The sequence below is a fragment of the Chaetodon auriga genome, chromosome 14, assembly GCF_051107435.1.
Source record: "Chaetodon auriga isolate fChaAug3 chromosome 14, fChaAug3.hap1, whole genome shotgun sequence".
NCBI lineage: Eukaryota > Metazoa > Chordata > Actinopteri > Chaetodontiformes > Chaetodontidae > Chaetodon > Chaetodon auriga.
This window is the reverse complement of record NC_135087.1, coordinates 24861164-24932566: the sequence shown is the minus strand read 5'-3', so window position 1 is coordinate 24932566 and position 71403 is coordinate 24861164. Positions and strand designations below refer to the sequence as shown.

General features: G+C 40.4%; 5 protein-coding genes across 10 annotated transcripts in view; 2 read left to right on the top strand and 3 right to left on the bottom strand.

Moving 5' to 3' along the window:
• The first annotated feature begins 20645 nt into the window (after positions 1 to 20645).
• Positions 20646 to 38028, top strand: rin3 (Ras and Rab interactor 3). 3 transcript variants are annotated; one of them, XM_076748083.1, is made up of 15 exons: positions 20646 to 20866; positions 25206 to 25782; positions 26807 to 26918; positions 27071 to 27143; positions 27459 to 27550; positions 28291 to 29347; positions 30723 to 30900; positions 31039 to 31210; positions 32557 to 32678; positions 32876 to 33062; positions 34304 to 34435; positions 35186 to 35352; positions 35762 to 35876; positions 37102 to 37363; positions 37548 to 38028. In XM_076748083.1, exons 1-15 carry the CDS (start codon positions 20832 to 20834, stop codon positions 37585 to 37587), a joined length of 3321 nt encoding a protein of 1106 aa, XP_076604198.1. In that variant the 5' UTR covers positions 20646 to 20831; the 3' UTR covers positions 37588 to 38028. The 3 variants fall into 3 exon arrangements, with proteins under 3 accessions (XP_076604198.1, XP_076604197.1, XP_076604199.1); XM_076748082.1 differs by having other exon boundaries at positions 20647 to 20866; positions 30720 to 30900; XM_076748084.1 differs by having other exon boundaries at positions 20647 to 20866; positions 30720 to 30900; positions 37102 to 38028.
• A 2249-nt stretch (positions 38029 to 40277) lies between these two features.
• tedc1 (tubulin epsilon and delta complex 1) lies at positions 40278 to 53867 on the bottom strand. 4 transcript variants are annotated; one of them, XR_013078128.1, is made up of 9 exons: positions 53227 to 53867; positions 52494 to 52578; positions 51988 to 52208; positions 51743 to 51880; positions 51391 to 51456; positions 47545 to 47631; positions 46561 to 46704; positions 40730 to 45168; positions 40278 to 40666 (listed from the first exon to the last, which is right to left on the bottom strand). XR_013078128.1 is itself a non-coding variant. In XM_076748092.1 (8 exons), exons 1-8 carry the CDS (start codon positions 53368 to 53370, stop codon positions 44863 to 44865), a joined length of 1191 nt encoding a protein of 396 aa, XP_076604207.1. In that variant the 5' UTR covers positions 53371 to 53867; the 3' UTR covers positions 40278 to 44862. The 4 variants fall into 4 exon arrangements, 3 of the variants coding, with proteins under 3 accessions (XP_076604207.1, XP_076604210.1, XP_076604208.1); XM_076748092.1 differs by having other exon boundaries at positions 40278 to 45168; XM_076748095.1 differs by lacking the exon at positions 46561 to 46704 and having other exon boundaries at positions 40278 to 45168.
• Positions 41746 to 44080, top strand: pth2 (parathyroid hormone 2). Its single transcript, XM_076748097.1, has 4 exons — positions 41746 to 41855; positions 42599 to 42703; positions 42925 to 43101; positions 43903 to 44080. The coding sequence occupies exons 2-4, from the start codon at positions 42600 to 42602 to the stop codon at positions 44078 to 44080; spliced, it is 459 nt and encodes a 152-aa protein (XP_076604212.1). The 5' UTR covers positions 41746 to 41855; position 42599.
• A 1246-nt stretch (positions 53868 to 55113) lies between the features above and the next one.
• On the bottom strand, positions 55114 to 61099 carry dnal1 (dynein, axonemal, light chain 1). Its single transcript, XM_076747874.1, has 8 exons — positions 60789 to 61099; positions 60244 to 60282; positions 59925 to 60034; positions 58263 to 58318; positions 58104 to 58159; positions 57753 to 57879; positions 57237 to 57377; positions 55114 to 56559 (listed from the first exon to the last, which is right to left on the bottom strand). Exons 1-8 carry the CDS (start codon positions 60789 to 60791, stop codon positions 56510 to 56512), a joined length of 582 nt encoding a protein of 193 aa, XP_076603989.1. The 5' UTR covers positions 60792 to 61099; the 3' UTR covers positions 55114 to 56509.
• Positions 61100 to 67489: 6390 nt separating this feature from the next.
• LOC143331949 (general transcription factor II-I repeat domain-containing protein 2B-like) overlaps positions 67490 to 71403 on the bottom strand; it is a 12531-nt gene continuing 8617 nt past the window's right edge. Inside the window, exons 2-4 of the mRNA XM_076749119.1 lie at positions 70969 to 70977; positions 67625 to 68106; positions 67490 to 67496 (exon numbers count right to left, since the gene is read on the bottom strand). Of these exons, the coding sequence (XP_076605234.1) occupies positions 67490 to 67496; positions 67625 to 68106; positions 70969 to 70977 (498 nt within the window). The remainder of the gene's footprint in view (positions 67497 to 67624; positions 68107 to 70968; positions 70978 to 71403) is intronic.

Sequence of the window (71403 nt, the reverse complement as noted above, 5' to 3'; positions counted from 1 at the left end):
ACACTTCCTCCAGCTCATCCGGGGGGACCCCGAGGCGTTCCCAGGCCAGCCGAGCGACATAGTCACTCCAGTGTGTCCTGGGTCTTCCCCGGGGCCTCCTCCCGGTGGGGCATGCCTGGAACACCTCCCTAGGGAGGCGTCCAGGGGGCATCCAGTAGAGATGCCCGAGCCACCTCAGCTGACTCCTCTCGATGTGGACAAGCAGCGACTCTACTCTGAGCTCCTCCCGGGTGACAGAGCTCCTCACCCTATCTCTAAGGGAGTGCCCCGCCACCCTGCGGAGGAAACTCATTTCAGCCGCTTGTATCCGGGACCTCGTTCTTTCGGTCATGACCCAAAGTTCATGACCATAGGTGAGGGTAGGAACGTAGATTGACCAGTAAATCAAGAGCTTCGCCTTTCGGCTCAGCTCCTTCTTCACCACGACGGACCGATACAGTGACCGCATTACTGCTGCCGCTGCACCGATCCGCCTGTCAATCTCACATTCCATTCTTCCCTCACTCGTGAACAAGATCCCAAGATACTTAAACTCCTCCACTTGAGGCAGGATCTCTCCCCCAACCCGGAGGGAGCAAGCCACCTTTTTCCGGTCGAGAACCATGGCCTTGGACTTGGAGGTGCTGACTCTCATCCCAGCTGCTTCACACTCGGCTGCGAACCGTCCCAGTGCACGCTGAAGGTCCTGGCTCGATGGGGCCAACAAGACAACATCATCCGCAAAAAGCTGAGACGAAATCTGCCGGCTCCCAAACCGAACCCCCTCCGGTCCCTGGCTGCGCCTAGAAATTCTGTCCATAAAAATAATGAACAGAACCGGTGACAAAGGGCAGCCCTGGCGGAGTCCAACATGCACCGGGAACAGGTCCGACTTACTGCCGGCAATGCGGACCAAGCTCCTGCTCCGGTTGTACAGGGACTGCACAGCCCTCAGCAGAGGGCCTCCAACCCCATACTTCCGGAGCACCTCCCACAGAATGACGCGAGGGACACGGTCGAATGCCTTCTCCAAGTCCACAAAACACATGTGGACTGGTTGGGTAAACTCCCATGAACCCTCAAGCACCCTGTGGAGAGGGAATAGAGCTGGTCCGGTGTTCCACGGCCGGGACGAAAACCGCATTGTTCCTCCTGAATCCGAGGTTCGACTATCGGCCGGATTCTCCTCTCCAGTACCCTGGAATAGACTTTCCCAGGGAGGCTGAGGAGTGTGATCCCCCGATAGTTGGAACACACTCTCCGGTCCCCCTTTTTAAACAGAGGGACCACCACCCCAGTCTGCCAGTCCGAAGGCACCGTCCCCGACTGCCACGCGATGTTGCAGAGGCGTGTCAACCAGGACAGCCCTGCAACATCCAGTGACTTGAGGTACTCAGGGCGGATCTCGTCCACCCCCGGAGCTTTGCCACCGAGGAGCTTGCAGACTACCTCAGTGACTTCAGCCCGGGTGATGGACGAATCGACCTCCGAGTCCCCAGTCTCTGCTTCCTCTGCAGAAGACATGACAGTGGGATTGAGGAGATCCTCGAAGTATTCCTTCCACCGCCCGACAATATCCCCAGTCGAGGTCAGCAGCTCCCCACCTCCACTGTAAACAGTATTAATGGAGAGCTGCTTCCCCCTCCTGAGGCGCCGAACGGTTTGCCAGAATTTCTTCGAGGCCCACCGGTAGTCCTCCTCCATGGCCTTCCCGAACTCCTCCCAGACCCGAGTTTTTGCTTCTACAATCGCCCGAGCTGCTGCCCGCTTAGCCTGCCGATATCCATCAGCTGCCTCAGGAGTCCTATGAGCCAACTAAGCCTGATAGGACTCCTTCTTCAGCTTGACGGCATCCCTTACTTCCGGTGTCCACCACCGGGTTCGGGGATTGCCGCCACGACAGGCACCGGCGACTTTACGGCCACAGCTATGGACGGCTGCATCAACAATGGAAGTGGAGAACATGGCCCATTCGGACTCAATGTCTCCAACCTCCCTCGGAATCTGGCAGCAGGTTCCTTAGAGAAAAGGGGATCCACTTCCAAACACCATACACAAGCATGCAAATTCACTGGGACACAGGAGTCCGCACATCCAGCACTGCACAGGAGGCACAGTTTGTTGAAGAAGCATGGCTTCCCTGTGGAAGAACCGGAGTCAATCAAGGATGAGAGCTATCCAAAATGGCTGGCATTATGGCGCTGAGGGATGGCTGCGATATCGCAGACCTAAGGACATAATTTAACTGAATTATATCATACCCAAAAGGGGCTTTACACAGACAATGTAACATTATATAATATTAATCATATCAAACACTTACCTGTCGGCTAATTCCCACTGAAAGGAGCCAGTCGCCAGAAACCCCAGAGTGGTCAGCACCTGGATATGCACCGGGATGGCGCGGTTCCGGCGGGTGGGTCTATCTAACACTGGGCCCAGTTCAGCACATAGATCCAAGAGCATCGCTCTAGGGAATCTAAATCGGCTGATTAGCCAGTCATCATCATGGGCTAGGAAATCTCCGTGGTCCCTAAAACTTCTCTCCATCCTGATCCTACCATTTGCGTGATCTTCCAGCAGTGCCAGCGCATCCATTGTGCAGCATTACGCACGAGTGTCACCGCACTATTTATATGCTTACTCAGCAAATTGAATAATTGTTACACACCTTGTCACAATTAATACTAATCCATCAGTGCCATCCACCACTCTGTATCATTTGAAGATGGAAGCATGATATATGAACATTGTGCATACAGTAGTAGGCCTAACGGCTCACTAAAGGAACACATCTATAACACTGCAGACTTGGGTGTTTATGATTACGTGGGTCTATAAGTCTGATATGTGATGACATTAAATGTATGAGATCAATCTGGCTTCAATGCACCACCTCACCATCTGCACCGCCAGTTCCTTCTGTCTCCAAAATGTTTGTACGCAAGCATCAAAGTTGGCGTACCGGTGCACACATTCTCATGCTAAGTTTATTTTCATAAATCACAACCTTTGCGTAGGAAGTTGCGTACGCAACTTTTAAGCCCCGTTTTGTGCGTAAGCAAGTTTTATAAATGAGGCCCCTGGTCCACAGTTTCCCATTCACCTCTGGATAGGTCTTCCCACAACTCTGCATCACCCAGATTGTCGTCATCAGTTCCTTCATCAATGTCCTCTTTTGGAAAGCACACCGTAAATGCTCACTTCATATTTGCAGCATTGTCACAAATGACAAAGTCAAGTTTTTGTCTGATGTTATATTTGTCACATATGGAATCAAAGACTTCTGCTATCCGTTCTCCTGTGTGAGTTCCTTTGAATCTATTGCAGGCCAGCAAGTATGAATTCAGCTGAACTCCCTCAGATGTTACCAATACATGGCCAGTGACTCCCAGAAAGCCACGCATTCTCCTGTCTGACTAAATATCAACTGTAACTGATACATAGTCTGCACCAGCAAGAGGCACTTTTATTTTCTCTCGGATCTCTGAAACAAGGGATTCTATCTTCAAAGTCATTGTCCTGCGACAGACAGGCAGGTACTTGGAGTCAGCCACAGACAGGAAGTGTCGGAAATGCTCATTCTCTGTGATTGAAAGAGGCATGCTACATCCTATGACCAGGTCTGTCTGAATGGCATTTGTTATAGCCTTCTGTCTTGGATGGTTAGCAAAATACGCTTCCAGAGGACGAGCCTGGATGAACTGTGAAATTGCAGGCTGTGTAGAATCAGCACAGACCCTTCTCTTCTTTTCATACTCTGCAAATCTGTGAAACTTAAGCAAAAACAAGAACGATGAAAAAATTTTGTTCTTTATGGTTGAAATGTGTTTTTATCTATTAACTTACTCCTTATTAAATCACATTTACCTAATTTATTGTTTTATAACTATATTTATCTCATTTACTCAGTTCTTAACCCATATCAACTTCAAATATTCATAACTAAAATTTACTTCCTTTTAAAACCATATTTAAGAACTGAATTTGCTGTTTTAAACTCAAAACACTCTTCAACACAACAATCGCTAGCCCTAACTTGCGATTGTTGCTTTTATCCAAACCTTTTATCTAAACCTAACCCAGTAAGCCTACTGACAAAAAAAAAAACAGCTTTATTGATCTGCTTTCCTAGCGTCAATCAGACCCTACATGTCATGCACTAACTCGCCAATAGTCAGTAAGAGACTATGAATCACACACAAACCATCTCGTATCCATGCTTGTATCAAGCTAACGTTAGCTAACTACCGACTGACAGGGTTAGCTAATTGAGAAGCACTTACTCTGCAGACTGGCTCTTCAAATGACGAACAAAGTTTGACGTTGTATCGTGGCTGTCCGAAATCTTTGTTGAGCAGGTCTTGCATTTGGCAGTTCGCTGTTTCCCTTCAGAAGTGTAGTTACGAAAGCCAAAAACAATCACTCTCGGCACTCCACGGTGACTGTCTGATATGAGAGGGCGTGTTTCTCTAAAACGTAATGTCGGCAGTAGAGAGGGCATGACTGATTGACAGGGTCGTCATCCAACCATCACAACACCATTCCCAGCATGTGCTCGCATACTGAAAACTGAAAACATGAAATGAACAACAATCAAGTCATTCAAGTCATTGTGTCTCAAGTCGAGTCAAGTCTCGAGTCTTACACTTTCAAGTCCAAGTCGAGTCTCAAGTTTTTTATTTTTTGTCAAGTCAAGTCACAAGTCATCAAAATAGTGACTCGAGTCAACTTGAGTCCAAGTCCCAATGTCTCGAGTCCCCATCTCTGGAATAGACATCTTTTTGATGAACATCACAGATAGACACAGGGTGAGGGAATGTTCCATAGGAACAGCAGATATATCAGACCACAACGTAATCTATTTAACTATCCACCTGAATGACAGACAGAAGAGTACACTGTGGAGGCTAAATATCAGTGTTCTAAACAAGGAAATAATTGTTAAGGAGATTAAGAAAGAAATTAACGAATGTATAAAGGATAGTATGACTGGTCAAGTGGACCCAACCATTATATGGGACACAGTTAAAGCAATAATGAGGGGGAAACTCATTTCAAGAACAGCTTATTTAAAAAAGCTGAAAAAGGGTTGAAAAACAGATTAAAGAATTAAAAGTTCAAATAAATAATATCTTGAATGATGAATTGGATAAGAAACTGAGATTCACTGAAAGCGTTTTCAAGTCAGGCCCAAAAGCAACAAAAATTGTAGCAAAACACCTTAGGGCTCAACAAATGGAAAATACTGAACATATAATTAGAAACCCTATAACTAATACAATAACTTGAGCCAGATGAAATCCATAAAATCTTTCAAAATTACTATGAAATTCTATACTTGCAGCCCAAGACTGTAGATGATGAAAACAATATTTCAATATAATATTTCATATCATTAGACCTCCCTTTCATAGGAAATTGCAAATGTTAAATTAATACCTCCCATTACAAAAAAAGAACTGGACATGGCTATCAGTAAACTGAAAGCAAATAAATGTCCTGGAAGTGATTGCTTCCCAAATGAATGGTACAAAATCTTTAAAGAAGACCTCGCACCTATTATGTTAGAATCATTTAATTGGACTCTAGTAAAAGCTTTGGCACCACCATCATGGAAAGAGGCGGAAAGTGATATCAGTCATTCCAAAAGAAGGGAAGAATAAAGATAATTTTGAACATAGATTACAAGTTGTTTACCTCTATTATCTGTAAAAGAATTGAGCATCTCTTGCCCGATTTAATTAACGAGGATCAGACTGGATTCATAAAAGGACGCCAAACTCAAGACAACATCAGATGAACTTTACATATTATAGAACACATTAATAAAAAAAACATCTAAGTGCGGTTCTGGCCAGTTTAGATGCAGAAAAGGCCTTTGACTGGGTCTGTTGCCCTTTCTGTACCGAGTGCTAGAGAGGATGGGCTTCAATAGTCAGTTTGTCAGGTGCATACAGGCTCTTTACAGAGGCCCAACTCCGAGAATAAAAATCAATGGCCATCTGATATGCAGTTTCAAACTGTTCAGAGGCGCCTGCCAGGGATGCTGTCTTAGCGCCGCACTTTTTGCCAAATCCATAGAGCCCCTAGCACAGAGTATAAGACAATATAAAGAGTTGAGAGGAATCAGCATAGCAAATGAGGACCATCTAATAGGACTTTTTGCGGACAACATTATTATCTATCTCCAAAACCCTAATTTAACACTTGCTAAACTCATGGTGACTTTCGTCGAGTATGGCCAAGTGTCAGGTTACAAATTGAATATAGCTAAGACACAAATACTTTCTTTTAATTACACACCAAGTAAAGAAATATAAAGTAAAATGGGAAGCAAAATCAATAAAATACCTGGGAGTGCTAATTAATCAGAAACTTGATAAAATAAACAAACTTCTAATTTGGCCTTCCCAAACATCTCGGTTCAGTCCCGGAAAAACTGATGAATCACATTTGCAAGGTGGTGTAGCAGAACTGACCTGTAACTGACCTTCTTTCCCCTTTTCCAAAATACAATGCAAAGTTTTCCGATGAGTTTGCCAATCTACTGTCTGTTGTTTGTATTGATTTTGACTGTGTTGTGTTAGTGGGTGACTTCAACATTCATGTTGATAATCTCAAAGATGGATGTGCTAAAGAACTTCTAAACATCCTGGATCATTTTGGCCTATCTCAGCACGTAACACATTCAACACATAACAAAGGGCATATATTAGATTTGGTTATTTCCAAAGGGCTCAATATCTCTGAGGTTGTGGTGATGGATGTTGCTCTTTCTGATCATTACTGTGTGTCATTTAAAATGGCCATACCTGCTATTCTTAACAAAAGTGGAACAGAGGTAATCAAAAAGCGTTATATTAATGATAACACCTGTGCAGTCTTTACTCAGTGTTTTACACCATCACCAACACTGCCCTCAGCTTCAACTGATGACCTTGTAAATAGTTTCAGTTCCAAAGTTATGGCTATTATTGACTCCATCGCCCCAGTTAAGACAAAAGTTTTATCAGGAAGGAAAAAGACACCTTGGAGAAACACCACACTGGTCAAAGTCCAGAAAAGAGTCTGCAGACAGGCAGAGCACAGGTGGCGAAAAACTAAACTCCAGGTTCATTATGAGATTTACAAAAACAGTCTCCACACCTATAACCATGAACTAAAGAAGGCAAGGCAAGCATTCTTCTCAGAGATTATCAACAGAAACTGTAATAATGCCCGCACTTTGTTTTCTGTTGTGGATAGACTGACAAACCCCACAGCATCAGTCCCTCCTGAGCTGCTATCCAACAAGTCATGCGATGAATTTGCAGCCTTTTTTACAGATAAAATTTCAAGGATAAGACAAACAGTGTGCAGCTCCAGCTCAGGCAAAATGATAAGTCCATCTGTGCCTTCTTGTTCTACAGTTAATCTAGCACATTTTAACCTTCTAGATCATACAAGGCTGGCAGAAACTGTATCACAGTTAAAATCCACAACATGCTGCCTTGATACTCTGCCAACAAACTTTTTTAGAAATGTCTTTAATTGCATAGCTCCAGATGTGTTGCAGATAATAAATAATTCTCTTCAGTCTGGTCACTTTCCCCAGGCCCTGAAAACTGCAGTAATAAAACCTCTCCTAAAAAAGACTAATCTGGATGCTTCAGCGATAAGTAACTACAGGCCAATATCAAATCTTCCCTTTCTAGGAAAAATTATTGAAAGGGTTGTTTTTCAACAAATGCATGCTTTCATGATGCAGAACAATCTTTTTAATGCATTTCAGTCTGGATTTCGTCCACACCACAGTACTGAGACTGTACTTATCAAAGTTTTAAATGACATACATCTGAATAATGATGCTTCCAAAACCTCAGTCTTAGTATTATTGAATCTCAGTGCTGCCTTTGATACAGTTGATCATGACATACTTCTTGACAGACTGGAAAAGTGGGTGGGACTTACTGGCACTGTACTACACTGGTTCAAATCTTACTTACAAGATAGAGACTACTTTGTGTCAATTGGTGAGCATGTGTCTGAACGACAGAAGATGATGTGTGGGGTACCACAAGGGTCCATTCTCGGACCACTTCTTTTCAATATCTACAGCTCAGATCATGGAGCAACATAATATTTCTTATCATACTTATGCAGATGATACACAACTTTATATTTCTGTGTCATCACATGACTACAGTCCCTTACTTTCACTGAGTGACTGTATTCATCAAATCAATGAGTGGATGTGCCAGAATTTTCTTCAGCTTAATGCAGATAAGACAGAAGTGATTGTATTTGGCCCCAAAAATGAAAGGTCAAAGATCAGTGCTCACCTTAATTCCATGTCACTGACAACAACAGATAAAGCCAGAAATCTTGGTGTAATTATTGATTCTGACCTGAATTTTAACAGCCAGTTAAAGCTCATTACCAAATCAGCCTAGTACCACCTGAAAAATATAACCAGAATTAAGGGATGTCTGTCCAAAGAAGACATGGAAAAACTGGTTCATGCATTTATTTTCAGTAGGTTGGACTATTGCAATGGAGTCTTTACTGGTCTAAACAAAAAATCAATTAGGCAACTACAGCTGATTCGAAATGCTGCTGCACGAGTCCTTACAAACACCAGAAAAATGGACCATATTACACCAGTCCTCAGATCACTACATTGGCTTCCTGTGAATCAAAGAATAGACTTCAAAATCTTACTGTTGGTCTACAAAGCATTAAATGGTCTAGGACCAAAATATATTGTAGATTTATTAACTCCATATGAAGTATCCAGACCTCTCAGGTCATCAGGGACAGGTCTATTGTGTGTTCCCAGAATGAGAACCAAACAAACAGCTTTTACTTAAAGTAATCATTTTAAATGCTAGATTATTGTCTTAAACACTAAATTATTGTCTTTTACTGGCTTCCTTTAATTGTATTTTATTTTTATTTTTCTATTCTCTTCTAATCTCTTTCTTTCTTTCTTTCTTTCTTTCTTTGAAATGTATGATTTTAATGTATTTTTATGCTTCTGTAAAGCACTTTGAATTGCCTGGTGTATGAATTGTGCTATACAAATAAATTTGCCTTGCCTTGCCTTGCCTTGCCTTTTTGTATTCCTTCAGGAGAAATGGAGTTGTAAAAAATCCCAACTTTTAAGAGCTATTGACCATTTGAACTGTTTACAGGAAAGTGTTAATTCTGAGAGAGACAAGATGTCTGGCTGTAGAACACCTTCTCACATTCCTTCAGAGGAGCAAGAGACACAGACACTTCAACTTCAAAGGTGACCTTTCACCCAGGATGTTTCTCATGGAGATGCTAATTCTTTCTTGATAGCTCCATGAGAGATAAGGACAGTAAAACCGTCTGAATGGCCAAGTGCCAGGTCTCAGAGGAACCTCCAAAATCAGGTAATGCTGATGTTGCTGAGGTTGTAAATTAGACATTCCTGAAGCAAACTGTTTTCTATGTCTGTGTGCCTTCTTTCCCATCACATCATGATAATGCAATTTATATGTCTGATTCAACTTTGAATGTTCTTACAATACTAAATTCAGAGGTGTTAATTTTGTTAACGAAATATGTGATGAAAAATGTTCGTCAACGACCTTTTTTCCATGACTAAGACAGGACGTTGACGAGCTAAAAATAGATCTTTGATAATAAAATTATGACGAAATGTATGTTTCGTTTTTGTTGACGAGACTGAGACAGGACTAAAATGTTAGTGGTGTGCAATTGAACATTGAAAATGCATGGTATTTTTCCCCAATTGTGCATCTAGTCTGTCTGTCAAAATGCATCCCTGTCATTGGTTGAATTGGTTGAGGGATGTGCACAGCAGTGCTGCTGATGTCCCACTTTCAGAACAACGGCAAGTTAATGATGACAGCCACATGATGGAAAGTTCAGCACAGAAAGGATTTGGTCAGAAACAAAGATTAGATATATGGACACACTTTAGTTATAACTCAGCAGAAAGGAAAACTCAATACAACGTACTAATGGGCGATGGAGAGACACCCTGTGGCTTCAAGCTAGGTGGGAAGAACACAACCAACCTCAAGAGACACTTGAAGGCGCACCACCCTGCCATTTAAGACATGGTAAGTAAGCTAACTGTAGCGGCTAATGTTAAATGATAAGTAAAGTCCTTGTGCAAATTAACGTTAAGTCAATGTCACTGGGCAGTTGCTATGTCAACCAGCACATTTTCTAGCAAGCCACATTGGCTTAGCCTGGATGTCAGTCTTTCTCGCCAAAAAATTGTTTTCAGTTTGCGTTAGCCAGGCTAATGTTGGCTGGGTTAATGTTAGCTAATGTAAGTTCGCTAGCTTCAAATTTTGTGAGTGAAACATGTAGCACTAGAGCTAGTTGTATTGTGTTATCACATCATTTGAATCTTCAAAATCTATACTTGATATCTTATTATATTTAAATGATAATACTATTAGCAAAGTAATATCTTATAGGGATTAGCTGACATTTAATTCATTTGAATTCATCTGTAAGCCTTTAGGTGGTCTGTATAAGGAGTAATTGTATCTTTTGATTTTTCCTCACCTAGATCCCAGACGAGTAGTCCTAAACAGCAAGCTGGTGCAAAAAATGTGGGAGTGCAATCATCGATCCCAGCAGCGTTTGCCTCAATAACAAAATATAAAACTGACTCACACGCACCGGTCTACCTGTCCGCACTATTGAGGATGAAGATTTTGTCCTCATGATTGAGACCGTAGACAAGAGGCTGACCATTCCAAAGAAAACTAAAATAAACAACTTGATCAACCAGTTTTATAACGATGAAAAACAAAAATTTAAAGAAGGACTCGCCACGGCACGCATAACAACAATTGGTCTCGACATATGGACAAAAAAAGGACTTACAGTGTCATTCCTCGCATTTAGTGCCTGATACTTTTGTACTCAGGAAAACAAACCAAAGCACATATTGTTGGATCTTGACCAGATCTCCCACCCACACACTGTAGGCCTAGAGTGTATGAAGACTTGTGTTAACCAATGCACAGGACTGGGGAATACCAAAACACAAAATTCTGACAGTCATAACTGATAATGGAAGCAACATGCTTGCAGCATTCAAAAACAATGAACATGAGCCCAGCAGCTCTGAGGAGGAATCCCAGGAGAGTGATGAAGACTCTGAGATTGTCGAGGAACAAAGGTAAATTCGATTAGTTTGTAGATGTCAACATTTTCAGTCGCAAGTTAGATTATGTCTGTTGTTGAGCTAAGCTTATTGTCTTTTAGCATTAAAGATGTGTGCTATACATTGTTTACTGCATTGTGTTGCTCATGACAATTGAATTTCTGCTAGAGGATTATTAAAGTATCTGTCCTTTTCTCTGTGTTTGTCTTATCTATCTAGGTACGGAGCCATAGAGAGGACCCCCTGTGTTGTACATACACTGCAACTCATGGTAACATGATCCAGAAAGAAGTAAGTGTCAAACGACTCCTTGACAAAGCTCAAGTACTCGTCAGGCTCTTCCGCAAGTCGTCTTCAAACTTTATTTAATTATATGGCACTTTTCATACTTAAAAAGCAACACAAAGTGCCTCACCGAGGCTAAAAACAACAAAGAAGAAAACCCAGCCCTCCCGCCCCCATGACTACATACAGACACACATGCACAGACACGCGCACACACACACCCGCGCACACACCCATACGGACAAGATAAGGAATAAGCCACCTTTGGGGGCCATCCACACTGAGAGCGCCCCTGGCTCATGACCGGGGAGCGCCGCCCAAGACCACCCCGACCCAGGCAGAAAGGAGGCCCCACACCAAGGTGCAGAGGCCTCCAGCCATCCAGGCCAGAGTCGTCCCCTCAGCAGCGCCCTCATCAGTAGACCAGGAGCAGCTCCGAGTGTGGGGGGCCCCCATGAGGAAACACTTGACCTAAAAACCAAGGGCCCCAATGAGGAAACACTGGAGCTAAAAACCAAGGGACTAAGACATAAACATAAAATAAAATAAAATGAGTAAATGAAATAAATAGCAATTAAACATGTTGTTAAAACATGCAAGTAAAATAAGATACGAACAAAGATAAATATGATAAGAAGCCTGATTAAAGGAATAAGATATATCAAACAAATCGATTGAAAGCCTGATTGAAAAGGTGGGTCTTGAGCCTCTTTTTAAAAACATCAACAGTCTTTGCGGCACTGAGGTTCTCCAGCAGGCTGTTCCACAATTGGGGGCCAAAATAACTAAAAGCCGCCTCCCCCTGTGTTTTAGTTCTTACTTTTGGTATGGTTAAGAGGCCAGTACCGGAGGACCTCAGGGTCCGCGAGGGTTGGTAGGGTAAAAGTAGGTCAGATAAATAAGAAGGCCCAAGATCGTTAAGACATTTAAAAACTAATAAAAGAACCTTAAAATCTATCCTGAAACGCTGCCGGAGCCAATGCAGTGATTTTAAAACTGGTGTAATGTGCTCCCACCCTCGTCAGCACTCGTGCGGCTGAATTCTGTAGTAATTGAAGATTGGAGATATTCTTTTTGGGAAGACCAGGGAGCAGGGCATTACAGTAATTTAAGCGACAGGAGATAAAAGCATGCATCAGCACCTCTGTGCTGGCCTGAGAGAGAAACGGGCAGACTCTGGCTATATTCTTGAGATGGTAATAACCTATCTTTGTTATGTTTTTGATGTGTGGAATAAAAGTATGCTCAGAGTCAAAAATCATGCCCAGATTTTTTACAGAATGTGTTAGTTTAAGATCTTGTAGTTTTGGTAAAAGTTTCTCTCTCTGGCCTTCAGGACCAATGACTAAGACCTCTGTTTTGTCCTGGTTGAGCTGAAGGAAATTTTCTGCCATCCATGACTTTATGTCTAAAATGCAGTTAAAAAGGGCATCAATTGGCCCTGTGTCATCAGGAGACACGGCAATGTACAGTTGCGTATCATCAGCATAACTATTGACCCCTGGGGAACCCCACACTTGATCTCATGGGTTCCTGAGGAACATGCATCCCAACTTACGAAGAAGTGTCCGTCAGTGAGGTAAGAGACGAACCAGTTAAAAGCAGTAACTGAGAGTCCGACCAGGTGCCTCAGTCTGTCGAATAAAATGCGATGGTCTACTGTATCAAAGGCGGCGGTTAGATCCAGTCGTACCAAGACTGTGAGCTTGTGGTTATCTAAGTTGCACCTGATATTGTTTCAAATCTTTAAAAGGGCTGTCTCTGTACTATGGTTCATCCTAAAACCAGACTGATGCCTTTCTAAAATGTTGTTTTTGTTTAAAAAGTCATTTACTTGGTTAAAAACAAGTTTTTCTAAAATTTTCCTTAGAAAAGGTAAGTTGGATACAGGTCGGTAGTTATTAAGAATGTTAGGGTCTAAATTGCTCTTCTTCAGAAGGGGCTTCACCACCGCCGTTTTAAAGGAGGTGGGGAAGACATCCGTCTGAAGAGAGTAATTCACCATGTATAACAGCTGTTCCTCAAAGAATCCATAGAGCGTTTTAAAAAATGGTGTGGGAATTGGATCTAAAAGGCAGGTTGCAGGGTTTACCTGGGAGAAATCTCGACCTAAAAGCTACTTCTCACTATCGCCAAACTCCATCCATCCATTTTCTATCCCCACTATCCCTTTCAGGGTTGGAGGGGGCTGGAGCCTATCCCAGCTGTCAACGGGCGAGAGGCGGGGTACACCCTGAACCAGTCGCCAGTCGATTGCAAACTTCACACAGAAAGGCCCTGCGCAACCCGGGGATCGAACCGGCGACCGTCTTGCTGCGAGGCACGTGCACTACCTGCTGCACCACTGTGCCGCCCATCACCAAACTCATTCTGCCACTATCTGCCATAAGTTTTTCTGTACAGTTGATTGTGTTACGTCACCCATGTCATCGGTCATATTATTCATTATTCATATTCATTATTGTGTTTAATAAATAAGACTTTTCATTCAAGTCGTGGTCAGACGGTGTCCTTTTGAGCTGGATATAAGCAATCCCTGTATCGAGAATTTACGCTTCAGATTATCAGACTGGTTTACCATTAGTTCATTCATTATCATTAAATCAGCAGTACAAGAAATAATAAAATAAATAAAATAAAAATAAAATCCTTCTGAGCTGAGGAAGGTTGCCTCTATTTTTATTAATGAATGCAATATTAACTTAGAGGTTTAATGAACTGATTCCCCTACAGTGGAGAGAAAGGGGGATAACAGCGATGCGTACACTCTTGGAGGGGAAAACTTTTAAAACTTTTGAAAAACTACAAAAGACAATTTGATTTGGATAATGGGGACCTGTTTAGAAACTTACAGCTAAGACATTTCCATGAGACAGAAATCAAAAGAGGAACTTCTGCAGAAGGAAACAAAGTGATTGAAGTATTTACTAATGCATATAAATGTACACCTGTAAAGACTGTCTCTAAGCTGTATAGGGATCTACAAAAACAAAATTAGAGGAACTCATTATATGTGAAATCAAAATGGGAGTTAGAACTGAACATCAAACTTACAGAGTGTGATTGGTATTCTTTGTGTAGAACTCAACAAATGTCCACCAGCTCTAAAAGATGGAGAGAGTTTGGATGGAAGACTTTAATTCGCTTCTTCGTCACACCACACATCAAAAATAAACAAATAGGTGAACAGCAGCAATGCTGGAGACAATATGGGCAGATGAATGCAAATCACACGCATGTTTTTTGGTCATATGTAAATTTGCAGGGGTTCTGGGATTGAGTGACTCAGATTCTGAGAGAGGTTTTGTGCTACAGGATACCCAGGGACCCCCGGATAATGTACCTGGGTTTGACTCCGGAAGGTACTATTCAAAAGTCAAAAGTCTCCAGCCAAAGTGGCTGGATGTTGTTGAGGAGATCTACTCGATGGAAAGAATGACTTATTATCTCAGAATGAGAACAGGGTCCCTGGACCAAAAGTGGCACAAATGGACTATGTATTTGAAAAAAGATGGGTCAAATACTCAGCAGTACTAATGGACAGTGATACATTTTGCAACAAGAGCTCTTCTATTTACTTTATTTGTAGTGTTTATTTTATTTTTCTATTTTACTTGTTTTTTGCTTTCCCAGGTTAGCATTTTGTTGTATGCTTGCCGTGCATTTGAGTTTGTTATGTAAAAAAAGTGAAATAAATAAAAAGTTAAAAAAAAAAAAAAAAAAAAAAACTCTCACTATAATTAATACAATGCAGTCAATAGAAAGGTGTTAAGCAGCGCAGTTTTATTACTTTGTTTCTGTGTTATGGCTTGGACTAATGTGTGTGTGTTTACTCCTTGCCTAGTTCATTTGTAGCTTTTTTGTTTATCCCTGGCTTGTTTTCTAGTAGTTTGCTGGTTTCTAGTTCTGCATTTTTTCCTACCCACTTGCCACAGTGCAGTTGAGTGTTTGTTTAAGGGCTGTTTTTGTGTTTGAGATTGTGTTTTTTTGTTTGTTGTTATTTAAACTATTGTATATGGTTTTTGTTCTTGTTAAATAAACCTTTTTGTTTTAAACGACTCCCTTAGTTCCGTGCTTTGTTTCTGCCCTTGGGTCCTATTCAAAAAAAACTCTAAACTTAACAAAAGGAGTTATTCCACAGCTGTTGTGTTATGCTGTATAAGATTTAGCTTGGTGTACCTCATAAACTGAAAACTGAGTGAACAGCAAGAGAAAACACAGGTATTTTGTTAAGCCAAAAGAAGATATCCCACAAACTTCCGTTGACTTTAAGATAAGATAGGATTTTATTGATCCCACACCTGGGGAATTTTGTACTTTAACACTCACACTCTCCAGTTTCGGTGACTTCCTGCATGAACAGTTGCAGTTTCATGACCAGTGTGGCTGCATGCGTGCCGCCTTGCCCCGTGCATTCACCGAGTCTTTCACATGAAAATCATCTGCCAGGAATTTGGAGAAATCTATGTGGCTTCTTCACTCTTTCACGAGTGCTGGGTTGTATACAGCCAAACTCTTTTGCTGCAGTGCAGTCTATCCCATCAAGACCCAGAGCTATTTGTAAATGTCTAACTTAGGATTTTAAAGGAGAAAAGTCAACATTATCCTGGAAATTAGCGTTGGAACAATGCAATGCAAAGTTAATATTGTATTCTAGTCGATTTGTTAAGGAAGATGTCCTCCATGGGAGCATGTTTTTTGCATGTTTTTGCCAATAACAGATTAGAATGAAGAAATTAAGTACATTGATTCATTGATTGAAGCCCTCACCCTAAGGAAAAAAGCATGTCTTCCTCTGCCTCTCTCCTCTCTTTGCTGTTGAGGCATTTTTATCAGAATTCCAATAATGTATTTTCCAAATGTTAATGGTAATATTTTATTTCACCTAATTTATCTTTTTTATATTTTTGATCTCCCTCCTTCAAAAATAGAGGAGCAACCTCTTTTGCCTCTGTGGACCAGCCTCCTCTGATTCAGAAACATCGCAGTAGGATTCTGGCACAGCATATGGTGACCTGCAACTGACATAAATAACACAAATTACATTTTCATAATAAATGCAGTGGGCTTGCTAGCTAGAGCAGAGACCCAATAGAAAAGTCTGGTGAAATATAGAATATTAACTATACAGTATATTGGAGTGATAATAAAGATTTTTAGGACTTCTCTTTTTGCCTGCTATTTTGCTTTGACTGGTATGATCAATAAACCTGCTGAACTTACTCATAAAATATTGTCATGTTGTCCTACATAGTGGACATTTAAAGCTACACTATCAATATTTTCTGTATGAATGTAACCCATGTGTCCTGGAGCCTGTCTACGCACCCTGGAAGTCTGCATTGTGTTTCTTAGTGTGTGATGGGGTGCTGTGCAGAGAGAAGGAAGCACCAGACAGAGGAGTTCTGGATTATGGTTGAGATTTGATAACAAATTATTCATTCACAATTACAAGTGTCTGCTGCTGGTCAATAACATTACCATGTGGGAAATCTAGACTAAGAAAAAGATGGCATCCCACATGGAACAAATTTCAGAACAATAGTTACTTGGACAAACAGCAATAATTGCTAAATTCTCGCAATAGTCACACCTATTGGCCTATTTAGGCTACTGTTTTACATTAATAATGGATCAAATGACTTTGTCGAAAGTGCTGTGATGTGTTGCTCATAATGATGAACCCACAGATAATAAACATTCCACTCTGCAGTTCCCCACAGCTCTACAAAACATTTGAGCATCTTTTAGCTTATTATTTTGGTTTTACGAACTGCAGCCTCTGTTCTCATGAATCATATTTACAGCCGCAGCAGGCAACTGTTTAAAAAAGCCCTGATAAACCCACTGCATAGCCCAGCACAAGTCAGAGAGTAGATGTCAACATAGTGAAGCATTTAGCAGCTATAGAGACAGCTATATTCCTCAGGAGTTGGTGACAAAGGCCCCAATCTTTATACATGGACAACTGACTTATCTAAATAAGAATGTTGATGATTTGACATGAGTCTGCATCTTTTAGTCTGTCAAAGTAGCTTTGTAATTACAGCTGCTTTTTAAAAGATTTTTGTCAGGTTTCATTTTCATAGCAGGTTCATCATTATTACTTAAAAATCTATTGCAGGTCATCGGGAATCACCCAACATTCTTCGTCATGCATCTACCATCACATGATCAGCACTCAGCCAATAATATGAAAGATCATCGTTGCAACTCTACCTGTCACAGGGATGTCTGTCGCCCTATAGTATTATTGCCAAACATTACATGGACTTACTGTCATGTCTTACCATTGGCATTGTTTGACATGCATCTAACGGATCATAGGGTCATTGCAGTTTATTATGGGGTTTTTTTTACATGTTTTGATAACATTATTAAGGCTATATTGAGTGGGACCTATGATGTATTGGGATGTTAATTGAAAATTAATTATGTTTTGAAGGAGGGGCTAAGAGAATACAGGTTGCCAGCACCCATGGGTGTGAGGAACACTCTGCTTAACTCCAGCCAGTTGCGTGAACCAGTACTGCTGGCCTAATGCATAGCGCCCCTCCAAGGGCTTAGCCTATGCTTTGGTTTCTAGCTTAGCTCTGTTTTTGTCGTAGTTTATGTAGTTTTCTTGAGACATTATTTAATCCTTTATTTTTCTTTTCTTTTCTTTTTGAAGACATTTTTTTGCATTTTTGTATGTTTTTTTTTCGACTCAGCCTGTAAATAGTCCTGGTTTCTGCACAATAAATTACCACATGGGGATACTACAGCCTGCATCAGCCTGTGCCTTCCTCTTCTTCCCACTCGCCATTTTAACACTACCCATTTGGCATTTATGTCAAAATAATGAAGGCAAAATGGTAAAGTTATTCAAGATCAGTCTAGATGAGCCTTTCTCTGCACAGTCTGCACCACAATGATATTTCTCAATGCAAGTTGAGACATGGTAAGTGATGAAACAGTGCTTGGAAGAGCACTAACCATGTTTAGTTTTGTGTAATAGGCTTTTGTGTGTGTGTGTGTGTGTGTGTGTGTGTGTGCGTGCGTGCGTGCGTGCGTGCGTGCGTGCGTGCGTGCGTGCGTGCGTGCGTGTGTGTGTGTGTGTGTGTGCATGCGTGTGTGCGTCTGTGTGTTTAATAGGCCACCATCTGTAACTATGGTTTGCAATGCTCTGTACCATAGCTCCCTCCAGTGGTTTCTTATGGCTGGTGATAACTTGTATGAAAGCAACTTCACACCTAATTGTCACATTCTGCTGAGCAGAGAGGGAGAGTCTGCACAGTCTATATTTGCACAGGAAGCAGGTGCACAGTCAGTGCGCTTGTGACTGCATGTATGTGTGTGTCTTCGACCATATATGTCATCAAACACAGACACTTTACAGAGACTGCACTTTTATCTGTAGTGGAAACACTATGATCAGCTAGGGCTACTCATCAATCCTGCTGCCTTTGACACGGTTAACCACCAAATCCTCCTCTCCATACTCGCTGAGCTTTGCTTCTCAGGATCTGCTCTCCGCTGGTTTAAGTCCTACCTCTCAGGGAGATCTTCTGCAGTTTTTTGGAGGGGAGAAGTGTCTAAATCCCACTGCTTGTCCACAGGGGTACCTCAAGGGTCAATGCTTGGACCCCTTCTCTTCTCAATATACACCACTGCACTTGGTGCAGTCATCTGCTCACACGGCTTCTCATACCATTCATATGCTGATGATACCAAGCTCCTCCTTTCGTTCCCGCCAGACAACCCCACTGTCTCGGCTCAGCATGGATGAAGGAGCGACACCTTCAGCTTAACCTGTCAAAGACTGAGCTCCTTGTCATCCTAGCCGGTCCCTCTATACAACAACAGATCAGAATCCAGCTTGATTGACTCATGCCGATTGGCTCTGTACAACATCAGGAGGATCAGACCCTACCTGTCTGAGCATGCATCACAACTCCTAGTACGCGCTGGTACTATCACGCCTCGACTATTGTAATTCCTTACTGGCAGGGCTCCCAGCATGTTCGATAAAACCTTTGCAGATGATACAGAATGCGGCGGCTCACCTGGTATTTAACCAGCCCAAACGAGCGCATGTCACTTTGCTGTTCATATCCCTCCACTGGCTCCCAGTTGCTGTCTGCATCAAGTATAAGTCCTTGATGCTTGCCTACAAAGTTGCCACCTAAACCGCTCCCACCTACCTGAACTCCCTCATTCAGGTTTATGCTCCCTCCGGCTCACTACACTCTGCTCAGGAATGGCGCCTGGTGCTGTCACCTCCAAAAGGCCTCAAGTCTCTAGCTAGACTCTTTTCTTCTGTGGTTCCCTGGTGGTGGAACGAGTTACCAAACTCCCTTCGTTCTGCAGAGTCCCTCTCGATCTTCAGAAAAAGACTTAAGACCAAGCTCTTTACTGAATACCTTGTTTCATTAAAAAAAAAGAAAAGAAAAGAAAAGAAAAACCTCTTGGTCGACTCTTTGCACTTTTTGCATTACTTCGTAGCACTGGCTCGTAGCACCTATGTCCAGTTGAACCAGAAAGTTGTGCTAGGGCAATTACTCTTGTTGTTCTCTCCCATCTAGAACCTTGCTTGTGATGTATGAAAACCTCATACGCATGTCACTTTGGATAAAAGCATCTACCAAATGACAACTTGTAATTGTAATTGTAATATGCACATCCATGCACCTTAGCATGTATGCATATAGAATGAAGGGATTTTATTTAGCTTGTGAGCTTTAGATTCCAAATAAAATGCAAAAAGAGCAGTGAAGTAATGAAACAAGAATGTAAATTAGCCAAAGGGCGGAGTGAGGAGAGGGCGAAGGGAGAGAAGAGGAAAAAGAAGATGGTGGGTGGGGGTCAGCGGAGAATGATGCTTGAGGGAGACACGAAGTTGGTCGTTTCACAGTTTGAACGAGGAAACAGCTGGAAATCTTTAAATGGGGGGGGGCGTAAGCAGGGTCATGATATGTAATGAAATGATATGTATGCTGTATTAAGATCCAGAAATGAACAAAGATGAGAAGATTCAGTCAAACAATTTGAATGGTTTGTTACCGTCACAGCATAAAAATGAGCAACAGCTTGAGACGGACTGTCAACCGTAGAACAAGAACGGATGTTCGCATGAGACAAAGTTATGAAGAGGGAGAGACAGACAAAGAGAGAGACAGCAGGGGAAGTCTGACCAAAGCGGTCGGCCTCTTCCTGCCTGACGATCAGCTCAGGAAGTCGAGGCAGAAACACTGGGGAGGGGTGACGCAGAGAAACATATTTTCCCTTTGCCTTATTGTTTTTTTCTTATTCGGTCTTGCTCCGATCAACGGGAGGAACGAAAGGGGGCAGACAGGAGGCGGAGTTTTCGATGGAGTCCAGAGAAAGACGGTGATAGAGAGCAGTCGGACACTCATTCTGTGGAAATATGATGGAAGCCAGCATTGTTTCCAAGGACTCAGGGTGAGTTTATGAGGGGTTTGTGATAATGTGGCTGCGTGAGAATTCAGTGAAGGAGCTATACTTTGTGCAGCAGGGGGAGGTGGAAAGTGAGGGGGAGAGGAGGGGGAGCAGGGGCCCAACAGTCAGGCAGCCAGGGCAGGAAAAACAGATGTGATGACTCACTGACTAATAAATAGGTCAGTAGCCTCTTAAAATTGTTTGAGATGCCAAATTTTGTTTTCACGTTGTCTCACCAAATCATATATCTAGTACACGAATTGCACCAAAGCACTGATAACATTTTTGTTACGGAAATGATTATATTTGGAGTGGATGGAGAATATGAGTTGTTGAAAGTTGCCACATAACAGAATTTGTAAACGTTTGATTTGAAATCTTCACAGCCAGTAGGTTGAATGTCAGATGAATATGCTAGTCTTCACCGTATAATTACATCAACTTTAAACTTTAGAATATGTTTTGGTGTTGATGTTCAGGTAAAATGTTCAAGTCATACTTGTAGGACTCAGTTACCATGTTGAAGCTGGCAACATTTTATCTATCTAAGAGTCTAGAGTGCAATGTTCTTTCAATTTATTTAGATGTTGATAGCTTTGGTTTTATTGTTGCATTTGTTCAGCTTTATAACATTTTCTCCTTTCAGGTTAAGGTTATGAAATACAAAAGCTAATTATAAGTTATGATGAAATTTTTATTTTGTCCATTTATTTTGTGAAAGAACTGGTAACACGACTGTATTGCTTTTTCATTATTTCTTCAAGAGAATGTTATTATCCTGAGGGTTGTGGTAGGTCAAACAGAGTCAGGGGTGGATGAAATGTTCAGATCCTCTTCTCAAGTAAAAATATCAACACTGCAGGTTAAAAATACTCAATTTTAAGTAATGCACTGAAAATATCATTAGGTAAAAGTGCTAAAGTACCATCACCAAAATTAACTTTATGTATCAAAAGTAAAAGTAGTATATTCTTTGAACTCATCATATGTTTTAATGTAAAATGTTTTTGAATTATATTGGAGTAGGAGTAAAAAGTGCTTAATAGTAGCTAATACTCAAGTAAAGTGCAACTATCTCAAATGTGTACTGAAGTACAGCACTTGAGTAAATAGTGTTTCCATGCAGTGCTGTCTCAAAGACTGCAAAGAATGCTCACATCAAACAGTTAAAATAATTGCGACCAAATGACTATATTTTTGTAACATCTCCTTGACTATGATAATATGTAGTGAATATGAGTATGTGATGTTCCAAAATGGTAATGACGATACAAGTCAAATACAGTATATTCCAGATATCTGTGCAAAGTGTTTTACTGACACCTGCAAATTCTTTTGCTATCCCTGATTTAGCAGACCAAATGACCATATTCCCTTGAGCGAGCATGACGTGTGGCCCAAACAGGACTTCTGGGGCGTGTTCTGTCGTTATGTAATTTCCTCAGTTTCTCAGGATATTCCTTTTTAATTCTTAGAAGATTGACCTCACACACAACTGGATTCTATGTGTGTGACTTAAAATGTTAAAAAAGATTCAGTGGCTTAAACAAATAGTGTAAGGGTTGGTTCACCCAAATTACCCAAAAAACACACAGTGTGTACTGCGGTTGAGGCAGAAATGATGATGATGTACATCTCAAAATGGAGGCAATGAAAAACAAAACTATCTGCATGTACTACTATCCCCTGCCACCAAAGCTACCAGAGAAAATGTTTGTTTTTTGTTTTTTGTTTTTTTTTAGAGGGTTCTGACCATTTAATACCACTAAAAGATCTATGATCCATTTAAAATCACATTGTTGATACAGGTTTACACACCTCTCTCTTTTTTCCAATATTCTCTGTATGATATATTGCATATTCAAAGTTCTTCCATACCAGCGATTCCCTGCTGGATATTTGTGCCCAAAATGGATCATGATTGACTGTTGTGGTTTCCAACAATAAAGGGGTATGTTTTTCTCCTGCTCAATCATGAGGCTCAGCTACAGTATAAACAGAGACACAGCAGAAGCTCAAGGGACACAAGCAGCATATTCTATAATTCTGATTGTGATGCAATGCAACTATTGCCAAAATCCTTGCAAAGTATGTACTGTAATTGTGCTGACTATCTCACTGAAACATACAAAGGGGGAAGCAAGTAGTCTGAAGAGCACTTGAATTAATCTATTAAATATAAAATGGAACTAATGTGGACATATTGTTTTCTTATTAAACACCTGTACCAACTGCAAGCACAGCATTTAAACTGACACTATTAAGCTCAGTCAATGTCAACATGCTGCAGTATTTAATGCAATGCTGACTGCATCAAAGTGGAACTGGCTTAGAGATCAAATGAATATAGAACCTGTTGTCACATCTCTGAGCTATTTAAAGTAAAACCACCAGATCACAACAGTGGTGCCATCTGAAAGCAAAGTAGAGTTAGCCAGTTGCTAGTTGACTGGCACTGCAGCAAAATTCAGGACATGCAAGAAACCCAGCATTCTATTTAACATGTAGCATTTAGAACATCATTATGACATCACTGCCAAGCTGCCACTACTGAAGCATCTATCTATTGCTGATATTGTTGTTGCTCAAAGTTACAACTAACTTTTCCTATTCCCACATAACCACACTGCTTCCTCTAACAATGGCAATACTGTACTTGATCCTCTTCTCCCTTCCTTATGTTAGACAATTGTTTTTAAAGAGCAAAACTATCCCAGCTAGGTCAGGCTATGCTAATAGGTTGTGCTAATATGCATACTGACCAGTTAGAGAATAAGAATAAGGATAATCTGTATTTTCCTTGTGAAAAGACCAAAGACCAACTGATCCTACTGACAAGTATCCGGACCCTGACATATCTAATTCCATCCACAGAGCTCCATTGTTGTCTATTGACAGATATCAATGAGCCGCACTATTGCACTGGGTGAGTTGTATCATTACCATGAACATGCACACTGCAGCTTATTTTGGCTCAGTCTCACATACACTGTCCCAAAGCAGCAAATGTGTATTAATCTGAAAATAGGTTATCACTTGTAGTGATACCCCATAGAGAATTGTCATTATCTCTGCAGTTCTCCTCAGCTCAACCAAGCATTTTGTCATCATTGTTTTGGTTTCACTCACTGATTTCATCTGTGTCGTTTCCAGCAGCAGCTGAAAAAAGTTTTTAGTGAAACAGCTGAGACAATCAGCACAAAACGTTACAGTTAAATTTAGCGACTAGCTGGTGAGCACGCTAACATTTAGAGGCATGTACTGTAGCAGCATTTAAAGAGACAGATATTTTTTTTCTAGAGCTGGTGGAGAACAAAACAGAGCTTAAAGAAGAGTTAGTATTGGTCTTACATTCCATGGATGGGCAGAACCTCCACTCCAAATAGATGATAATGTTGCTCCAACAATGTGTAAATAGGCAACTGCTTGCTAATATGCTTGGCATAACAATATTAGGTGACAGCATGCCAGTGTTTTGTTCAGTGCTTGTTCTGCTGCTCTTGAGTGGCCAGAACAAATCCATAAATGCAGCTTTAAAGAGTTACATCTTAAGAAGTAACCATTGGCTAGGAGCAGACTGCCACAGACAGGGAAGTATTGGGAAACATATTGGTTTTTGTCTTTTCATTGAAATAGATGACAATAAGAAAAAATATAGAATAACATTAAGTTTATCCTTTCAAGAGACAATGTGTAGGATTTAGTGGCATCTAATGATGAGATTGTAGATTGCAACAAACTCAATGCCCCTCACCTCACCCCTCCCATTCCAAGCATGTCGGAAAACCTTCAGTGGTTGCAAAACTCACGAATGGGCTACTGTAGAAACATGGCGGTGCAACATTGTGGACTCTGTGTAAGAGGACCTGATCCCTCTGTAGATATAAAGAAGGAAACAAAAACATTACTCTTATTGTCAGGTTATTCTACACTGATGAAAATATGCTTATGGATATTACATTCAATTTCTGCCATACACACTGTTCCTTCAAGCTTATATTAAGACTGTGCAAGACAGGGAATCTTTCTGTTTTGCACAATAAACCAACCTCAGGCACAAACAATCAAGCAGATTTAGTAAAGTAAACTTACAGCTCCCGATCTTCTCAACAATGGCTATATTAATTCATAGTAATGAAACACATCATGTGTCACAAACTCCATGCAGTACAGAGGGTAAACTTTAACTCCAGTCAGTGGTTTTGCAGTCACAAAAAATGAGTCAAGCCCTGATGACAAGATGTTTGTTTCTAGAGGTGAACTGAAGCAGAGACAAGGTATAAACAAATCCTCTGCATGTTATTTCTATCCATGACCTTTGCTCTTTTTTGTTTCTTTACAGCCCTCTGACAGAAGCAGTTGACACTCCAGCAGTCCCCTCTATTGGCCCCGTTCCTCCATCGTCTCTTCTCTCTCCACCTTCCCTGCCATCGTCCCTCCCACCAGCCCGGCCATGTCGACCTAAACCACCACCACCTCCTACAGCAAAGTCCTGCCAGCTCCAGTCTTGTCCTCCCCTACCTCTGTCCACTCCACCATTCCTCCCTCCACCTTTCCCTCCTGTCTCCAAACCTCCTTCCCCTCTCTCCTCCAATTCTCCCTTGGTTCCTCTCCCTCTCTCATCTAACTCTCCTCCTCCATCGCTTCCTCCTGCTCACTCTCCTACACCAGTCTCTCCTTCTCCCCCGTTTTCTCTCCAGCCATCTGTCTCCTCTGATCTTACTCCCTCTTTTACTCCCTTTCCTCTTGCTCCTCCATTATCTGAAACAGTGTCACCCCCCCCTGTCATCCCACCATCCTCTCCAACTTCTGCATTGCTCAGTTCTATAGATCGATTGGTTGGGAGTGCCTCTGTATGGCAGCCCAAAGGATTCAGCCAAGACCAAACCATAACTATAATGGAAAAAGAGACGCCTGGGGTGAGACACACACACACACACACACACACACACACACACACACACACATACATACAAACACATACACACATTGTCTAGTGCCAAATCTTTCAATTCACATTTTTTTTTTTTTTTTGGAAAAAAATACAAAATACAAGTTTTGGATGTCTTATGACAATCAACTGGAAGGTATTTCAAATATTTGTGGCAGTTTTGCCATGAAAATAGTCCAAGTTAAACTTAAGTGTGGGTAACACTTTTACCATTCCATAATTTCCTAAATAATGTCTGAGGAAATTTCCTGGAAATAACTGGTATTTCCCAAACAGTTTGATTTCAACATTTTCAATATCAACTTTCTGCAGAGTCAGTTATTTGCTTAGAGTTCAGCAAGAAGATCAATACCAATCACCTGTCTGTGTGTCAAAATGTCTTTGGCCCATGTAGTGTAACCAGCATTTATGCACAGCAGCAGCTGCTTCATTGCTTTTTCCTCTATGTCCACACAGGATACATTCAGGCACACAGTACTGGTCACCTGTGTTTTGGCGGCGTTCAAAGTCCAACACACAAACAGTAGCGCTATCTAATTTGTCACAAGCATGTGAAACGGGTGGCTGCAAAACTGAAACATGTTGTAACCTGTAATTTATGTTTGTGCGCAGGACACATTCATCTTAGCTTGGCATAAAGACTGGAAGCAGGGAGAAACAGATAGCCTTCCCCTCTCCAAAGTTTAAAAATACTGATTGCCCCCCAACTGTACTATAGTTCCATACTTATTGTTCACGCATGCACAGGTTTATATCAGTCCTCTCGTCTCACTCTTGGAAAGAAAGCAAATATCTTATATCTTATCATATATCGAAAAATGTCTAAGTACTGTGTAACATTTGATACAATGTAGTATGTGAAATTGTTTGTAGCAAACTGTAGCAAAATAATGGATTTATGTTTATATTGTTTGTGAATACGTACTGTATTTCTACAACCTGATTTTACTGTGTGTGTTCTTCATTCCAACCTCTCATGTTGACATTTGCAGACATTCCTGGTTCACAGCAATAAGGACAAGGGGATGACACTGTCAGTACGCCTGCCTGATGAACTGGGGGCACCACTCGTGCACAACCTGATAGTCAAACAGCACAAGACATGTATGTGTTACAGGCCAGTGCAACTTCTGCTTCTGAGAGCCACCTTTAAAGCATCAGATAGGGGAATTACAAAATGCAAAACTTGCATGACTGAGCACAGATAACATGGCAGAACAGTAAGTGATTCATTCTTGAATTGTTTTTTGTCTTAGTTGTACACTTAGATGGTTCCTGTCTCCTTTTTGATGACATCTTCAAACTGATCTCCTTTTACTGTGCCAGCAGGTAATGTATACATAGATATAATACACACATTCACATAAACATGTATGTGCACATATATACAGTATGGGTAACACAAAAAAAACAAAAAAGAAATCATGAATTCATGTTAGACCATGTGTACACTGACAAACTCATCACTCATAAACACACATATATGCACAATGAATAAACATATATACATGTATGTGCACATTCACACCATTGAAATGACACATGAGACAGAGTCACAGACGCAGCACAATTGTATGATGTGATGTTATTAAAATTCTCTGTTTACACTTAATGCTGGCTTTTATAAACAAATCTACCAATCAGGGACATCCTGGCCATCCCACTGAGGTTACCCCAGGCCATTACCACGGCAACTAAGAAAGAGGAGCTCGAGGTCGTCTGTGCTATGGGTGCAGGTAGATAAATCTACATCAATAGTGAATAGGTAACGGCTGTAGCAAAGACCATGAAACAGTAATATAAGGTAACAAGGTAGAGAAAACAGCATGAATAGTTAGTTATATATGTGTGCGTGCATGTGTGCCTATAGTCTCCACTGGTAGCCTGACAACTTCACAATGACAGCAAGACTCCAGGAGAATCACTGTACCAAGCCCAAGCCCACAGGAACGGCTGGGCTGTAAAAATAATTTGGCCATAGTGGGTGCACAGCGTATTGCAATTTACATGTTCATCGTGTGACACACTTACTCAGCAGCTGTAAAGGGATGAATACATTTTTTGGAGCGTCACTGCCCTCTCAAAATAACTCTTTTTAGTATCAGAATATTTTCTGCCAAACTTTGCCTTTAATCATGCTAAAGCTGTGCCCATTTTGTCACTTCAGCATAAAACTTAATCAGCACATGAAGGGAACCAGTTGCCATGAAGGTGGACATTATAATTTTTGTATAATTTTTTGTGTTTTTTTTTTTTTTGTCAAACAGCTCTTTTCAAGGTTAGTAATCAACCATCAAGCTCAGTTGAACATGAGGAGTAGGGGAGAAAGAAGAGAGAAGAGCTATAATTGTATAGTTTGAGCCAGACAATTACAGGGAAACAAAAAATTCTAATTAAAATAAGGAAAGTAAATGAGTGATAAATTTGATGAATGAGTACCAAGAAACTTTCTTAACATGGACTGTATGTGTTGCAGATTTCTGGCTGTCTGACCTGAACCAGCAGGCAAAGAACCAGGACCACAGTAGACTTTACTTGTATGTCAACCCAGTCACAGTAGAGGAGAGCCCCAACAAAGACCCAGACTGCTTTTCTAGCTTTAAACTTGATGTCATTACCAATCAAAACATCACCTCCTCCCAGCAGAATGGAGAAACCCCACAGAAAGTCAGGCCAAAGGTCAAAGGTCTGACTGAAACTACGTCCATCCAGAAAATTAAATACAAACGCCCCCCCCCCCGGCCCCCCAGCCTGGGCTCAGGGTCTGGGATGGGCCTCCTCTTCTCCTCTCCCCCCTCACTTTACACTTCATCTTCTGTAACTCCAGCAGCTGAGAAAAAAGAGGAAGGAAAGGGAGGAGTAGGGGAGAGAGAAGAGAGGAAGTCAGTGTCAACATCACCTCCTCCGTTGAGACCCCCTGTGCCCCTGCAGAGCCGAGCTGCTCCTCCTCTGCCCCCTGCTCCTCTACGTCACACCTCCTCCAAGAAAAGTACTGACCGAGATGTAGAAGAGGGGAGGGAGAGAGACAATGCACAAAATCCTGTAAAGAAGAGAGAGGGGGGAGGAGAGAGAGGAGAGAAGAATACAGAAAGTAAGATAGGTCTGCTGAGTGAGGAGGCTGGACAAGAGAACAGCAGCCAACATCAAGGGGAGGAGGTAAAAAAGGACAGAGAAAAGCGAGAGGAAGAAGATGAAAAGCAGGAAAAAGATAGGAAAATTGATAAAAAGGATGGCAAACAAAAATCCAGCTCCCAGTGTCCACCATTACTCAAGAAACCTTTCCGTCCAATCCCTCTGCCGAGAAGGAAACCATGCTCCCCGAATGCACCTGCATGCCCCAACCAGGCTGGAGGAGGATTTGCCAGTCAGAGTGCTGGGATGAGAGTGCCTCCTCCATCTCCAGCACAGCGGCCAGATGTGTCACTTTACTCTCCACAAGGGGGTGCTGTGCTAGGAACTGACCCTGACTCCTGCTCTACCAGCAGCACAGAAGAAGAAGGAGAGCTGAACCAGGACCAAGAGCAGAACCACAAGTAGGTGTGGAATGGCTGGTGTAGAGTTCAGTTGCCTGTTTTCCAAGGCCTGACTCCCTCCCGGCTGAAATGACGACTTTCACTGGTATATTTTAATAGCTGTTGCTTGCTAGCTAATGTTAGTTAACGTTTGCTTCATGAGTTTGTTGAAAAATGCTGTCTAATTTTTTTATATTTCAGGCCTAATAATTTTAGAACAAGAATGCTGTGAATGGATCAAATGGATTGACAATGCATTTGATAGCTTTATACATGATATCATACATGATATGCTAAAGGACTGCATGTTTAGTCAGCATTCTCACCAGTTAATGATGCATGTAGAAGCAGCATTGTTCTAGTATTACTGTGTATTGCTAGTAATCCTAGTATTATAAGTATGATAAAGAACAATGTTAGAGCACAGTGTGATAGCAGCAACATTAAGAGGAAGAGGGGTTCTAGAATACACTCATGGTATACCAATTCTCACTAGAGCAGAGGAGGATACAGTTATAAAAAAATCACTGAGGTGTGAGTCACCCATGAATAGTCATCACTGCTTAAGGTTTTTTGATTACCTGATCATAAAACTAACATCAAGATCTCCTACATGCCTTTGGCTACATGCCTTTTAAGTGGTCAGTAAGACTAGAAAAGCACTGTCTAAATCCAGTCCATTACCATTTGAAATATTAAAGAAGGTAGGTCAACAAGATGCAAAGTCAAATGTCTCACAAACAGTCCTATTAAGCCCTAATTCTCATTATATATTGAAAAAAACACATTGAAATGATGGAAAATGGAGAGGAAAGGCTTTGCTACTGTATCCTTACATCCTTACCACTCAAGAAATGGAAAGATTGTCCTGTGGGTGGGTTCAGAGAAAAGGCCACATTGTTTAATCGAAAGTATTTATCTGGTGACCACAATTGGGAGATTTGCATGTCAGTCCAGTTGCAGAGAAAAGCACATTATAATAAGCTACTCAATAGATTTTGGGATATTGTGTGTATAACTGGGAATAATACTTGAAAAATATGGTTTGATTCCATTCAGTTAAGTAAAACCATTTCACCAAGCTGGCTACATCAGGATATTTAAAACTTTTGAAGCTTTATAAGATAATTTCTCATATTTAGTAATGTAATCTTATAACAGTGTCAAACTCATGATAGACAGTTTGTAAAAAGTTATCATAAAATCAGCAGCAGAACCAGAGCTATTGTCTTTTTTCCATGCATTCTACTTCCTTGTCAAAACCTGGCACCTACATTACCCACAATGCAACTGATGTCAGCATTGTGGGTATTGTCAGCCTTTTTACCACATATACACATGTAGGAAAGATATAAGAGATGAAGAAAAACATTTATTGTATATTTCATTTCAGTAGCCCTGCAGAGAGCCGCAGCCCCAAGGTAGCAGTAAGGAGAACCCCCACCACCATTATATTGGACCGAGCCCGCTATCGCCTGTCCACCGTCCTCACTGGCCTCATCAGCCATGAGCGACGCCTCACACAGCGCATTGTAGAGCTGGCCAGGGACCCTCTGAGCTACTTTGGTAATCTGGTGAGTACACTGAGGGAGAAAGATCCTTTTTTAAATTTAACAATCAGCTGATAAATTTGAATTTCTCTGGGTAACAACATCAGCCAAAAGTCAGAAATACAAATGGAATCAAGTTTAGCTTGTATATTTTGTATTTAGGTGAAAGAGCACCGTGCATTCACTTTGGAGACCATGTCAAACCACTCCTCCTCCACTGAGCTATTGCAGGAGATCAGACAGATGGTGACTCAACTGAAGAGTTACCTTTTGCAGAGTACAGAACTGCAAGCCATGCTGGAGCCACAACATCAGTACACACAAGACAAACTAGGTAATTTAAAAACTATTTTATGTTTTACCTACAATGTTTTTTTCAACTGAATTCTTAAAGTGGAATTTTGCAAAACTTTTCTTCCTTCGTATCATTAAATATAAAATGGGAAGGTGTCCATGCAGAAAGCATAGTAGAAGCTGCTCTAGAAGAGTATTCTGGAGCCACTGTAGCCAATATTGTACTACTTGGTCTGTGAAACCACTTGTATCATGACTTATGTGGATGTGAAGGAGCTTTGTCAAGTCTGAGAAAATCACCCTGATAATGTCATAAGGGATAATGTCATTTTGGGTTTGGAAACTACAAATTTATGACAGAAAGCCTGTGTAACGAACTCTGGGCATTGAGTTTGAAATGTACTGACATTTATCAGCTAATCTAATGAAGAGATACTATTCTGTTGCATTTTAGGAAAAGTAGGGTCCTGCATTTTTGGAGCCTGGCCCATACTATGGACCAAAACTCTTGATACCTTGGCCTCTGCTGCTTTGATTTTGAGGGTTGCTTTTGTACCTCTGCGGCATCGAGGCATTATGTTTTGTGTTGTCCATATGTGCGTACATACATGATATCTTTGAAACGCCTTAAGGGAATTCAAATCTTGGACCGAAATATGAGCTGATTAGATTTCGGTTGTCTCATAGGATAAAATAATGAAGTGATGACATTCTATACAACTTCACTGTGATATCATGATGTTCTGCAAAATCACTTTTCTGGCCATTATCCAACACCATAACTCAGGAACAGAAGGAGAGATTGTGACATCTGGTCAGATACTGTATTGGTGACACTAATCTTGGGTGCACATCGTGAAGCTGTGGTGATTGCTGCTGGGTTGAAGATGTGTGTGAAGTAGCCAGGTTTTACAATCATAGCTTCTTTGCAGCAACATTCATATTTGAAGCATTGTGGTCCACCACAAGCTTTTTATCTGTTACTTGTTAATGCACTACTTTATGGGAGTGCAATATTACAATTGTCGGAGTGTCACTAAAGAGCATTTAACAATAAAATAAATGAGTCTGGTTTTCAGGAAAGCCTTTTGGTACATGTTTTCCACTCAAGATGAAAATACAACATTTTTCCCCATGTCATTTTCATATCATGAAAATGAATCATTTAAAGATGTGGTGTCAAAAGTACTAAAAACATCAGTCCAGTTTATTTTAATTTGTACACTTAACAGAATCTAATAGATCAGCCTTGCAGTAGTTTCAGGTTGTATGAAACCCATACAGTAGTGTTTGTGTTTGTTGACAGTGTCACAAAGGTATTAATTCAACTATATGCCAGAAAAAAGTAACATATTGAACTCTGTATGAATGTGTGTGTCCCTATAGAGAGCATAGTAGAAGCTGCCCTGTGTAAGAGTGTACTGAAGCCACTGAGGGAGCCAATTTACCAGAGTCTGGAGAAACTGCACACTAATGACAACAGCTTGAAACAACTGGCACAGAACCAGGTAGGACTAGATATGAGCACCTTTGTAATGGTACAACTAATAAGAGAAGAACAAGTGGAAATAGTAGCATGTCAATCATTACCAACATTACAATTACTCTAAACTGCAAGAGACAACACATAGAGCTGCACAGTACATTTATTTTCACACTCATAATAACAGCAGTAGGAGCTGTGATGCTAATGTTGTTGTGTCAGTCTGTCGTCCTAGGCAGCACCACCACAGCTTTAGGAATAACCACTGCTGTCCCTGAGGCCTCTGCGATGGAGAAGATCAGCATCAAACTGAACAACCTCCATCTGGAGTATTCTCCCCAGAAAAAGATCGAGCTGCTACTGAAGGCCTGCAAGATCATCTATGAGTCCATGTCTGTCAGCAGTCCAGGTCGGGGCCTTCCACAATCCTTTAACCTCTGACCCCTAATGCTGTTTGATTCTAACTTCTTTTTTTCTTTTTTTTTTCAAGAAAAGTAAAACAAGAAGTAAATAAACTGTAGCTGACCAGGAAACATGTTTGTTGTTTCCTATTTGTGTTCCATGAATGTATTAAGAAAACTGGATACCATTTTTTAAGAAGGCACTCCTTCAAGATAATACATTTTGCTAACTGGGCGCATACATCAAGTCAGCTTTTCAGGCTTCCTCAGGTGTCTGAGTTTTTGGCCCCATAGTGAGAATAACCATTAGAGTCCTCTGGCTGACTTCCTGCTGATTCCCCACACATGAATAGTGATAAAATAATACAGCTCTTTAAGTTTTAGCGGTGCTAATGATTCACTGTTTGATAATACAATACAGGATTTATTTCAGAAAAATGTATTCATTGTTCAACAGTTTCTTTCATAACGATTGTCTATGGGAAATACACTTGTTAGTCCAATGGGCATCACGTACACTGCAATTCCTATGTTATGTTTTTTGGACATGTTTGATCATGACAGATGACAGGCAGACATGAAACAGGGGGCGAGAGAGGGGTATGACGTACAACAACGGTCGCCAGCTTGAGTCAAGTTGCAACCATCTGGCCATGCTCCATAAATTGCAATTCCAACTATGGCCACTGTTCCAAAGTCAGGTCAATGCTGTTCCTGGGGCCTTGTGGTGGTCCCATTCGACTCTTTGTCAGTCAGGTCGTCTAATGATGATGTTATGTCTCTAAAGCAACTGACTCAAGAGAATCTTGGGAAATTAAGTAAAATTCGATGTGCTGTTAAGCCCTAATTGCTGACTGTGGCCACTTGGTGCTGTTTCAGAGGCTTGTCCACCCTGACAGTAATCAAATTCTGAGAATGGCAATTTCTTCGTAACAAGTACTCATCGAGTACTCATATTGAAAAAAACACTACACATTGGATCAAAACATAGCTATCTGCTGTTTTTACATCCCCTGTCTAGGTGTGAGTGTGTGTATAGACTAGAAAAGCACTATATAAATGGAGTCCATATACCATTTGCTGACCATCTAACAATATATCAAGTGCAAACTCAAATTTAAAAAGATTACATGCCATGAATAGGTTTACTGCATTGTCCAGCTGAAATCAAAATGTGTTTCCTTTCTGCAGTTTACTCTGTCAGTATGTATATATGTGCTCGCGTGTGTGTTTGTGTGTGTCTGTTTAGGGCGAGCCCATGGCGCTGATGACTTCCTCCCCGTAATGATGTACGTCCTGGCTAGATCCAATCTGTCCAACCTGCAGCTGGATGTTGAATATATGATGGAGTTGATGGACCCATCATTAGCACTTGGAGAGGGTATACACACACACGCACACTTACACGTACATATACTTTATATATACATTATATATACACACACACACATGCAGTTTTAACCCAGTAAATACTGAAACAGTTCCACTTGTTGATGTATCCATGTGTTTATCACAGTATTACCTTGGCCAAAGAGGTTGTATTTTCATTTTGGTTTGTTTTTTGGTTTGTCAATATGACTACAGAAAAACTACTTGCCAGATTTTCATAAAACCAGGTGGAGTAGGCCAAGAAAGAACCACTTTGAGTTTTGGAGATGGATACACAAAGTATTTTTAACTTTTCGCTACAATGGCGAGATTGTGAGGGCATCTGGTTTTTGCAGAATAAAGGGAATAAATCTTAAAATCTAGAAGGTGACAGTTAAGTTCAGTAGCGACAAAACATAGCCAGTTGTAAAATGTGATGACTCCATGTCACAATCCACATCCTCAGGCACCAGTAATCCTCTGGGTAGCCTTCACATGTAGTTACTCAAACTTCATACCGAAAGAAGTCATTGTCAGCACTTCAGAACAGTGGTCCCATGGGAGAACTGGTACAAGTAATGTAACATGTAACATTGCCACAATTATAAATATATCCAGACATATAAAGTATCATTGTCTCGCTTGCAGATTTGCATATCATAGTAGACCTCATCAGATTTGGCAGAGGTCTTTGCTCTCCGAATCCGGACTAGTTCATCGTAACCTTGTGTGTGTGTGTGTGTGTGTGTGTGTGTGTGTGTAGGTTCCTATTATTTGACCACCACCTATGGGGCTCTGGAGCACATTAAGACTTTTGACCAACAGAGGTCAGCAACACGGCAGCTCAGCAGAGAAGTTCAGGATTCCATCCACCGCTGGGAGAGACGACGCACTCTCAACCGGGAGCGTATGGCCCAAGGATCTGTTCGGGTACACACACACACACACACACACACACACACACACACACACACACACACACACAAACACACACAAGACATTAACAATGTCACACTGTGTCTGGAAAGGTCAAGAGTGACTCACATAATAAAAGACACATTGAGGTTAATCAGTACTGCCATTCGTAGTATGTACTACGGCTCAAAGCGCAATATGCTTAAAAGGCAGTATTCATTCAACAAATATTTATAAATGAACAAAGAGGAAAACACATTGATAGGTATACAATCTATAGTGCTTATATTTGGAAAAAAGGAAAAGTGATAACACAACTGTTAAAGTGACTGTGAACATTTACACAGACTGCATAGAGAAAGAAGCTGAGATGAGTCCATACAGTTATCATTGTGCACCTTTTTTGTGTATGTGTGTTGTATAGGACTTCCTGACAGTGTGCTGTCCCGAGATTGGAATCAACCCAAAAACTCTGGGTGTCCTCCCCACCACGACAATCCAACAGCTCGCTGAACAGTGTGCTGCACGCTTTGAACAAGGTAAATGTCTGAAAGATACTGTCACATATGTTTTATTTTCCACCATTACAATGGTATTACTCTCAAATTCAGACTATTTTAAAAAGGTACTCCAGCAATTTAATCATGCACTTCCATAAAGTTGGGGGAGTTGCATGACACATATTTTAAAATTTATTCAGGGAGGCTGTGGCTCAGGAGATAGAGCGGTCTTCCGCCTATCAGGAGGTCGTGGTTTGATCCCTGGCCTCGGCAGTCCCCATGCTGAAGTACCCTTGGGCAAGATACTGAACCCCAAAACTGCCCCTGATGCTGTGCCATCGGTGTATGAATTCAAATGTATGTCACTTTGGATAACAGCGTCTGCCAAAATGACTAATTGTAATTAGAATTCCACATCGATCCAAAGAGGATGTGATATCCTGACTTTTAGTCCCCAGTATGGCCAGTATGGCCAGCCCTCTGACTGGATCCTACACTTCAGTGCAATTTGATACATACATAGCCTAAAACAGAATAAAGCAGCCTTGATAAAAGTAAAATTAGGAATTAATAAATGGACTACTAACAACGACAACTTCAAATTAAACATTTTGGGAAATACACTTTTTCTCTCTGAGTGTGGCATAAGAACACTAGTAAGTACGGGGCTGGAGTAAGGTGACATGGCTAGCCTAGCTTAGGACTGAAAGCAAGGGGAAAACAGCTAGCCTGGCTCTGTTTAAAATTTAGAAAATCACCTACCAACTCTTAAGGTCACAAAATGAATACATGATAGTTTGTGGTTTCAGAAGTTATGCAATGGAATGATTTCTTGATATGGAACAGTCAGTTACAGTGGCTGTGCACAGATTTCTTGAGTCATCATCATACCATGGTTGCTATGTTTGGTACCATCATATATGTACAGCAACCTACAAAAACTGGAGTCATATTCCTTTTATGTGCACAGATGCTTACAGAGCACAGCACAGAGCTTCTTCTAAAGCAATATGTCTACAAATGAAACTAAAGTATATAAAATGTAAATTTGTGAGCTTTAGAGGTGCTTATTGGTATATTTCTGAACCAGCAAGGCTAGCTATTTTCCCCTGCTGCCAGTCTCAGTGTAAAGATTGGCTAATCACATTCTTACTTCAGTACTTAACACTGAGAAGATTAATATGGGGTTACTGTGGCACTAATATCATACCGTCACTGCATTATTGTCAGTGTAATATCATGTCTCCTTGTTCCTTTCCCTCAGGCTCCTATATGCTCAGTGTGTATATGGATGGTGTTCACCGGCCCCTGGCCCCTGCAGAGCTGGCTGTCAGTGTTAAGAACAGCTGTCAACCTGGAGCCTACTGCTTTGTCTATCACCTTATCGACCAACCTAACAGCCAGCCCAGTCGCACCTGTCCCACTGACCCACCCCCAGCTCCACCTGCAGAGAGCTTTTTCCCAGCTGACATAGCAGCTATCAACACTGTGAAGCCAGAGACAGAAGAGGAGAGTCTGATTAGCCTGTAAGTGCTCCCATATCACAGCGGCAGCTAATATATCGTTACGGTTACTACATCACTATAGTGACTGCATTAACAAAGTGTTGATTCAAAAGAAGAGGGGAGCAAAATTTCGGAAAGTGCTTAAATCTCAGGTCCCACTTGAAATATTAATGCAATTGAAACTGATGTGGACTTGTGCATGCAGGTCTGATGCCATGGAAGGGAGCAGTGACCAACTAAAATGAGACAACAAAAAGATGAAAGATAGATTTTGTTTTGCAACATGGGGTCTGGAACCTCAGGGACTGCAGAAGGATATGGTTTTATACAATGTAAAAATACCTGTAATTCTAATATGACGGTGTTTATAATATTTATAATCTATGATACTTAAGGTGACTATGAGACCTCTGTTTCAAATGGGTGACGACTATAAATTACTGATTACTTGATTCAGGATTATTCTAACAGGATGGATCTGTAATTTCTGTATTTCAGTACAAAAGTCCACAGCATTAAGATCAATGTTGCTTTGCTAAAACATTTGTTTTAAGTGGTGGAAAGTTCATGTGGCAATTGTTATTCAAAGCACAAGTATAGTAGCAGTTGTATTGACCAAAAGTTTCATTTTGATTCCAAAATCTGGTATTCATTGTATTGTAAATAAACTGGCTTTTACAATTTGGCATTGTTGTTTCTTGTTTAAGTTGGCATTTCAAAACTAGGGGTTACAATGCTTAACAATGTTTGGATAGAATATACGCATCTCAAAAAAGGGTCACTCATCAAATAATAATTCATGACTAACAAATGCTTTATAAATAAGTTAAACCCATTAATAGGAACAACTTTTGGGTTGCCAGGTTGTGAAAACTCCCCATGACTGATTGGACTGTATAACCACTAACTGTACCTTTTGAAAAAGGGCTGCTTGTTATGAACTTATTAAGCATTTTTAATGTATTACGAACATTTAGAACTGCATTATTGCCTTACAGAAAATATAAATGGTTTTTTTTGCACAAGCCAAACACAAATTCATGCTTGGCTAGCAACTAATCTATAAAATTTGTAAATTATTTATTCACTGCTAGTAAATTCAGGAGTTATATCCCATCACAATATGTTCACAATATGCTGACATGAAAGTCATGAGGCTTTTTACTTGTAAATAATGTATATTTGTATATGCATATGAATGCAGATAAATTTTTAAAAAGCTAAAACAAAGCTAAATCAGCCTTAAACAATAGCCAATGAGTTTCAAGACTGCCTTTTAGCTAATGCGTTTCGTCTCTTTTGCACTCCACACGAACTTTTTGCCTGCATGCAACCAAAGTTTGCTCAGACATGATTGGTCAGTACTACTCAGACTACAAACAAAAGCCAGAACACCTCTGATACCAAACTCTTGTCCCTTGCAAACAGATTTTTCTTTCATATCCAATATCTGCATGTAGAGATTACATATATCAAAACAAGAATGTATATTCATAACTTCAGCTCTCTGTGAAAGTAAAATGGATGTCAAGGACACCACATTCATCAGCTTTATTGATATTATCCAGGAAAGTGATTGTACATTTCCTTGGCAATTTGTTTATCTGTGGTTGTCAGCTGAAGGTATGACACTTGACAGACTAAACTGCGGATTATATACCAGCTAGACACCAACCAGCAAGGAACACCTACAGTGATCAGGAGGTGAAGAATCCATTTCCATTACAGTTCATGGACATACTAGTATCTGAAACTATGCAACATTCAAGTGGAAATTGGGCCTTTTTTAAAATAGCTTTTTCACAACTGACAGTATTGCTGTATAGAGATGTGGAATGCTGCCAGAAAGGGACTATAGTGGCAAGCTTTTCACCCCGGCTTCAAGTGTTGCCATTAAAACAAGTGCAAACAGTTTAGCCTTTTTGACATTGATGACAGGTTGTACAAATTAGTTTGTTTCAAGTATACTAAACGTATAACCCTGTGATGAAAACAGTTTTACTCACTGCAAAGTTCAGCCTTTTGAACCTGATTGCTCTCTACTTTACCTCGATTATATCACATCTATATCACGCAGCAATGGACAATATATGTGGTCCATGCTGAATTTTCAAAAATTTTAATTTTCCAAAAACCACCAAACACAGAATTTGTCATTGGTTTTTCAACTGATGAATACATGTACAATGGCACAGATGGGAGTTGCCAGTATTTCTGATGAAAACATAGGTAGAGGTGGTGCAGGCTTTGAGTGTGAAGCTTGTTATTCTCTATAAAATCAGTGTGTTGCAGAGCCCTTGTTAAGACCAGCTGCTTCCTGTGCACAGGTCATTATTTCCAACAAGACCCATAACGAGATTCTTAAATGGTAACAAGCTTTTTGTATGCTAACAAACTCTGCAGAATCTCCACCATTTCACCTTTTGTCTTCCATTTCAGTTGGAATCCACACATATAAAATATTTCTTCTCCCAAGGGCAAAGTATCAAATATATGCATGTGAAAGGACACATACACATTCTTTTTTTTTTTTATTTTTTTATTAACACTTCTAAATAGCTAATGTTCGGAGATTGAGGGTTTCTTGATTCTGGCACACTAACAAGGTGTCTTTATACAGTAGTGATGCCTGTCTCTTCCACAGAAAAGTCAGAGAACATTTACACAATCATAAACTGATTTGTCTGGGAAATGTTTACTATGCAATGCTGTCCTATCAAATCCAAGAATGTCTACAGATGTTTCACCCAGTTTTTCTTGAATAGAATGGCCATCTTATGAACATTAGCTGAGAGGATGAAGATGACATAATGGAATTGTTCATTGTTTTCATTTTCATTATTGTGCCTATTTGATACACATGCATTTAACACCTTTGTAGAATGACCTACAAGTGTGTTTACATGTGCATTAGTTATTCTTTGTAATAAATCCCAAGTCATATAGCCCGCACTGCACTGACACAATTACCATGGAATTCTTAGGTACCAAATAGTATTTACACTCTGTATGCTCTCTCTCTATGAACTGACCAAAGTGGCATCTCCTCATATATTTAAAGTATTTCTGTTTTGAAATGTTAAACATTGAGATGGTCTATTTTGATGGATTTGACAGCCCTCTAAACAGGTGATCAAATCAACTGCATTGTCATGATACGTAACTTGCAGCATTCAAAACAAAATATAGTACCATCTAAATATGGGTGGCATGGGTGAGAAAGGCTTGATTGGGTGTCCACATGTTAAGTTTGTCATGTCCTCTCCAAATGTGTTGGTCTATAAATTACTATAGGTGATTGCATAGGAACCACAAGGAAAATGACTCAACATTTTTAGATGTAGCTCTAGGAGTGGCAATGTCAGCTCACCACTTTGGTTCAGCTACTACAGGATAGATTGCCATGAAATTTTGACATTCATTGTTCCTGAAAAATGTACCCTATGGGCACCAACTCTTCAGTTCCCCTCTCCGGCTTTCAGCTCATTGTTACAGTTTTAGAGCCCTTCACTTTATTTTGAATCACTCTCACTGCTCTCATAGCATAGTTTTCAGCTGCAGCAGGGAGCTGTTTTCAGCAAAAAGATCCAAAAACTACTGTACACTTCCTGCCCAGCAGAAAATGGCGACACACAGTTAGTGATTAGCTGGTGAACATAGGAAACATAGGAAATGGTGATGACTCAAACAGAACTAAAAGTACAGTAAATATAGGACAAACATGACTCTAAATGAATGTAAAATATATATATATATATATATATATATATATATATATATATATACACACACACATACACACAGTATCAGTGTTGTGTTTGCAGCTTGTGCCCGTGTCCCCAAGTCAGTTATTGCAAATACATATAAATATCTCTTTTTTTCTGTATAGGAAAAGTGAGACAATAATGCCTTAGTTTTGGGGAACCAGCCAGTGTTTGGTTAATCTGTCACAACTTGCACATACACACACACACAAGCACTATGACTTTCAGTAATAAGATTGTGGGCTCTCCACAACAGCACCATGACGAAGAGTCTTTGAAATGGGACACTAACAAGCTGACAGCACTTCCGTTAGGGCTGTCTTCCTGCATGCTAAAGTCAAACTTGGTTTGATCTGGAGAAGGGTGTGTATGTTTGTGTATATGTGTGGGTGGGTTAGGGGGATGGTGGGTTAAAACATTCAAGTCCAGGGTATATAAGTAAGTACAACAAGAAACTGATTGTTTTCAACGGCAGTAGACCTTCATGCAGCCACTTACAGAAGCAACCAGCAGTCCAAGTGTAAAAAAACGGAAATAAGTGGTAGATCCTAAGCAGCAACCAACAGAAAGTACCTGACTGCACAAAGTAATTTCTGTCACAGTGGTTAACGGTTTACCCTGGAACATTTCTCTGCTTGTCTAATGCCTGACCTTTAAGCTCTGAAGTCTAACCTTGAGAAGCTGCTTGCTGCTACAAACTTTTAACGGACAGAGGGACAAACGGACCAAAACATCTACCTGAGAAGCAGGTAAGAAATCAACCAACTACCTGCCTAAAAAATTATTGATGATTAGCATGATTAGCAGAATTTAGCACCAGCTGAGCACATACTAAACCTCAAAAACAGAAGGGGTTTTCCAAGCTTGTTGGGTTTTGTTATTGACTCAGTGCACACAATGCACAATTTTTAAGAAAAAATATCTGATTTGAGCTCTCGTGAGCTGTGGAACATACATACACAATCTAAAATGGTTCTTTAAGGCATGCAGAGGCGATGTCAAGATGCCTCAACCATTACTGAATCATTTTAGATCCCAAATATTCACATGAAACCAGCAGCTTCCAAGTTGTCAGGTGATCTTGGAGAGAGCTCATTGCAGATTACACAGAAATTATGATATAAGTCTATTGTATCTTATTTTAAATATACTATGAGTGTCAAAAATACAGACAGCAACACCAAAGAAACAGCTTTTTTTCAGGCATTATACAGAAGCTTGTGGAAAGTGGAACAAGCCTAAGAAAATTGCTCTAATAATATTGAGAATTCTCTTTGTATATGTTGATATGAAAAATGTAAAAGTTAGAAATAAGCCTTGCCATAGCCTTGAGGTATATTTTTCTATTTTTCATTGTGAAAAACATATTGATATTCATTTATATTGATTTTGCTTTTGTTTACGTTATTGTTGATTAGTTTGAAGAAATACACAACTAGTTAACATGTACTTGAATTATTGTAAAGGAAGAATTTTTTTCCCATTTTTTTAGGATGTCTGAACCGCCTACTTTGCCTCGAATGTCCTTTCTGTGTCTATGCATTCTGGGTATGACCTTGGTGACATCTAGCTTCCCTCAGCCTGGACCACCTCTCAGGTCGTTACTCACTAAATCTCATCAAGGCAGCAGCAAACTATCACTGTTAACGGTATACTGGTTTGGAGTGAATAACTGCCAAAGTAACAGACCAATGAACTAAAAAAATACCTCAAATACCTAACTTTATTTTCTCCATAATACTCTACTTATTTTGATTCCTACATAATATAATTAAATATGTTTTCCAAGGAATCAAGTTTAATTTTATCTGATTCCAGAAGTCCTGATGATTCAGCGGAACCTCAACAAGATGACTATGTCCTCTTCCCCTCCATCTCTCTCCATGATTGGAGCATTCAAATGATGTCAGCCCCCAGCCTCAGAGCAGCAGCAGACAGCAAAGCAGGACTGATGAGGGAAACGTGGCTGTTTGCCCCAGAAAGGGCAGAGGCGAGGTAACCACATTGTGGGCAAAATTCTATTATTAAGTTCTAATCAAGTGAAGCAACACGAAGAACATGGATGTTGAACAGCAGCCACAACACTTACATTCAGTGACACTGATATTTTATAACGTCCCTCCAACAATCTATTCAGTCTAACAGTCCATTGTGAGTCTGACAGTGTTAAAGGAATGCAATGCTTTATCCGAGGAGAACTTGTTTAAAACAAAAAAAAGCCCTAAAATCTCTTTGCAACATTTTACATATATCTACAATGTGAAGTTTAACCAAGCATTTTTTTCACATAAATATTTTTTACATGAAGGTCAAGATAAAACTATTAAGTATTTTCCGACCTAACAGTAAGGATTTGAAGTGTGGAAAAATAAATGAATTTTTTATTTTATTTTATATTTATTGATTGATTGATTGATTGATTGATTGATTTGGGTGAGCTGACCCTTCAAATATAGTTTGACATTCGGAAAAATCAAGTCAAGACAAATCTGTGTGATAAGTATGAAGCTCAAGGCACAAAGACTAGAAACAAGGTACGAGAAACAGCTAATCTAGCTCTGTCCAAAGGTCACAAATTCCACTATTAAGTTCAACAATTAACACATATGTTGTTATTTAACCTTGGGGACTTAGCATGCTGTCAGCAGTCATACAAAAATCAAGCAGTGCATCTTAAATAGACTATATTTTCAAATTTCAAATCAAGATCCAGGAAAAAAAACAAACATCAGTGGAATACCTATTAGTGTTCGAGCCTCTGGTACCTGGATTTTTTTTTGATCTGTGTATCTCTAGCATGGAGACGGCGTGGCCGGCTGAATGGTCGTCTCAGGGTTCTGGCACGGTGAAGAGGAACATGGTAGTGGCTGATGATGCTGCCTTCAGGGAAAAGAGTAAACTCCTCACCTCCATGGAGAGACAAAAGTGGCTTAACTCCTACATGCAGAAACTACTGGTGGTTAACTCTTCATGATCCTGTAGGGATACTAAGTCTCTGGGTAACTGCTCAGCTGGAGACTTGAACATAATGTGGACATTAACATCTTCTGTTCTATTTCCAATCCTGCTCAAAACTGTAATTAAGTTATTGTTTCCCACCAGATGGTCCAATGAATGAGGCAGAAACAGGTTTTCAGTTGTTGAACAATACATAAACCTGAAGTGAATTTGTTGGTCCTGTTGAAAATAATTGTATTATTGAATTTGATACATAAATAAAGATGCAAATTATGCTTTTGACAACTGCAGCTTTTGTTTGACCTCATAAATACTGTATAGGTTTAATGACAGCTGAATTTAATAGTACTGTTATTCTAATCATCTATCAGTATCTTCTACACAATTTAACTTCAGCCAAAAGCAGGACTTGTTTGTATTAGTTAAATAAATGTCTGTGAAGGTCCATTAACACATTTTAGAGGCATGTTCAGCACATTTAGACATATGTACCTGGCTTTCACAAAGCAAATGTACAAAACATTAAATTAGTTGTACTATGTATTGGGAGATGCCCTTGCTTGCTTTCTTTGTAAGGGTGAGATGAGAATATTGGTACCAATCTTACGTGCTTAGTAACAAAACAAAACAAAACAAAAAAAAAAACTGCCTACCATCAGTCTTAAAGCTGTATCCTGTTAGTTTAATGTGCTGAAACTATTTCTATTTCTGAACTGATACATCAGCTTTCTGAATATCAGATCACTTCCATCAAACAAATAATAGTCATATTCCACGCTGATGAATAAACAAAAAAGTCTATGGTGGTATCAACACCAGTTTGTCCAGCCTGCCAACCATCTCCTGTAGCCGCATCCTATTCGCCAGTCTCTGCCCGTCCCTCCTCTCCAGCAGCAGAGCCTCTATCTGAAGAAGCACCTGCACAGCATGAGATGATGGGAGCTCGTCTGGAGCCTGAGCCCCACCGTGGAGCCCCTCTGCTGGGTCCCTGCTGTATTTGACAGGCCTCTCAGTCTGGAGCCTGGCTCGAGAGGCCTTGGGGAAGGAAGGCAGGGATGGAAGACAGGAGAGAGGAGGAGGGAGGGAGGTGTTTTCTGGTCCTCCCTGCAATGTATTACAAAATGTTAATATTAAACTTTCTCTCTTCACACTGCCATATTTTCCTTTTTATTTACTTATCTTTTAATCAGACAGTTCCTGCTTGAAATCAAACTTTTTGTTTTTGACTATTCTATTCAGGTAAAATCAATGCGGCAACATAATGTTACTCTACTATGCTAGAAATGATAGCTAATTTCACACCTATTGCCACCAAACATCAAGCAAATAATCAGTTGCTTATATCTTAAGTAGGATATTATTCTATCACACTGTACACTAAACCACCCTGAAACAATAATGGAAAATGTTTAATGACATTTTGTGTATTAACAACATTAATTGCACTTTCCTTAATATTTTATGGTCTAAAACGTACAGCAAGTCATTCAAAGAACTTGATATTAGTACTACCAGTGAAACATTTATTTATTACTTTTCAACTAACATTTCAGTAAAATGAAAATGCTGATCAATCACAGAGACGTTTTTATTGTTTTCATATCAAAATTTCACTATCAAGTCAGTGCATATAAATGCTTGATGAATGATACCCAATATGTGCAAGTGTTTGTCAACCAATTAAAGAATAAAGGAATTGTTCCAAATTTTGCTAAGCACATTTAAGGCTTTGAGATGAGAGAATTGATACCACTCTCATGTCAATGTGTTGCAATTTATTTATAAATTTCTCCACATGCATGGCAGCACCAACTATTTTGTATCAGTGGATTTAGAGCAGTGAGCACAATGACCCACACATAAAAGCTAGCATGGGGAGATGGTATTACAATGGACAGCAGAGCTTGAATGGATGTGAGAGTCTACATATTTGTCTGAATAAAGTTAACAGGGTTCAGAAAAGATATCCTTCAAAGAAGAATCATTTCATAGGACATGCCAATATTTAAGTATTGGTTGTTGTATTTGTATAGATGGTGATTTGAAAACAGTTGAAAAGCAAACTCTTGAGAAAGTCTGGCATTTGCTCACAGCTCTCTGATAGGCTGAACCTATGTATGTAAAAGAATATCCTCTAATGTTGAAGCATTCCTTAAGTTCAGGGGCTTTTGACTGGAAATCATCAGTACTTACTACAGTTTCAATGTTGCCTGTAAAACTGTCCAATTGAGAAGATAAGGTTTCTTGAGTGATTACTGTCTGATCTTAGGAGTGTGTTTTTTTGAGCAAAGTAGTGCTGAATGAATAGCTAAACTGTTGTTTGTCAAGAAAATGTTTGAACACTTAACTCCTCCTAAAATCACATATTGTGGGCTTGACATTTCTGTTTGTGTATAAATGAAAGAAACAGTTCTCCACAAAGATTATTAAAGTCTGATCAAAACCATGAAGCAATGACCTCTGTCTGAATGGACCCCTTCAATATGTGTTGCACACCTGTACTGTGGGCAGTCTCAACAGCATCTCCTCCAATTTCTTTAGCCCCCGGTTTCCATGGTGACACAGTCTAGCACTCCCATTGGGTGCATGTGTAGGCGTCTCAACAACAGGATCTGTCAGGTGGCAGTCCACCACACTGTCCTACACATATACACATGCTTTGTGTCACATTTCCTGGTACATGTGGCTGCTGCCATCTTGGAGGAAACTGAGAGGACAATGTAGCAAATCTGTGGGCTGGGAGCAATAATTGTGTAACGAGTCAAAAGAAAAAATAAAATACATCGGTGTCCAAATCCACACCCTCTGGTGTGAATTTTCACTTTTTCAAAATTTTACAATTTTACATTTTCCTTCAGCAGGAAATTATATGCCGCATCCAGGAATGTGTGCCTAATTCAATTTATAAGGAATCATGAACCACCATGTCCAAATCGTATCTATTCATGCATTGTCAAAAAATCTTGATAGATCATATTCACTATATATTTACTATCACTATAATTACACATTTTATATATTCTTGTTATAATGCATTTTATTTTTTGTGAGTCCTTGAATACAATGGTGTCTTATACATAGGAGTAAAGGAGTGTGTTTGATATCAACTTCTGTGAAGATATCACTTGTTGAGGAGGACAGACACCAATAAATTTCAGAGGGCAGAGGAAACCACGAAAATGAAACAACAGTATCTTGTCAGGCCAAAAGAATATATTGATGGAAATAACCTTCCAGAAGCTCTACATTAAAATGCATAAATGAGTGTAATTTCTGTTTCTAATGGTGCTCCCTGGGACCAGCTTGGTTTTGTTGTACCTGCTGTAAAGCAATAAAACACATTTTACATTGAACTCTGAAGACTATTAAAGCTTATTGCATTCACGAATGCTGGAATGGATAGGAGTCTGAACCTATCTGGCCCCAGTGAAGATGTCTGTTCCAGAGTCGTTTTCCTGTGTGTTGTTGTGTCTAACTCACCAACCATGTCCAGAAGACTTTTTCCACCTTTTTCCAGTTCAGATATGCTTCTAGGAGGTCACAGAGCTGCTGCATACACAAACAGTCCTATAACACATGCACACACAGTGTTACATCTTACATTATTGATTTAAGTTTAAATCTCTAAGTTTGTCTTTCAGAGTGAAAAGAGTCAAGACAGTTACTCTCACCAAGAATGCTAATATATCAGGTAAAAATAGTCAACCAATAATCCTACCATGTCCTTTCAGTAAAATTTGGGAAAAAAACAGTAATAGTATGTAATAGTATTTCTTAAAAAAATGATCATCATACATATAAAAAGGGGCACTCTGCAACTACGACATTAAATCCTGATGACTGGATGAAAAGAAATTGAGCAAAAAGTTATTGATGCTGTATGGTTGGATTTGAGAGAAGCATTTGAAATATTTAATCACAAGTTGTCATGAGAGCTGTTGAGTTGAGCTGTTATGGCTGAAATATCTACTGCTGTATGGATCAAAGTTGTCTCACAAACAGGAAATATACTGTGCATTTTAATTGCAGTTAGATCTACAACTTACTCAAGGAAGTTCTTTAGGGATGCTTCTGTTTTCCATTTTTACAGATTTTTGAATTTTGAATTATGCCACATTTTCAAAAAAACATTAAAAATTTCACAATACATATATCAGCAGACACACCTGGAGAACTTGCCTGGGTTTTAAATGATGAATTAAAGTTAACAGAAGAATGGGTAAGGGTAAATAAGTTGTGTTTATGTGTGTATATTTTTATCTATATATATCTATCCATATCTATATCTAGATAGATAGATAGATAGATAGATAGTCAAGCCCAAAATTATTCATACCCCTGGCAAGTTTACTTCTATTCAATCAGCAAGTTTTTCTTGAGTGGAAAAGACACAGATGTCTTCCAGAAGATAATAAGACAATGTACAAGAGGCATTATTGTGGAAAAAAATATTTCTCAACTTTTATTTACATTTGAACACAAAGTGGCATGTCCAAAATTACTCATACCCTTTGCAAACTGGCACGGTCTATGGGAAAATCAAAAGTTCTATACCATTCCAAATAGTCCAAGCTGTTCTACAGCATCCTTATTACCCTCATTCATTGGGAACAGCTGTTTTAATCAACTCAACAGGTGAAAAACAGCAGCTCTCTGCAGTTGGTTTGTGGACAGTCATGGCTAAGCTAAAGGTGCCCACTGAATGCAAGCTGTTATCAAGGCCAAAAGAGGCCATACAAAATATGATGTTTTTTGGTTATTATGTGTGAAAAGGACTATTTAGTTGTTTCACTTTATTTGCCAAATAAATAACAATAACATTTTTCTTCTAATATATTTATGTTTTTCTCGTTTTTATGACAGGTGGTCTAATAAATTTGTTAAGCACTGTGTGTGTGCGTATATATGTGTGTACACCTAAAACCTGGTTGTACATTTTGGAGGGTGAGTAATTAAGCCTATAACTTAGCCTCGCAGCCTAGCTTGATGTCTGTAAACTTGGCTCGATTGAAAGATAGATGATAGAAAGTATGTAGTTTTAATGACTTCCTTTTATATTCTTTCTCAGTATCCCAGAGAGATACAGATGTAGTATGTGTGAGAGCTTTACAATCAGGGTTTCCCCCAGTAGCCTGGCGGCCCGCCAGGCCTATAAAGCACCGAAGTTGGAGGAGCGCAGTGCATCCCCGGCGAGCCGACCGAGCCGTGGCCCAATGATGAGGCAGAGCCAGTGCAAGTTAGCACGGATGTTAGCACGTTGTCAGAGCAGCCTTCTGCGAGCCGCGATGGTAAACATCGAACTAGCGGATTTAAACCAAAATGGTTAGCTGACCCGAAATTTAGCAGATGGCTCTACAAGACCAAGTACGGTAAGCATGTTTTGTACAATATACTAAAATATTAACAATATTATGCTCGCTAATTTCATGTTGGTTTAGCAAATTTTGCTACTAAGTTCAGCATTAGATACGCTTCGTTTTATAGCTGTGGCTTTTTTTTGTGTCGTTCTTAGGTATGTTTTGCCAGGTGTGTCGCAACCACCACCAGCAGGCAACGCAAGGATCCTCAACCAGAGTCTTCATTGAAGCTCCTTGTACAACTTATAGGCAAGATGTGCTGAACGCACATATTGGGTCTATACACCATCACACTAGCATTGAGATGGCAGCAAGCAAAAGGGGAAAAGCCTAACTGCCTGCCTCCGCATCAAAATAAATGGTCCCTCTGTGGCTGAGCTTGACTACAATGAGGCTCTGGAAGAGTTCTTTGAAAAACCCAGATGGATTGCTTGCACTGATCCAATGTGCACCATGTGCAGCAAGAAGTAGAAGAGGTCACAGTACAGCATCCCTCTTCAGCCTCTGAGTTCCCTGTTTTTACCCCTTGGCCATGTTTGCACTTTTTTAATGTTAATTTATTTTACTTTTAAATGTGACCAGCAATGGCTTGTTTTAAGGTTTGCTAGGATTTAACTTAAGTGTAAACAATTGATATTATTTATTTTAATTGTATTTTTTTTGTGATTGTTAAAACCGCATTTCAAGATTGTGCCTTTTTGTAAGACTCTACGTTTAAGTATTGTTAATAAATGGCTTACAATAACACATAATAGTCATAATTTCAAAATTGCTGTCAGCTTTTACCTTTTTTTTTTTTTTTTTTTTTACAAAAACACGGTGGGCCGCCGGTGGGCTTCTCTAGCGGCCCTACCACCAGGCTTAGCAAGTTTTCTGGGGGAAACCCTGATTACAGTACAGATCCATGTGGCAGTCAGACAAGCCCCATAGTCTGAACATGAGATGAAGATAGCAGCATTATGATTTGTTTTTGTTTTTGTCCACACAGAATTCAACAGGGGCGAATCCTTCAGCCCCACCTGTAAGAAAAAAAGAAAAACAAAATACTTGTTCTTTCCTGTTACTTTGCAAAGTATGAATTGTATCAGGATCAAATTGTGATTTGATGACATTGTGCTATTTCAAGGAGTAATTAAGAAGGCCCTAGATCTGTTGTTATTATAGTAATGAAATTATACTTACAACTTCTTATACAGACTGATTCATAAACAACAGAACAGGAACAAAACACACAACAGTGAACTCTGTGCATGCAAAAACAAAAACAAACAAGCCAGTTTCTGGGAACTAGCTAGTTTTTGCTCTTTCTGTTATATTGAGGTTTAGGTTTTACTAGTGGCTCTAACATGCCTGAAATTAGCCAAATCCCCAGGAACAAAATTAGCCGAATGGTAAAAAACACAGTAACAAATCATAAAGCTGCTATCTTCATCTTACTCTCAAATCAGTACAAACTAATTGAACGGATTTTGCCGAGAGGGACACACCACAGAGGAGGTGATATTCTAACTGTAGACCTGTCTCCATTTTCATTTGAATTTTGTCCACTTCAGAGCATGCTGACATGTAATTATAACTGCAATAGATTGGGGATGCTGTTTCCCTTACTGCATACTGTCTACTTTAGAGGAGATTAAGTATTTGAAAATGAAATGTCAAACAGCTTTTCCATTTTCATTTTAATATGGTAAGTGAATACCCATATGAAAAATTTAATTGGATTACTGCCTTTTCATTTTCACTGAAATAACACATACATAAACAGAAAATGATAATGCTATTGTGAATTACATGTTGATTTGCAAGTTTGCATTACCATTTTAATATTGTCCCCCATAGCTTCCATAGTCAGTAAAATGTTTTGTTATCTAACTATGACTCAAATTATGAGAAGAGCATGTTTTAAGTAATTCATTTTGATAACAGCACACACACACACACACACACACACACACACACACACACTTACCTCCTTTAGCAATTTTGAGCTTTGATCAGAAGAGGACACAGTGGAGGGTGGGATAGCAAACAAAACCTGAGAAAAAAAACAATATGTCTATCTGATTTTATACAGAAAAACACTTGACAGTAACTAAACTCTAACTTCATGCTGTCTTACGGGAAGCTCACATTATTGAAGGTTACACTTATGCATTCTTTGGCTACTGTTTGGAATGAAGTCTTCTGTGATTTGCAATCATCCTGCAGTTATACTCCAAAACTTCTAATTTGTCGAACTTCAAACAACGTTTTACATTGCAGCATCTGACAAATACAGAATGGTAGCCAGTGGAAAAGTCAGAAAGACGGGATTTTCTCACAGCATAAAGCAAACGAGTTTGCTCTTCTTGCATGGACAGCAGGGTCTGCCCCTGGTATCTCAGACAGCCAATGAGCCACTGAAGTTTCCTCAGAGATAAGGAGTCTAACTGGAGCTCACTGGAAAGCTGAGTGTTCACCTGACACACAGACAGAGATTAGACAGAGTATAAAAGTACACAAGTACAAAGAATACAAATAAGGACTTAGGTTTACCAGTATATTGTGTTGTGCTGGTGGTACTTACAGATGTAGGTGTGAGCAGTGTTTTGTCCAATTGCTGTACTCGCTGTGTCAGCAATTTCTCCAATGTTCCTTTAGCGAGCAGCCACCCCAGCACCAGGAGAAGGTCTCTGCTGGTGAATCTCCCTCGCTCCCCTCCATCTCCTCCCTCCCTCCCATACATCCAGTTAGCATGGTAGCCAGTCCGCCAGAGGCCTGCAACTACCAGCTTCCTCTGCTCTGAGGCTACACACAGACAAAGAAAGGACATTCAGTCACTCAGCAAGTCCACTTCATATCATAAAAGAGTATCTTTTTACAAAATGCTGTTGTCCAAAATGTTATTGTGATTCCAAGCAAATTCTAATTTGAAAACAATAAAATGAGCTGTTAACTATTGGGTATTTACAGCGTGTTTTGTATAATGGGATGTCTTCAAATAATGACAAATCAGAAATCAGTAAAGTCCTAAAAACAGCATGATAAGCCATGAACAGATTGAGAAAAAAAAAAAAACTTAGAGTGACTGACCTCCTCCTCGCTGTGCATAAGCTTTACAGGAAACAATGCCAGCTGTCTGAAGGATGTTGGCAAGGAGGAGCCAAAACTGATCCTCCTGAAAATCAATAGGAAGTAGAAAGATATGTGTGTACAGTATGTCAATATGTACACGACACTGAAAGCACAGGACAAGAACACATAGTGCTTCATAAAACATGGTCCAAAACTAAGATGTTTTCTGGCTCTTTTCCACGAGACACTTGATTTTAATGTTGCTGTTGTACTTATATCCTTGCCACTTGTTTCCCATTGTCTGCTCTTGCAATGATCCAATTGAGATCAGTGGCCACCATTAAAATTTCATTTATTTTACCTCAATACCATACAATCCCAGTAATAAAGCCTGGTTTGGTTATTATTTAGCAGGAAATCATCATGAAATAAAATACACACACACACACACACACACACACACACACATACATACCCATATATATATACTCTCATTATATTCTATACTCTCATTTATAGAACATCTAATTAAGTGATCATCATCTACTGTATGTAACGTTAAATTCAAGTACCTTGTAACTAAAACCAAATGACTGAATGAAATGTCGTGAAGCAGAAAGTAGCTTGCATAAAATGTAAATGACGTTACTCGAGAACAAGGACCTCAACACAACACGTAAGTACGGACCTTGCAAATCAGAAAATGTAGTTACATTCCATCTCGAAGAGTAAAGACAAAAGATGAACGTACCACATCGTGTCCACCACCAAATTTAGCCCGCCTGAAGGTTTCCGGTAAGGGTACAACTTCCAGGCCGGTGGCCACTAGCAGGCTGCACAGAGCTCCTATCACCTGCTTCACTGGCACACTCACAGCGACTTTACTACGCTGCATGGCAGCCTGCCACCGGAAACTACATGGATATAAATAAAACTTCTATTCAGTCAGCCATCGCAATTAGTCCAACAGAGACACTCTCCATTTTTTCGAGACATTTGCAATGACACTTTCACTGCTTTGTATTTGAGTTGTTCATATTTCACAGCCAATGGGAGAGAATTTCGTCATCATCGTCTTCTTCTTCTTTGAGATTTTACGGCAGCTGGCATCCACGATGTTGCATTACTGCCATCTTCTGTTTTCACTGTCCATCTTTATTCATTAAGGGCAGATACTGTAGCATCGGAATATCCATTTCCTCTCTTGCTCGTTGTCCCCACACTCTAATATACTTTTAATGATGTCGCCCACCCGCCCTATTTTCCCTAACTGTCTTCTTCTTCTTCTTCTTCTTCTTCTTCTTCTTCTTCTTCTTCGTCGTCTTCGTCTTCTTCTTCTTCTTCTTCTTCTTCTTCTTCTTCTTCTTCTTCTTCGTCCTCGTCTTCGTCTTCTTCGTTTTACGGCAGCTACCATCCATGATGCTGCATTACTGCCACCCTCAGGTTAAATGTGATTCTGACAGGTGGGCCGGGCCGACGTTTCACTGGTGCATTATGAGGTCATTTAACTTCGAAGTACCTCTATATACATTTAATTTATTCATGCACTCTCTAGGAAAATATTATTTCTTAAACCTTAAGTGAACAGAGGCAACTCTAGAAGACAAAATATATCTATTACATACCTTAAGTAACCTCTTGGTGATGATAGGAGGAGTATTCAGATTCTTTTCTAAAAAGAAGTAATACTACACTGTGACAATTATCCACTACAAGTAAGTCCTCCTAGACCTGACATAAGTATAAGTATGTCATTATTATCAGCAACATTTACTGAAAGAATTGAAGGTAAAAGTAATCAATCTGTAGAAAGCATCCCTGTCAGTGCTACCCTATAATAAATTGTGTTTTTTGGATTAATACTGCTGCATTAATGTGTATGTTTAATTTTTACTGTTGTACATGTTTAAGGTTGAGATCATTTTAACCTCTTTATATACTGTTGGATAGTTTAATCTACAGTAATGCATCATATTCTCAATGATGACACTTGTAAAAGTCAGCTGTTCATGAGTTCAGCCTTGTGACAATGCATTTTACGGCTACTCCAGGGGAAGGTTTTAAACAGTCTATTCAGATTAAGAAGTTAAAGATTTTTGTCAGCCCATAAAGGAACACTTTAGGGAGAGTGAATCCTTCAATTTATCAGAAAAACTGACATTCAAAATAACCATATTTGGAGATGCCTTTTACTAGACAGGAAGGGTATGCCAAATGAATAATCTGAAAAGTAACTAGCAACTGTCAGACAAATATAGTGGAGTAAAATGTACATTATTTACCTTGGAAATGTAGTGTAGAAGAAGTGTAAAGTCACAAAATGGAAACACTTTAACAAAGTACAACTACCTCAAATTTATAGTAAATTTGTAAAGTGCAGTAATTGGGTAAATCTACTTTGTTACATTCCACTACTCCCTCTTGGTTTGAATTACAAAAACAATCCCGTTAATCCTATACTAAATTATCATATATTACCAAGATTTCCATTACCATTCATGTATGTATCTGTCAAATTTGATGTTTTCTGTCTGGTTTGATGTATTTGTGTACTCTGAGGTTGTATGGAAGGTGGCAACAATTTTCCTTGCAGAAAGACAAATAAATCTAAATCTATATTTCAAATGACAAGGCTCAACCGGTGTACTTCAGTATTTATTTCAAATCTGAAAATCATTTAAAAACATCTCACAATTACATGTACAAACATACCTAAAATAATTTAAAACATGAAAATAACTGTACACAGACACAATTAATTAGGATATGCTGCATGCATTAACCTTGGTATCACATCTTAAAGAACAGGAACAATGTGCAAATTATGGATCCAAAATGAACTTAAACTGACAATACAGTAGGCTAATTTTTGTCCTTCAAAAAAATAAACATCAGACCTTATTACAATGCATATTCATGTTAAATCTGAATATCATCAAGTGTAGACATATGCTACATGACCTCTATATAGTCAGGAAGATCTCAAATAACACAGTAACAATCAGAGCAATGGATGTATTTTGGTCATGCCGGTTTTCACGCTCGACATCATGTTGGCTCCACAGTCCTGCCCAAAGGCTGTTGTAACATAGCTGGAGATGGTCCCTTCATGTCCCATGTGAAGTTTAGTACATACTAACTTAACCTCCTATTTTAATGCTACTACTGCTTACTACCTGAGAAGGTTGGTAATAGACCCTGATTTCAGCAAACTCCTGAATTCTTATGACAAAACAGTATGCCACTGCTGGATGTAACCATTTGATGGATTTTTCATCTGTGGTTGACACTCCAAGTCACTTTTTCTAAACATCAATTGCTCCACTACTTACACAATGTAACAGCTAATATTTGGCTTTGGTAATCTCTCCATGGTGATGTTACGGAAAGAGGACTGTGTTAGGTATTTAAAGCCAACTCGTATTAGGCGAGAGAAGGGCGCTGGCCCTTCTCTCGCCTAATATGAGTTTAATATGAGTTATCTTATAGTATTACCTGATCAACATCTGGTCCAGCAAAAATGTCTCTGCTCACTAGTGTGTACACTAGACTATACTTTAGTTCTTGCCTGAAGAACATAGAGAGGCAGAAAATATCAAGAACACATTGTAAATTTAGCATTTTTGGCCCACAAATGGTACTGTATTGCCAAAATTCAGTTAACAAGAATAATTAGTATTAGTTTTAATATCAGTCATAGTTTGAAAGTTTTTAAAAAATCAGAATGCTGTAAATGGCATTAGGGAATGTGCTTATCATGTAAAGGCTTTATCAAATCCTCTTTCTGGTCCCAAATCCACAAGGCCTGAAGGACAATTTAACATACCCTTTTCAACTCTAAAACATACACGTTCAGTGTATTTGGTGGTTATTCTGTGCTTCTTGATCTCTTGTTGATCTAGAGCAAAGTCTATGCTGTTCAAACTCACCTTACAGATATGTATAAATAAAAGCACCTTGACAAAATCTACAGAAACTTAAAACAGAGAAGACTCTGTTTTAGGGGGTTGTAGTTATGCAGAGAGTCATGCTTCTCAGTTCTCTCCATCTCCTTCGTCCTCTTCTTGTTTGATGACTGGAGTTCCTGAAAACAACAGGAAAAGAGAATATCCATCATTTCGTCAAAGCAACAACTTATTGTATGCCTTGTCCTGGAACTGACAATGTTGAAGTTAGTCTCTGGTTTTTATGGTTTCACCTTTTGACCCAGAAGCCATTTAGTAACATTTATGGCTGTCTAATTTCCCAATTATTTTCTAGGAAGTTTCCTGGAAAGAAATATGTAATTTGGTACTAATAATGAGGAAAATAGGAATTTCCTTGAAGAACCTGATCTATTTAAACTCTCATATATATTGATTATAATTCTTTAGATTACTTAATTACACTTATTTGTGAGGGACCATGTACAAAAAACATTAATCTCATATAAAAAGAAGACATGTACTAGGTTTAAGTACCAGCTTATCTTCAGTTCCTTTTTTATATATTTGCTGAACTGTATGTTTGCCTGTAGACAGATTTTCCATTTCTTTCCTGTTCAACTGACCTGATCTCAGCTGGTTTACTAAAAGACTTTCTGAGTTATGTGAGCAATTCATTTGAATGAATTCATTCTAAATTACTGGAAATTATTTTGAAACTACAAAAACCAGTAAAGTGTTACTGCCATATTTTTAAACATACCCTGTAATCATATGGGAATAATTAGTTAATTAGGGGTTTAGTTATCTTTCTAGCAAAGTTTTTAAACACTCTTGCCATCTAGTTTCTTCAGATTAGGTAGTCTTTTAGAGGCTTCATCCATCCAGGTTCCCTCTGTTGAATGCTTCTCCTCCAGAGGATTTCCAACAAACACCAGGTCTGCAAGGCATGGCAGGTCAGCTAGCCTCACAAATTCTCCTACACAATACAGAAAAAACATATACCAAATTAAAGAGGGCCACATTGAGAATTTTAACACCAACAAATCATCAGCACACAACTTTAAAAATAAGAATAATTAATGTAAAACAAAGAAATTATTGTTATTGGCCTCTTTTAGATCATGCAACACAAAGAGTTTTGATAAGAATTGACATACTATGTTGACATATTATATTTATCCTCTTCAAAAAATTCTTAAACGGGTCACTTTAGCTCTAAATGTCACTCTAAATATCACTCTAAATGTTCAATGAATCTATATTATATTAAATACAACATAGTAATTTTGCAACTTAATTAGCTATGTCTATTTCATTGAATGTGTTGACTATATTTATGAATGTAGCTTACCCCATTCTTTGACCAGGTTGTTGGATATGTAGAGGACTCTGAGGTTCTTCATGTATTGGATTCCCTTCAGTTTCTCTATCAAATTATAGGAGATCCACAACTCTTCTAATGTGTCCCCTACCGCCTCCTGCAAACACACACACATGTTGAATGCAAAATAATGATGATTCAAAGTGAGTATTTAGCATGTGCAACCACTTCTGAAATTCCTTTTAGTTCGAAAAAGTTAGAAAAACTGTGTCAAGCAAAACAGAAAGAAAAACAGAAATCAATAAAAGATGGAAAAGAGAGAAATAATAAAACACTTAAACTAGTTAGTGTTCACTATGTTTCATACTGTATGCAACTTACCAGCCCAGTGAGGGCCTTTATATTATTTCTTCCTAATGACAATATCCTCAAGTTCTCTGGAAGCACACAATACAACATCACATTACAACACCACATTTCCATCCATGAACAGAGTGCGTTTGTGTGTGGTTATACTGTATGTACTTAGTTATTACTCACTCAGGCCATTGAGATTGGTTATTTTGTCAATGCAGTTTGTGGACAGAGACAGCTTCCTGTTGAGGATGCAGTGCAGTAACATAATATCAGTAATTTGAAGGATGACATACTAGTCTGGTTTAAAACATTGGTGATTAAACACACTGCACATGCTGCTCTGTTACTTGCTCTTAAATGATCAGCGACTAAAAATTCTGTCAGTGAACTGTTTGGAGTTATCTCTTGCCAGCAATTTGTAGTTTTTGTGGGAAACAGTTTGTCTAGTTAAGTATTACCCAATCATTCATGTACTTCAGTGGTGTTTTATAAGTGGTTATACATATTAGAGGCAGCACATTAAATGTCAACTTATCATTTGATTTGACTGTTATCTGATCGGTGTTATTTTTGTTCACCTGGTTTCATTCATTAAATGATGACCTATTTCTGTGAAACAAAACACTGAAGAGTTGTCACTCAGTAAATAAAGACACAGTCCATGTGTTCATGTATACAGTCTGTGATTTGTGTTAAAGAGTTAGTTTCTGAAATTCTGGGTAGTTTCACAATTTAAAGTGTAAGAGAAAACTCCACTATTATATATTTGTGGGTTTAAATCATAGCTCCTCTCAGAGGTAGGAAAGACAGCCTATTCTCCAAGGCTGACAGGTTAATACTTTGTGCACTGCTTTAAAGATTTTCTTTACAAATATTTTCACAAATTTGACCCAAATCCTAACAATACAACATAGCTTGGAGTGACTTACTTTGCAAATTTGTATTTATCAGGTTCACTGGAGTTTCTTGTCAAGTGTCACAGGCAGCGCCTTCTACACTTGCCTAAGTCTAAACTTTAGAATGTGATTCTGCAGCTTGTTGGGGACTGTAGACAGCCTGGCACAAAACTTTGCTTGCAATTTCAAAGCATACAGTAGCTCCACTGCCATGGTGTACATGAACAGGAACTTCAAAGTAAATCAAATAAATGCTGAACCAACCAGTTGTTTTATCTAAATAATTGGCTCATTGATTGGTAATGTATATAACCATTAGTTAAAGTCTTGGATATAATACATTTTCTTTAATAGAGACATTAGCCTTATTGACCTTATGCCTAAAGTTACTAAATGCAAATAACTTGTACACAAAATGAAACATTACAGACATGAGAAACGTTCAACTTGTGAAATTGAGCAAAAAAAGCATTTTGCACCAGATTACCAAATTACAATACAGTGCCAAAGGTCATTTATCAGAGCTAGCCTACTACCATATTACATGTTGGAGAATTCATAGGTTTTGTTCAGGCTGAATTGATCCAAATTTGTTGCTCTGCTGGAAAATACTTCATACCTTTATTGTCAATCAAATGGTATGTTTACATTCTTGTCAACACACCCACACGTCTGTTATGAAAGATGTATTTTTTAGTTGAAAAGCATGTACCTTTGAACAGGGTAGCTACTTGCTCCCAAAGACATCCAATAAATGAGCTAAACTAGGTTAATCTCATGGTTTAATGTGCCCTCAAACTGCATCCAGTAACATGAAATAAGGCATCCATCATTTTATCTATCCTAGGTATAAAAAACAGATCAATACGTTCAAATAACTGTAGCGAAACCTTGCTAGAGAACATAGTAAACATAAACTGGTGTACAACAACTTCAATAGAGGACTCACTCGCAGTTTGTGAGTGTGGAGAGGGATGCATCCATTTTCTCTATAGGAGGTACCTGACCATACAGTTTTATGGCTTTGGCCTCACTCACTTTCTCCCCTGACTTCTCCTCCTGCACACACACGTACACAAACACACACACACACACACACACACACACACACACACACACACACACACACAAGCAGATCAAAATATGCAATTACAACTATACTACAATCAGGCAAAATCACAATGGCATTCCAGTAATGAATTATACATACCACTATGAACACACACACACACACACACACACACTGTGTTTTTCTGTATGCCACTCACCCATTTGGCCAGTGCCTCTCTCACAGTCGTTGCTTTGGCCTGGAGAAACATCATCATCACGGTCAATTAGACAGGAAGAGGCTGGATTATGTTGTCGATGACAAAATAGCAGATAGGTACTGTAGACAACGTAGCAACCGTGACGTTTTTTTGATAAGCTAACTTAAAGGCTTTACATATTAACTGTCTTTATTATCATTTTTGTTTCAGGATTTTGGTTGCTCAACATTTCCTTTAGTTAGCAGCCACTCGAGCTAGTCGTCTTCTTCCCAATACAAGATTCAGGCGCGGTACTTGTACACGGACATCCACACAGATGTCGGCAGGTTACATTATTTGACAAGTAGTGTTAGCTAACTTACATAGCTAATTGTTAGCCCATGTTAGCTCACAGCGACAACAATGTCAACTTCAGCAAACTACAGCAAAAGAAAGCCGGCGGAATCACTACATGTTCACATAAGTGGTTACAATTAGGGCCGTATTAACTGGCTGAAAAACACAAAATAACAACGAAAAAAGAATCGACAACACACTTCACTTACCATGTTGATGGTTGATATCTACTCTGGTTGCTATGGCATTGAAAGGCAACCGACAAGCTACGCACGCGCAGTATCCCTGCGGTCAAGCCAGCCGTCATTCGCAAATCCAGGGTAAAATCAGCCACCCCTAAATTTGAAGTGCACGCGTATTGTCAGGGAGAGTTAGCGGCCTTAGTGAACCAGATTGCTCACTTTCCAAAAAACGACAACGTTGCAGACTTTAAGTATTATCTAAGGAGAATCATCACACATGCATTCCAAACAAAGCGCATCGGACTAGGCGAAGGTAGCGTGAGCATAGACACGTGACTATGTCCGGTTTTCAAAATAAGATATGAACGCAAAGCACATAGCAAATACATACCTGGAAATAAGATTAATTTGCTACTTTTGTCTTTGAAATAAAAAACAAACATTTTACTGTATCATTTTGGAGAAGTTCAAAAGTCCAACATTTCAAATCGAAGTGGTCGCATTTCTCAACATTGAGGGTCTATAAAAACACATTGCTGCATAAGTGATGACAATGGCTGTTAGATTTGAGTTCAGGGTGACTCTGACTACCCTGACTGAAAACCAAACATTTTTACTGTATCAATTTAGAGAAATTCCAAAATAAAAGTCCAACATTTTTCCCCTTGACGTGGCCACATTTCTCAATTTGATGGTGTATAAAATACAATGCTCCATAATCTAGGAGAATGACTGATAAATTTGAGCTATGTCCTTACTTGGCTACGAAGCCCAAAGGCCCCCAGTGGACACCCTGATTTAGGGATGAGGGAGTACACCACTATCTGTATCTGTATCTGTTCAACTATCTAAATTACCTGTATCCATATCGGTACTCAGAGTGGGCGGGGCCTAAAACGGAAGTGGGCGTGGTATGAAATCGGAAATGGGTTGGGCTTAAGTCGATACATTATTTTAAATCTGAAATTGATATACAATAAAAATATTAATATAGGCTACTTTGTGTGTTCAGCTATATGTGTGTAAGTGTATAAGTGGTCTGTAAGACTGTATATTTTTTAATGATCTGTGTGAACTTGGTGATTCATGCAAACATCCAGTGATGGCAAACAGGGAAATAATATGTCAGCCTTGTTCACTGTATTCTTCTCAAAAGCACCGCGTAAAGTACGAGCAAAGTTTTCCAACTGACTTTATATCACCAGCCAAACTGAGAGCAAGCAGACATTAAAAAAAAAAAAAGAAAAAAAAGAATGACGCCGTTTTCAGCTCTGTGATGTTAAATGCGCCGCGTACATTACGAAACAAGTCGTGAGAACAGAGCAGAGCGTGAAGACAGTCAGTTACCCAATGAGGTTTTACCTTCAGCACGAGCACAGATATTGACGAGTTTTACTCGTACCATGCTTGTACTCGTCAAAAATGCCGGATACTCGTCTGAAACGAGTATCTGATACAAACTTCAGGGCTTGTCCTCCTGGCCCTTTGAGTGCCTGGGGGTGATAACCAGGACTCCAACACATCTGTGCCTGATGTACCATTTGGGTGGGAGCACTGCGGTGGTCAGGCCGCTCGAAGGATTGTGGGGGCCATTGGAAGCCACCAGGATGAGCTGGCAGCCAAGGGCAACTGGTGCCATAACCCTGTGGAGGCCATTGTCCCAGCAGGGGTGTAGGCCCACGAAGGCTAGCAAACTGCTGTGGGTTCTGATTTCCTTTGAGTCCCCATTCCAAGGCCTGCTGTGCAGCTGGTCCAAACGGCTCCCCCGGGAATACAGGGAGACTGTGAAAGGAAAGCATCACTGATGCTCTGGAAGGAACCATCCTCAACGGAGGACTGCAGGGATTTAGACAGGGTTCATAGTAGGTGGGAAAGTGAGTTTCCAAGATGGCCCAGGCGTGCATCCATGTCATAACTCTTCACTTTTAAGTCATCTGTGATGCGGCACTGCAGCCTGGGACAGCAAGCATCAGGTCTCAGTACTTCTGACTGACACAATGAGGGAGGCCACTGATGGCTCATGCCTGGCATCCCGCCCAGCTCATAACTGCTGGTATTCTGCATGGCAGCCAAAGGCGTCATCACGTGTGATGAGAAAGAGATGTACCTCAATGTACTAGCTGGAACAGATGCAGTTAGAGCCTCATCCAAGCCTCCACCAGCACCATATGAACCACTGGCTTAACTGTACTTGGGGCAGCCTCTGAAACCAGCCCTGGACCTGTTTCCTGCAACTGGTGTCAGAAGTGTGAGAAAAATAAATAAATCCATAAATGTTTTTGAGATTTAAATGAGGTTATCATGCATGTGGACATTTACAAGCTTCCACGCTGCCACTCAGTCAGTATTCCCAATGTCCCTCTGTAAACCTCCAAAAACTCGCTGTGATGGAGCCGGACATTGACTTGACACCTATGCACATCCCTTGGATTTTGAATGGCATTTCTAAACCACACATTTATAAAAAGATCAAATATGTAGTATGCCACACCAAACACTTAAAGAGACATAGAGACTTAATATTCTGCACATCCTGGATCTTTGCCTGCCTGTGACTGCTTGGTGTTTGATTCACCATATATTACTAGAGACTTTGTAATTGTTGCTCCTTATCTGGACCTGCCAAGTCTCAGATTAAAGCTGGTACAACATATAACATATAATATAGCTGTAGCAGCATAGAAATATGGTTTATTCATCTATGCATTGCTGCACGTAATGAACCGGACGATGGCCAATCAGGGAAACGAGCGGCGTATAAAAGCGACAGCTCGTTCCCCAGGTCCGTCCTCTCTGCACTTCACCTGACGCGTCATTTCCGGGTCAGAGCTGTCGGTCCTCAACAGGTATGGCTGCTCACTGCTCCTCTTTGCTGGCTGGTAGGCTACCCCGATTCTCCCATGCTCACGGTAATGGTGTGCTCAACAGATTGCTGTGCGCCGCTTCGTGCCTCCCTGAGTTTATTCCTGTGCGTGGCCTTTGTGTGGTGAGTATCCTCTCTCTCTGCGCTGGCGTTATGGTGCTTGCTATAAAGTGGCTAATGCCAGTATGGTCACAGGTTGAGAGCTCTGGTGACTGTCTGCAGCCCTTTCGCTTCCCTTGTGTGTGTGCGTATGCCCATCTTTAACAGGTGAGCATTTAATCTCATCCGTAGCCGCATCATCATCACTTTCTTGGCTTAGCAATGCTAACGCTGTTTTTCATTTCATTTATTTAGTTATTTGACTTAGTTTGATTTCAATTGTCTCATTTGTTTCTTATGTTTGCTGGGTTAATTTGAGTGGTTTTGTCCTTTGGTATTGTTTGTTATAAGTTCTAATTTAAACGACTTATTTTGTATATTTTTGGTTGAGAGTTTAACTTTATTTGAACTTTGGTTCGATTTTGAATGATTTTGTTGGTTTCTCTTCTGTTGTTGTCCCAGTCCCGCTAATTTGTTTTCCCCCTTTTCAGCTGCTGGAGGCCGGTGGTGGTGACGGTGCCGGTGGATGGTGGTGGTGTCCTTCGGTTTGTGTGCTGTGCTCCCCTGGGATTTGGTCACTTCACTGTCCATCACGTGTGTGTGGGTGTTTTAAGTTGGTATTACTTTTTCGTATTTGTTTGGCTCACTCCCCCTTCACGAGCACTCGCCCACCCCGATGCCTCAGCTCCTGATCAGGTCTCCCTTTTTCCTCCCTGTATGAATGGTTTGCTTTTAAAAATGCAATTTAATAAACTTGTCCTTTTTAACCCTTGGAACCACGTCTCTGCCCATCAGTAGAAACGGACCTGTGTGTCTATTTCCCTGGGTGAAATTCCCGGGGTGGCGTTGTCGTGCAACTGTTAGTGTGTACAAGCATACATACAGTACTCTGATCAATCACTTCTTCCTACTCTCCCTCGCCACATAGCAATATGTGTGTTGTCATGATTCTGCATTTGGGTCTACTAAACCTTACCCGTTACAGGCGGTCTTGGTACCAGTGACAGCAGTATGATGATGCCAGTCAGGGCTAAACATGATGCCAGTCTCTGTGAGACAAGGCAACAAAGATTTGTGCTCCGATGAGTTGTCTGAGGGCTCTGAAGACAAAGGTCATCGGGAGAAGCTGAAGGAACATAATGAGGATGAGTACCATACAGACCAGAGGATTGCAGAGTGGGTCTTCAAAGTCAACACCAGCCTCTTCTGAATAGGGAAATGATAAGCTTTTTTTTTAATTATCTTCCAACCACATCAACACTGTCTTTATCAATGGATGGCTTGCTCATTGTGTTGAACCTTATGTGATTATCATGTATATTGGAGAATAAGAAAAAAAAAAAAAAACAGTAAGTGGACCACAGGTTAAGATCATTTTGTCAAGCTACCCTTTCCAAGGTCATGAGAGAACTTTTACACTCAATTATTGCTATTGACTCTCAATCAGTTTAATGAGAACAGTATTAATAAGAATAAAATCGGGGGGGGGGGGGGGAGAAATGGAACACTTTGCATGTAGTCCTCAATTTTATAAATATCAAATTCATGTCATGAAGAATGCAATGCAAATGTCTCCATTTCCTAAATATAAGGAGATAAGAGAAAAAAATCAGAGAGATGTGAAGAAAATAACAGAGAGAATTGGACTGTCATTAGTAACAGTACAAATGTTTCAAATGTACAATTCAATGGAGCTTGATCCAGGTGGGGATGAAGAATGGCAGACAAAGGAAGATCAAAGAGATGAGCAGGGAGAGTTTGGGTGACTTATGGCTGGAGATCCAGGTGGAGAATAGCTCTGAGGTTTCCAGGAGTCAAAACACGCTTGTGAGGTCAGGGGCACAGAGCTGATTATCAAATTTGAAACTGCTGGCTGAGGATAAGTGTAAACACAGTAATATTGTTGTTCATGTTGGCGGTAATGACACCCGATTACACCAAACTAAAATGAATGTGGAATTGGTGTTTACATATGCAGAGACAATGTCAAACTCCATTGTTTTCTCTGGGCCCCTGCCAAATCTGACCAATGATGACATGTTTAGTCACATGTCATCATTCAATCACTGGCTGTGGAGGTGGTGTCCAGCAAACAATGTGAGCTTCATAGATAATTGGCAGACTTTCTGGGGAAGACCCGGTCTACTTAGGAGAGATGGCATCCATCCCACTTTGGACGGAGCAGCTCTCATCTCTAGCAATCTGACCGATTTAACTAACCAAACCTGTGACAACTCAGTTTAGACCAGGAGGCAGAGCTGCAGTCCTACACGCTTCTCTGTGTTTCCATTAGAGTAGTTACCCATCCATAGAGACTATGTCTGTCCCCCAACCACGTAAACTAATAGAATCAAAAGTAAACAGGAGTTACACAGAAAAAACAAATAAAAATGAAAACAACCACTGCAGTAGCACAAGACAGGATAATCAAATGTGGACTCCTTAACATCAGATCTCTGTCTTCTAAAGCTGTACTAGTAAATGAGTTAATATCAGACCATAATATTGATTTATTTTGTCTGACTGGAACCTGGCTGTGTCATGAAGAGTATGTTAGCCTAAATGAAGCTACTCCTCTGAGCCATATTAATACTCACATTCCTCAAGGCAGCGGCCGAGGAGGTGGAGTTGCAGCCTTTTTGACTCAAGCCTGTTAATCAACCCTAAACCTAAACTCAGTTATAACTAATTCAAAAACCTTGTTCTTAGTCTTTCACATCAAAGCTGGAAAACAGTGCAACCAGTTTTATTTGTTGCTCCTGGTCCTTATTCCAAATTATTCCAGTTCTTTGCGTTTTTATCAGGTTAAGTCCTTAAAACAGATAAAGTAATTATTGTAGCTGATTTTAATGTTCATGTTGACTTTGATAATAACAGCCTTACTACTGCGTTTATCTCATTATTCAACTCAGTTGGCTTCCGTCAGAGTGTACATCAATCCTCTTTTATCAGATCATCATTGAAGAACTTTTGAATTCATATTACCAGACTACCCACCATGAGGCAAAAATACCTACACCAGATTCCTATCTGAGGGTGCTTTAGCTAAATATAAGGATATGATCCCACCAGCATTTAATTTAATTCCGTGTCTCAATACAACAGAAGACTCCTATGCTAACTTTAGTCCCTCCCAAATTGACCATCTAGTTCAGGGGTGTCAAACTCATTTTCACCGAGGGCCACATCAGCATAATGACTGTCCTCAAAGGGCCAGATGTAACTTATAAATGTAACTAAATGTAATCGAATGTAATGTAAAATAAATGTAACTACTCCTTAATGTTAAATAACTCATTATTTATTATAACTTATTCAAGTGACAATTACAGTTGCATAGAAAACATATGTTTGCTTGTTGCTCTAACACAAATCCTTCTAAATTTTGTCAGCTTATGAAAACCCACATAACTCCATTAATGAAGGATCAAAGTGTCCAAGTGAATAAAGAAAAATAACATAAAACTGAGCTGCAAAGAACATGTATGACACATGTAGCATTTTACAAAAAAAGGCTGCACACAGCCTTGCATCCAACTGATGGTTTGATGACAACAATTTGTCTGCATACACACATAAGACCTGCAAACATTAAATAATTACAACAGCAGCTACACATAAATAATATGTAATCAACTAAAAATACCAAAATAAAGGTTGACTCAGTTCACAACTATATTGGTCAAGTTTTTAGGTTAGTCTTTGATGAGGAGATGCTGCCTGTCCTTGAACACACCAAGTGGATTCTCTCTCTACCATCGATTGATCATGTTCTGAAAATGATAAACACAAAACAAAATGCAAGCACAATCATTACACATTGCACACAGTTTAACTGTTCTTCTTCTTGGTTGAATTACATTTTATTATATTTTAACTAAGTTTTTAAAAAAATGCTTACCTGTGTGTTTTCTGACCAGATGTCTGACACCGTTTTCCCGTTGCCAGTGTGTCAATGTCTGGATTTAGGTCCTGTGCTGAGGCAATCTGTAGAACAGCATGGAGGTTGTCATCCATCAAACCAGGGGGCAGCAGACGGTAAAAGTCCTGGATTGCAGCATCCTGGAACTTTGCTCTCAGGCCACTGTCGCTTTGAAGCTCAATTAGCTCCATCTGAAGGTGTTGGGGTGCAGTGCAGACATCGGTGATGAAAGGATTGGCAAAGATGTCAAAGCCAGACTGTTGTGCTCTGAAGTCAGAGAAGCGCCGATCAAACTCAGTCTTTAACCGGTTCAGTTTGGTAGCCAACTGAGCACATGAAAAAGTCTCGGGAAATGAGGCTGACATGCTCTGACAAACAGGAAAGTGGACAAGATTGTCCTGTTTCACTTGCCACATCCATAAGTCCAGTTTACGCTGAAAAGCCGTGATCGTGTCGGACATCTGCGTGATGACTTTGTGGTAGGGACGGCATGGTCCGTCTCCACTTGTTGGTTTTAATATAGTAAATCAGTAGGAATGGCTGTGTGGGCTTGTTCCTTTACTCCCCCACCCATCGGATGTCACTAGGCTGGGTGAAATTTCACCTTGATTATGGGGCGGGGCTGTGCCCAGCTTTATCTGCCGAAGGGCCACGCGCCTCAGATGTGCGTTGTTCTCTGTTGCTGGAGCTGGGTTGTATGCGGGAGCATTGTTTGGCGTGGCTGGGTGGATCCACGTGGCTGTCTTAAGACGCTGGTCACTGAGCTTCCTCCTTCCTATTTATTCGTCAGGTATGTTTCAAGGCCACTGCGGCGTCTTGGAGTCGTAGTAGTGGCGTGTCTGATGTGCTTCTCCTGCTTTTTTTAGTGGAATCGGCCGTATTCTTGCCGGAGGTGGGGGGCTGGGAGTGCGCTTGTGGCGCGGAGCTGTGCGTAATAATTCACGCACTGCATTGGATTCCTGAGGTAGGCTGATGCGTTTCTGTCTGGCGTCCCTTACGCGGAGCCGCGCAGGACTCTGACTCTGGTTTCTGCTTGCAGTGTTAAGCTGGGTCTCTTCACGGCTACCTCGCCTGCTACCTGGGAGGCTGCACCTGTCCTGTCGAAGTGCCTCCACCTCTGGAGCGGCCGCTGCACTACTGCTGTTCTGTCGCTGCGCTTTTGTACATGCTCTTATTTTTGTATGGTGCTTATGGTTTGCAGTTCGTTTTATCATTAGTTATTGTTAAGTAGGTTTTGGGATTTGGGTTGTTTAGTTATCCCTTAATATATGTTCTTTGTCAATTATTTTTTTTCTCTGTTTATCGGGCAGGCGCTGTTGGGACGTGTGGCGAGGGACTGACTGACCCCCCCACTCCACCCCACCCCCCCCACCCCCGTGGTGATGGTCCCTTCACTCCTTGTAGCCATGCACTTGGGTGTCCATTTTAATAGTGTGTTTCTTTTTTTTCTCACGTGTGGTGTGCAGTGTCAGGACCCTTCCCTTTCCCCCTCAGCTAGTCATCTCTGCCTGGTGAGCCCTCAGCCCTGTGCCCTTTTTCTTTTTTTTATTAAAAAGTTGTTATTAATAAATTTCTATTTGTACATCCTCGTGTGGAATCACGTCAGTTTCTGGTGTCTATCGGACCTGTGTGACCTGTGGTCAGTATTAGCATCTTTCCTGGGGGTGAAATGCCCCTAGGTGGCGTTGTCGGACATTTATAATTAACTTAAGTAAAGTATAACCCTTGTTGCATTGCCACATTCTTGGCATTGTCGGCAGGATGGACACCTTGAAGACAGACGTGTATTCCACTTTCTTTTGTTTCTGTGTTTTTCACTGTATTTGCTAATTGCTAGTTGATAGTTTGTTTTTTTATTTGTGTGTAGATAGTTTTAGAGACAGAACAGCAGTAGTTGTAGACCTAATCAGCTCTGTTAGGTTTCTAACTCTTGCTTCTGGTGAGTGTCGGTGCAGCCCGTCCCCTGGTGCCATGGAGGAGGAATTGTAACAGCTCCGAGACCTTGTCATGCAGCTGAAGGCAGATAATGAGCGGCTTTGTCGGGAGAGGGAGGCCTCGCAAGCCGGCTCGAGTGTTGCCACCCCAGCCTCTTCTGCTCCGGTGAGTACGGCCCCATTAGCAGCTACCAGCGCCATGGTAACAGAACGGTTGGTGGTGTTACAGAGGGACCGCAGATGTCCGGTGTTTAATGGTAAGACTGGCATCAGCGTTGCTGAATGGGCAGAGGAAGTACAGGCTTGTATGCGTGCCCGCCATTTGACAGCTTCCGATCAGGCCCTCTTTATGTTTGATCATCTAGAGGGCGAAGCCAGAAAGGAGATTAAGTTCCGTACAAGTGCTGAGCAAACAGACCCTGCTCAGATTCTTGCTATCCTGAACAACTTGTATGGTTGCACTCAGTCATATATAACCTTGCAGCAAGCCTTCTTCTCTCGGATGCAGCAGGAAGGGGAGACCTTACAGGAGTTTTCCTTGGCTCTGATGGCCCTCATGGACCAAGTACAGCAGCGTGCACCTGATGGTCTTCTTAATGCGGCAGTTCTACTCCACGACCAATTTGTAGAGCATGTTCTTGACAGTGCTCTTCGTAGGGAACTGAAGCAGTTGGTCCGTCGTCAGCCTCAGGCCACTTTGCTGGAAGTGCGGGCTGAGGCAATTCGTTGGGAAAGAGAGGGGTGCCCAGGCGGCGCCAGGGAGCGTAGCCATTCTCTCCCGGCGATGTACGGTCTACAGTATGGGGTACAGAGCAGTCCCGGTCCACCTACCCCGGCCAGCCAACAGAGCTCAGAACTGGGTGAGTTGAAGGAGCTCTTGAAACGCCAACAGGAACAGCTCCACCAGCTCACCCAGACAGTGGCATCTTTGCAGACCTCCTCCTTACAGCCCCGTCCCAGTCGCTTCGGTCCAGTAATATGTCGAAGGTGTCAGCAGCCCGGTCACTTCGCCAGGGAATGTGATGGAGAGCGGGCTCCTTCTCGTGCTCGGGCAACTTCTGCCCTTGGTCTGGCTGCCAATGGGGTTAGGCCCTCTTCTTCTTTGTGCCAGCCGGAAAACTAAAGCCCTCTGAGTTGCCGAGCCACAGCTCAGATGGGGAGTCGATGGGCTCAAGGGAGAGGACCATAGGTAAACTAATGTCATCTTGCCCTCACATTAAGCTCTCCATGGGTGGTGTCATGGTCCCATGCTTGGTGGACACTGGATCCATGGTGTCGACTGTGACCGAGAGCTTCTTTTTGGAGCATTTTGCACCTTGGGGCACTGATTGCCTCCAGTCTTGTCATTGGCTGCAACTGCGGGCAGCGAACGGGTTAGCAATCCCATACATCGGCTATCTCAAGCTAGATGTGGCACTGTGTGGCAAAGTGTTTCGTGGTTGTGGCATATTGGTGGTACGAGACCCTCCAGGTGAGGCATCTTCTGTTGCTGGAATCTTGGGGATGAATGTTATCCGCCGATGTTATCGTGACCTTTTTGGGGCACATGGGGCTGCTCTTTTTGACTTACCTGTGGTGACTCAGGCCCCTGGTTCAGTCGTTGAGGCCCTGCAACAATGTTATCAGGCCACCACCCGGCACCCAAAAGATCTCTCTGGTACTACCAGGGTTCGAGGCCCTCGGGCAGTACGAATACCTGGCGGTGTCATGCAGTTTGTTGCGAGCACCTGCCCGGAGCAGTTTTCTGGTCAGGATGTGCTTTTTGAGCCTCCTCAGTCGGGGCTGCCAGCTGGGCTGCTTGCTTCTCCCTGTCTTGTCCAGGCT

Bases quoted from the DNA above. Each gene is read 5' to 3' on its own strand.
- tedc1 (XM_076748092.1), bottom strand. From the start codon at position 53,370: ATGCAGCGTAGTAAAGTCGCTGTGAGTGTGCCAGTGAAGCAGGTGATA. The intron at 51,457-51,742 runs GTGAGAAAATCC...TTTTTTTCTCAG, and splicing joins AAACTCGTTTGCTTTATGCT to GTTTTGTTTGCTATCCCACC. The intron at 47,632-51,390 runs GTAAGTGTGTGT...CATGTGTTATAG, and splicing joins GCTCAAAATTGCTAAAGGAG to GACTGTTTGTGTATGCAGCA.
- rin3 (XM_076748082.1), top strand. From the start codon at position 20,832: ATGATGGAAGCCAGCATTGTTTCCAAGGACTCAGG. The intron at 27,144-27,458 runs GTAATGTATACA...TCTACCAATCAG, and splicing joins TCCTTTTACTGTGCCAGCAG to GGACATCCTGGCCATCCCAC. The intron at 35,877-37,101 runs GTAAATGTCTGA...CCTTTCCCTCAG, and splicing joins TGCTGCACGCTTTGAACAAG to GCTCCTATATGCTCAGTGTG.
- dnal1 (XM_076747874.1), bottom strand. The intron at 60,035-60,243 runs GTGAGTGGCATA...GTGTGTGTGCAG, and splicing joins GAGAGGCACTGGCCAAATGG to GAGGAGAAGTCAGGGGAGAA. The intron at 58,160-58,262 runs GTGAGTAATAAC...GTGTGCTTCCAG, and splicing joins AACCAATCTCAATGGCCTGA to AGAACTTGAGGATATTGTCA.
- pth2 (XM_076748097.1), top strand. From the start codon at position 42,600: ATGTCTGAACCGCCTACTTTGCCTCGAATGTCCTTTCTGTGTCTATGC. The intron at 42,704-42,924 runs GTCGTTACTCAC...ATCTGATTCCAG, and splicing joins CAGCCTGGACCACCTCTCAG to AAGTCCTGATGATTCAGCGG. The intron at 43,102-43,902 runs GTAACCACATTG...GTGTATCTCTAG, and splicing joins CCAGAAAGGGCAGAGGCGAG to CATGGAGACGGCGTGGCCGG.